This window comes from Zingiber officinale, chromosome 6A (assembly GCF_018446385.1).
Source record: "Zingiber officinale cultivar Zhangliang chromosome 6A, Zo_v1.1, whole genome shotgun sequence".
In the NCBI taxonomy this organism is placed as follows: domain Eukaryota; kingdom Viridiplantae; phylum Streptophyta; class Magnoliopsida; order Zingiberales; family Zingiberaceae; genus Zingiber; species Zingiber officinale.
In genome coordinates this window covers 111,216,620-111,267,633 of record NC_055997.1, presented here as the reverse complement: position 1 = coordinate 111,267,633, position 51,014 = coordinate 111,216,620, and the positions used below count along the sequence as shown (strand labels likewise).

At 39.0% G+C, this 51,014-nt stretch overlaps 3 protein-coding genes across 3 annotated transcripts; 2 read left to right on the top strand and 1 right to left on the bottom strand.

The window, feature by feature from the left end:
- Positions 1–4,169: 4,169 nt before the first annotated feature.
- LOC121997437 (membrane steroid-binding protein 1-like) lies at positions 4,170–6,460 on the bottom strand. The gene is made up of 2 exons (XM_042551838.1): positions 6,060–6,460; positions 4,170–4,798 (listed from the first exon to the last, which is right to left on the bottom strand). The coding sequence occupies exons 1-2, from the start codon at positions 6,359–6,361 to the stop codon at positions 4,342–4,344; spliced, it is 759 nt and encodes a 252-aa protein (XP_042407772.1). The 5' UTR covers positions 6,362–6,460; the 3' UTR covers positions 4,170–4,341.
- A 3,956-nt stretch (positions 6,461–10,416) lies between these two features.
- Positions 10,417–11,477, top strand: LOC121994309 (putative [ribosomal protein S18]-alanine N-acetyltransferase). The gene is made up of 2 exons (XM_042548389.1): positions 10,417–10,814; positions 10,938–11,477. Exons 1-2 carry the CDS (start codon positions 10,544–10,546, stop codon positions 11,162–11,164), a joined length of 498 nt encoding a protein of 165 aa, XP_042404323.1. The 5' UTR covers positions 10,417–10,543; the 3' UTR covers positions 11,165–11,477.
- Positions 11,478–33,315: 21,838 nt separating this feature from the next.
- LOC121995150 lies at positions 33,316–34,215 on the top strand. The gene is made up of 2 exons (XM_042548968.1): positions 33,316–33,923; positions 34,020–34,215. The coding sequence occupies exons 1-2, from the start codon at positions 33,316–33,318 to the stop codon at positions 34,213–34,215; spliced, it is 804 nt and encodes a 267-aa protein (XP_042404902.1).
- Positions 34,216–51,014: the final 16,799 nt, after the last annotated feature.

Sequence of the window (51,014 nt, the reverse complement as noted above, 5' to 3'; positions counted from 1 at the left end):
TTTGAAATCATATTTCATTATTAATAAAATATAAAATATATCTTAAAGATTACCTCCATTCGTCGCTTCCAAAACGTGAACTCCCCCTTGAATGTTGGTGGGTAGATGTTGGCTCCGACCATCTCTTTTATGCTTCAATCAGCGGTTAGTCCTTCTGAAGCGATTGAGTTCTCATACCACTTATTAGCCCATGTAGGTCGGCAAGAGGAAGATGAATTGCCCTAAAAAAATAAAAATGAACCTTTCCCGATCTTTCAACTTAGATTAATAGCATAATTATAATAAGTTAATTGAACAACTGAAAAATGAAAGAAGCGAAAAAATTACTTGATTATAACCTACGTGGTTATTAATCCAAGACAAATGAAAGCACTATAAAGTCTCCTTTGTTGAAGATGGAGAAGCGTCTTATACTCATTGAATGCTCAGAAATATACTAGGAAATGAATACAAGAGTTATTGAATATTTCTTAACTCTAGGAGTCTTTTTATAATCCTTGGAAAACTCTATCCGAAGATAGAAGACGCCTTTAATTGGGTTTAAGGCGCCTTCAATCAGAGAAATCTTATCGCTAAAGATAAGATTTTATTTTCAGGTAACGGTCACTGGAAGGCGCCTTCCATAGGCTGGAAGGCCCTTTGATACTGTTCATCGAAGGCGCCTTCCATGAGGCAGATCTGCTCCTTAGACGATCTTTTCACATAGGTAATGTTCCGGCTAACTGAAGTTGAGGTCACTCAAATCCAACTCCGACCTTCTCCTTGAGCAGCCTTCCTTCTCAGCTTCTTGTCCCTTGAACATTGCACATATCCTTCTCTTCCATCGGTGTACTCTTCCATAGCACCTCGTCCTTCGGATGCACCGAATTCGTCGACTCCCTTCCAATGCCACCCTTCTCAATAGCTGAGTCTTTCACTCGACTTCTTATGTTTCTAAGTTCCTACACACTTAGACACAAGAATCAAATACACAAACTTAACTTAACTAGGTTGACCATATCAAAAACTACTACGGGATATTTACATATAGTTCTAGGCAACTATCATCTCACAAGCACACTATGGTTATCTTGATTGTGTATTGAGAACACTTAGAATGGTGTGAGATGCTTAAGGTATTGCCTAGATTTTTATATACTTATATAGTGCATCAATATAAAATTTGGGTGAAAAATACCAATTAATAATGATCAAATTTTGTAAATCCTTCTAAGTCAATAACTTACTGGATATTTTACTTTACTTGACTAACAAAGTGAACACTACTATCTTATGGTAAACAACTAATAGCTAAAGATTAGACATTTATTTTAAAGAAAGTAAATGATTATTTTTAATATTTTTTTTAACAAAAATTATTTTGATTTTTGCATGATTGGACTCTAGGGTTATACTTATGCTATTAACTTTAGCTAATTTTTACTTTTGTAATTTTTTTTCCTTTCTCTTAAACAAAATAATTATTTAAGCACTTGTATCTTCAAATTGTTTAAATTTCTTTTTAACTAAGGCATTAATTAAGGGATAGTTTTTTTATATTTCTTTATAAATTATTTTTGATATATGTTAAAAGGGGAGAAAATGATTAAAAGTTAAGTTGTTAGTTTAAGTTATTTTGAAAAACTTTGAAAAAGATTAAAAGTTAAGTTAGCTTGTTTAAATTATTTTAAAAAATTAAGTATTTTCAAAGTTGAGTATTTTTCAAAAAGAATTTTTTTTTTCAAAAGTAAGTAAGTATTTTCAAAGCTAAACACTTTTTAAAAAGAAAAGAAGCTTTCCGCTAAAATTTTGTTAGAGAGAAATTTTAATTTTGAAAGTATGAACATTTTCTAAGTTCTATTTCTATACTTAGAAATTTTAAACTTTGAAAATGTAATTGAAATTATTTCTTGTACAGGTCTTCAAGTATTCTTAACTAGTTATGTTTTACTTAACCTTAAACTATATTGTCATAATAAAAAAGTGGAGATTATTGGTGCAGAAAGTATCAGATGATCGAACCCAAATTTTAATAATAACAAAAGATTAAGTTAATGGTTATTTTAGTTCTAATAAGTCTGATTGAGTGTGCAAGAAAGTCTTATGTGAGTTTAAGCAAACATGTGGAAAGCCCTAGTTGTGGTTAGGCAAGGAAGTCATGGTCCGAGAGACCGAGCGGAAGTCTTATCATATCGAGGATGTTAGGCGAAAAATCCTATGGGTCGTGGATAGTAAGTGAAAACTCTGAGGTTACGGACACCAGACGGAAGTCTGGACGGGTCGAGAATCGAACGTCAAACGAAACTCCCAAGTCAAGATCACTAAACAAAAATCCAAACAGTCTGGAGGACCAGTTTGACATCAGGTAAACTCTCTTAAAAGGAGTAAATGAGGATGCACTCCCTGTAGAGAGAACAGTAGACGTCGGTTCGACTTAGGGTTTCATGGAAATCCGAAAGTCAAAATTGGACAATCTCGAGAATGTTAAATTTGATTATAGTTGTGTCAACCTTGTGATATAGGAAATCAAAATGCTGTAAAAAGGGGATCCAGGCGCCTAGACACAATCAAGGCACCCTTACGTCCGAGAGAACCAACGAGCGACTAGCTGAGGTGGCGTTCACTAATTGGCCGATACACATCAAGGTCCAGGCGTCCGGACCGTTCCAGTCACCCAGAGTTGGATAAATTTTCAGAGATAAGCTTTCGCCGAAATGCATCCATATCGATCCAGGGGCCTGGAGGTGGTCCATGCACCCGAAATAGTGCTATATAACAGGTCTCGACCAACGACATCTAATAACAATTTTCTATGACTTTTATACTTATGCGCTGCTCTGAAAAACTCTCAACGACTCTCAAATGCTATTCAGACAACCTACGATTAAGTTCTTCTAATTCTTTGTTGTTAGTAACTTTACTTTATAATTTTTGTACTTCAATTCTATAATTTTATTCGAATTGATAGTAATTATCCAACGAAAGTACTCTTAAAGTATGATTCTTGGAGTATAAGTCGTTAAATGCTCCAAATAAAAAAAAATATTTATATTAGTAACTATCTTTTACATTCTTATTTTTTTAATTCTATTTCTACAACATTTTTTCGAGTACTTTATGAAAAATATATAAAAAAAAAATCATATGTACTGTTTATCTTGCTCTAACATTTTTGGATCCTGCACTCTCTTGCTCTTGCTCTTGCTCTTGCTCTTGCTCCGTCAATAAATGACAATGATCCCTTTGTCTTCTCCGTTGCACTTGAACTTAACAAGTGAAATGATGAGTTTTTTTAGCTTTCGCTCTCTCAAGAGTCAAGATCAATGCGCATATATCTTCCACAGCAGAGTACATGCTGCGTCTTTGGATTATTGACCCCATAGGTCATTCAAGTTGGTATGTGGTGGGATGCTTATCACATGAAGTTGCGGGGTCAAAACTCAGGATAGTCGAAGCGTAAATCCTCGATCCCTGTGCAACTCACCTCATCTGTCACATGCTCGCTCAGGATACTATGATTTACCTCCCTCGTGATGACCTTGAGTCAGGTGTGATGAAAATACTGAGGACGAGTGATTTCACCTTTTATCACATGTGTTTGGACTATCTCTTCATTGATCCTTGGAACGCTAAATCTAGATTTTAAGCGCAGAGTTGACGCATTGAATGTGAGAAAAAGCTTTGGTTCAGAGGGAGTAACTGAAGGTCGAACGATTCGAACCGGCCTTTGTCCCCGTGCATTGAACGTGCTCTGCTTGGTCTTACTGTGGAGTGCCTGTGTCGGCGTCAAGGAAAGCGACGAGTAAATAAATCCATGCGGGATGGAAGTGACTGTCTACTCCTTTACTGACTGCTTGTTACTTGTAGAAGTAGGCAAGCAGTCTATATGACGCACCAATAGAGATTGTTTAGAAAATACCATGCGGGTGGAGGTTTAAATAGGAAGCTAACATTTAAAAAATACTTTAGCTGGCGTGCTACGCCGTCACTTTCTCAAAATTAATCATTACGATGACACGAAACAAACTTTTTCTGTTTGGATCATTTTATCCAGCTCAATTTTGCTCTTCCCTGCAGGTATTCCAGGTTTGAACCTACGGATCCAAGCACAAACAAGTGCACTTTATTTGATCTCCAAAGCCGAAAGAAAAAAAAAACAAAAAGGAACAACCACGGCATTCAAATTCCTCTACGAAAAGAGAGCAACTAGACAACATTTATTCGCAAATAGAGCATATACGAGTCAACACGGAAACTGCAACAAGATTGTATGAAAAATCATGCACCCAAAATAACAAGTTGTCTAATGCTAGTGCAAAGGCGGAGGGAGTCGCGAAAGAGCTAATATAACGGCGAAGGGAATCAATCTTTGGCATCTTTGCTGCTACCGAGTTCTTTCACCTCTACATGACCGTCGTCAGCTTCAGATCTATTCACTTCTGCCAGTTGCTCCACTTCATGATGATCTGATTTCACAACCTTCTCCGTTGGTGGCTCTGCGTCAAGATCAGCCTCCTTGGTTTCTGCAGGCAGCTCTCTGCTCACACCTGTTTCAGAGGATACATCCTGTTGTGTGCCCTCAGTTACTTCAGAAGGGCCACAGTCAGAAGACTCAGGGACTGCCTTCTTGACTGTCCCAACTTTCACATATTTGCTCATGAATTTGTATTCCCAATCCTGCAAAGCCTCAAGCTCGAAAGGACCTAGATCAGAGATATCACTGGTCAGATCTGTTGGTTCGAATGACATCTTTGCCAATGCACGACTTGCATCTTTGCCTGCAAATAAAGCATACGGCCCACCAGGCCCATAGAACATCCTGTTGAAGCGAGCAGAAAAGTGAATATTTTTTCTAAATGTGTTGGTTCAGATGATACGATTAGCCACAGAGCAACACAAGGTTGGGTTAGTGGAGGCCAAAGGCTACTACTTACTGCTCACGGTTAGCAAAACACGCAACAACTAAGAACCAAAAGTCATTTTCTACACCGTAAGGAGCGGTCAAAGAATTTGAACATAATTCAGGTAGTTTTTTTAGTGAATGGTAAGCAACAAAGATACAGTGAACTGATATTTTGGAGAGGGAATAGAAAGCGGCTACTAAGTCGTGACTTGTTAAGGGAAAGTATAGTCTTGAAAAGAATATACATTCGACAAACTGCATAAACTTAGTCTTTCATGCACTGAGCCTATAGAATAGAGTTCCAGAACAATATGCACTAAAATCGAATGTGATATGGTGTGAAAATTTGTGACGTGATGTGATGCAATGATGTAAAAAAGAATTTAATTGAAGCAGGATAGAAAATCAAATAAACCAGGCAAATCATCACAGTGTTCGTGATAGGTAAAGACTAATTTTGAGTTGAAAATTCATCATTTTTTCACACGCAAAAAAAAAAGGGGTTTAGATTGTCTCAACAAGTAGAGATATATTTTCACCCAATGACGTCCAAACTAAGTTTCCATAATTTAGGAATCGCAAAAAAGACATAGGAATTAAGCATTGCATAGTATGGATGCTGATTATGAAATCCAACTGTGGTTTTACCTCAAAAACTAGCGTTAAGTAAAAAATATTCTACTAATTGATTTGCATAGTACGATACAATTTCCTGCAATTTACATAAAGCAAAATCCTGGTTAGAGTTAATAATGAAGTTCTAGCACGGATATGTTTGTTCAATTGTCCAGATTATCCAGTTCATTGCTCAAATAAAACCCCATGCCGCATATTTAAGTCGATATACTCCCATCGGTTTGGGTGCCAAAGTTCTCGACGAGACAACCACATACAAAATCACTATTGCCATTTATTGAGTTTTATTCGGTATTTACGGTAGTCGCAGGAGTCGACAATAACATGCCATGATAGTTATACGATCACCATAGACCGTTTAAGATTGAAGTTCTATGTCATCCAATTGATCCAACATCTAATGCCCTAAAAGAAATAAATAGTAAGGTAGGTAAAATTTCGAACCCTAGAAATCTCAGGAAGTAAGGGGCAGCAATCAAGATCGAAAAATAATCCACCAAGACCATATCAATCACATCAAGAAATCGAGCAAGCGACGAACCTGCTTTGGGTGACGTCATAGATCTGAGCCTTGATGGCCATGAGGAGCGGCTTCTTAGGATCGGATCCATCGTAGACTCGGAGCTCCTCCTCGGTGATCTCCCCGAGCTGGAGAGGCGGCGGCAGGGGCTCCTCCTCCCGCTCCCTTGAGCGAGGCGGCGGCGGCGGCGGCGCCAGGAACCCCACCAACGAGTGGTAAAGCGCCCAGGCTATCGCCAGCACCGTGAAGAAGATCGCCGGCGATAGACCGGTGTATGCCTCGATTGCCTTCTGCACCGTCTCCCAAGCTTCCGCGACCGCCATCTGCTCTCCCTCTCTCTCGCACTCTCTTGGAAGCGGAAATCCCGAAGCAAAGATGAAAAAGGGAAATGGAAAGCGAGACCCTTATTCAAAGAGGAAGGAAAGGTCCATTTAGTTTCCTTTTATTAAGATTAATACCCTTAAAAATATCATAAAAAATCACAGCTTCGGTCGTCGAGAAACGTCCCTCTTTCTATTTATTATAAAATTAACATCGCATTTCACCTCAATTTATTTTTTTTAATATTATCATAACCGTTACAATTCTGTATATATGGTAACTATAATTTCACAATTACTATAACTATATAATTGTATAATGGTAATAATTAAGATCATATAACTTATATAATATAATACTGATTAGTTTTAATAAAAATAAATTATTTATATTATAGTATTTATGAATTATAATTATTACAATATAATAATCTTGACTAGTATTTATTAGAGATAATTGCTATAATTGTTTAATAATAAATGATTATAGTCCGTCCCCTTATACTATATCAATGAGATAAATCATATTATCAATTTATAGTCGACATTGAGTATCATAGGAATTTTTTTCTCAACGACATTGTAAGAGTTATTGATCTTATAATTACATGTAATAGCTATTGATCTAGTAAACGCTATACTATAATATTGACTAGTATGGAAAATAAATTATTTATATGGTAACTCTTACAAACGCACCTTATCAAAGATTAGACTCATATTATAACAATTGTCAACTTTTACTAACTTATTTAAAATTACTTCATTAAAATTGTTTTAACGTGGTGAAATTTAATATAAAAAATTGTATAGCAACCCGTAATTGCAATGGTAAAATTAGAAATTTTATAGTCCTGGGCTTATTGAAACCTGGCTATCTTCCTTTCTCTCACATGTTTACCCAAGCTAAAACCTGAGTAGGAGAATAAGGGACTCTGCCCTTAACTAATTGACCTATTACAACGGTATAATAGTGTTACAAGTTACAACATTATGATACTTAATTAATCATTATTAAAAAAATTTTATATTGATTTTCATCGTTATAAAATAATTAGAAGTTTAAATAATTTTGATAAATTAATAAAGAAATTTTTAATATATAATTTTTGTTTTCGATTGAATTTATTTATTTTTATATGGTATGATATTTGCTTTTTTTTTTAAAAAAAACTTTTTTTGAAAAAAAAATCCTTTTTTGACAATTAGATAAACGGGAGTACTTTTTTAAAAAATATTTGTAGAGGTTGTAACCATAGTCAGGGGCAGATTTAGAGGGGAGACGGCATCGACGGTCACCTCCTTGTCGACAGTAGAATCCTTAGTATTATAGGATCAACCGGTGGAGATAGAGGATACTGTCCATTGTTCTACGTAAAAATCACCCCTCCATGTTTGAATTCTTGGATCCGCCACTGACCATAATTTGCAAAATCGCTATCCGGATCGTAGGATCGTACGATCCTACGATCCGGAAGCCCAAAATCGATCCAAGATCATGTAGAATCGTTTTTGCAGTAGGATCGCAGCAGTATCGATAGGATCGAAACAAAATTGGTAGGATCGGAATATGATCGGAGCAGGATCGGTGGAAGCAAGATTTTATGTTTTTTTTTATTATTTTTTTCATCTTATTAGGATTTTAAATTATTTAAACATATGTTTAATTATTTTTGAATTAGTTTTTTATTAATAATATTCCATCATTTTTTTTCTCCAAAATAATGAGTTTTTGGATATCTATTGTTTAGTATTATGTAACATCAACTAGTCTTTAGAAGATTATTTCCAGCATTCATATTTGAATCAAAGGATTCAATAGTTTCTGTTATATACTTTAGGTACTTTGTTGATCTTTAAATTGAATTATCTTATAAATTAAGAAAATATTTTTGACACTAAATGTGTTGTTATTATTATTGTATTAATATAAATTTTATATTCTTTCATTTTATAATATGAAAATATAAATATTATTACTATGTGAGAATAACAGTTGAATTACAAATTAATTTAAATTTATATATGTAGTAATAATTCAACTTAATTTAAATTTATATATGTAGTAATGTAATTTAAGGGGTTGAGTAATGATTGCACATATATATACAAAATTAGTTATTTATTTATATGTAAATGAGATTTTAGGTATTTTTTTCTAATTATTAATCATGTATGATAAGTGATCATGTCCAAACTAGGGATGACAACGGGGCGGGGCGGGGGCGGGTTTGTCATTCCCATCCCCGCCCCATTCTTATTTTTTCGGGTTCGGGGATTCCCCCAACCCGAACCCACGGGTTCAGGGATTCCCCATCCCCGCCCCATTTCTAAATTGACCCAAACAAACCACAGACACCAGAAACAGTAGAATATTAACCCAAACAAATCACAGACACAGAAACACCAAAATGGTAGCCACTGTATCTTCAATTGCAATCCATGGAGGTGGAAGTTTAACTGTCATATATTAATACATGTAATCTGACCTGGTATGAGTTATTCTAGTGTTTGTGGTTTGTCTGGGTCAATTGATAATATTAATATTAATATCAATATTAATAATATTATTAATAATAATATTTTCAAAAATTTTAATTTTAATATTAATACTATTATTAATACTTTTAAAAAAATCATATTAGTATTTATTAATATTAATAATAATAATATTCGGGGCGGTTCGGGGATGGGGATAGTATTCCCGTACCCGCCCCATCCCCGAAAAATCGGGGATCCCCTTCCCCATTTCGGGTTTTCCCCGCGGGGCTCCAAACCCGCGAGGAAAATTGCCATCCCTAGTCCAAACGGTGAGTCGATGGACACTGGGCACATGGCGCTCTTCCAACTGATGACGTGGATCTCTGACCGGCCGTATGGATCTCCGGCGAACTTGCAAGGAAGTCGAGCCGGGAAGGGGTTCCCGGCGACGACCCTCCGACGCTCAAGTCAGGCAAGAGGAAAACGATGAAGTGACTCCAACGATAAGAGATCGCCTACCTCCGGCGAAGTCTGAGGGCTCTTATATTGAGTTGTGGGGAGGCTTATGCACACCTACCGAGGTGTACACGTGTCCTTTACCATACCTTAGGATTACCAGAGGAGCATGTCTGACATCATACTGCTACAGTCCAAACACCTCTCTGATGGGACAGCAGAACCTTCCGTCGTAGGATTCTGCGTATGGCTTGGTCGTCGAACATGCTTGTTGTCAGAAGATGTTCCCCAATGTCCCCTTGTCCTTGTCCTCTTTTTCCCCGGGCCGAGCGTCCATCCGCTCGGCAGGCATCGGTCCGACCGGGCGTAGGTATCGGTCCGACCGGGTGCTCGGCTGAGAGTGTTCCTTCACAGCATTGATGCTTTACGCCTCGGCCGAGCGGGCTACCCGCTCGGCCCGGCTACCCTGTTCACCATGAGCGTCGGAAACCCGACTCCCCGTCGGGTTGTCTTTGATTCCGCCCGGACCCATTCGGCCGGTTGACCCGACCCTTCTCCGATCAGATGGACCTCATGCTGACCCTTTTGACTTCTGACCTTCACGTGTCATTGGCTCCCCACATAGGGGGTCCCTCGTCCTTACTGCCGGATCAATAAGATTTTAAGAGTTTTTGGTAAGATCGTACGATTCTACGATCCAATCCTGACCCTAAATCGATTCTGCATAAGATCGTGATTCTACACTTTTCAATCCGACTAATAGGAGGCTTATTTTTTTGTAGTGAAACTCAACAAAAAAAAAAGGAGAAGAGACTAGAAGTTCCTATGATCTCGATTCAAATAAAATAAATATTTTATTTTAACTATGAGATCGTAATAAATGGATGAGATATTTTAGAAAATAATTACACCTCTAATAAATGTAAAATGTTTTTAAATTCAAGTGCATGATTTAATAAAATTACAAATTAAGTAAAATAATATAACTTTTACATTTTACAAATGATTTCTATTTACGAAAAATATTTACTACTAATAATTTATACAAAATATATGGACTCGACAAAATTCATCATTTGGGCCGAAATTCATCATAATTTACTACTAATAGTTTACATATGGACTGGATCACACGATCCATGTCTGCATAAACCGCTAGGGCGCGGAACCGCGTAGAAGTGGGCGGCAGGCCTGGCGGCCGCTGGCTCTTTGGCCGTCGAAGACGAGTTCTAACTCAGCTCGCCTAGCATGGAGGCGCCGGCACCGGCGGCGGTGGCAGAAATCTCAGATTTCGATCCCCGCAAAGACGCTGATTCTGTCGTAGAGGAGATCGCCAGATTGGAGAGAAAGATCTTCCCCAAGCACGAATCCCTCTCCAAATCCTTCCACGACGAGCTGCGGAAGAAGAACAGCGGACTCATCTACCTCAAGATCTCTACGGGCAAAGATGAAGAGATCATTGGCTACGCCATGTACTCCTGGATATCTTCCCTCTCTGCCTCCATCACCAAACTTGCTGGTAGGTGCTTCTGGCCCAAAAATGATGTTTTGGTTTGTGTTTGTGAGAATCTAAGCAACAGTTGTTTACCAAATCGGATCAAAATGTCTGCTTTGGCATTGGTGCTTGTTCTTGATCATTCAGTGAAGGACAACTACAGAAGGCAAGGGCATGGAGAGCTTTTACTGAGAGCAGCCATTGAAAAGTGCAGGACAAGAAAGATCCAGAGGGTTTGTCTTCATGTTGATCCTGCTAGAATTCCTGCTCTTTTACTTTACAGAAAGCTTGGTTTTCAAATGGATGGATTGATTCATCAATACTACTCCCCAGAAAGAGACGCCTATAGAATGTTCTTGGAGTTTGATGAATAGATTCAGGATCATTAGGATTTGCTGGTCATTCAGTCTCCATGACAGTTGCTTGCTTATTGAACAGTAGACCTCATGGACAACAGTTGTAGTGTGGATGGTGTTCATGTGAGTTTGGTGTGTGAATCTCCTCCGTACTCGTTTGTTTTTTAGATAAACGAGAATAAGTCTTATTGTTTTTCAAAGAAAGTTAGCCGCACGCCGTAGCGCAGATAGTAAATGTTTGATATTTTTTTTTTGTGTAACGAAGGAGTCGATTCTCATACATTGGTGATTTAGGGGGTGTTTGATTAAATGATGGGAATAATTATGGATATGAGTTTGATAAGAAGATGAAATGATAATAAAAATGAAAATGAAATTCATCAAGTTATATGAATTTGAATAGGAATGAAAATGAAACTCATCAAGTTATATGAGTTTGGTTGATTCCCATAAATATAATAATCATTCCTAAAATATCATTTTTAAACCCACAATCCAAACACTATCTTTTATTATCATTCCATTCTTTCATTCCCAAACTCATCAACCAAACACCCATGTTTATCTTACTATGGACATAGTTTGTATATTTATATTTATCTCTCTTAGGGCCGACATTGAAGTTGTTCTATCTTTTCAAAAAAGATATATTTTTTGATATTTAGTGAGGATAATATAATCAAATTTATAATGTAATATAATATAATTTAATTAATATTATATTATTATATTAGTTTGTGTACCTATAATCAAGTCGTGGCCACGGACGATGATTTATTGATATAAGAAATAAATTAGGGATATATTTAATATATTAAATTTTAAATTAAAATATAATTCAGATTACATGCTATTATTCTTTAATTTAGATTATAAAATTTATTATTTTTTATAATAAAAATTATATTAAAGATTTAAAATTATACTAAATAAAATAATCAATTTTTTAATATAAGGTTGATTATATCTTCAGAAACGCATCCTAAGTATTCTCCTACTTAAAAATTAAGCTACCAATGTATAACTATTGAGATATAAAGTCATTGAAGTCTAAAGGTAGAATATTAAACAAAGTGGTTTAATTTTTCTCTTTCTTTGTTAATTTAGAGAAACATAATTTTTAATATTTTAATGAAATATTAAATATTTAATTACTACATTAAATAATATTTTTATATTTGATTGTATCTTATTCTTAAATAACAAAAAAAAAAATACTAATATGCTAATAATTTGAGTCCTTGAAAGGGAATGCTTATTAATCATGTTCGAAAGTTAAAGAGATGGAAAGTTGAAGATGTGATGCTCTCATTGATCATTTGTAGTCTCCGTTCTAACCTGTAATACAGATGACGTCAGTGTCGAGCTAGGAACGGGGTCCCCGGCGTTGACCCTCCGACGCTCAAGTCAGTCACCGGCGATGAAGTATAAGGCGGAACAACAAGAAGACTGTATCACAAACCATGAATATTACATATATCGTGTGCCTTCACTGATACTTGGACCCCCCTTTATATAGAGTTCTTGTAGCGCACATGCACACTCCCGAAAAGCAGGCACGCCTCCCCAAGTTTCCCTTGACAGGCCGAGCTTTGAAGTGATAGTGGAAGCTTCCGTCGTACGATATTCTGGTTGTCCATGCTCGGTGTCGGCGACACTAACTCCCAAAAGGATGTCGCTAGATACCAGAGAAAGTATGCTGCTAGGCCGAGCGGGTTGTCTGCTCGGCAAGTCCCCTCGCTGTTCCTTGTGTCTCGTTCGCTTGGGCAGAGATCCAATGTGCCAATGTCGAGTCATGTCGCCTTGCCGAATGGGATAGTCGCTCGGTCGAAATTCCGCTCTGTTAATGCCGAATCTTGGTGTCTGGCTGAGAAGGGTAGTCGCTCGACCGAAGTTCCGCTATGCCAATACCAAGTCCTACTCTGCTCGGGCCGATTTATGCACATCATTTTCTCCTCCGTCCGACGCCCCTTACTTCATTAAGCGTCGAGTGTTCGGCGCATATCCGAGTCAGAGACAGGTTTGGAATGAGCATCCTTTCTTCCCTGTCGAGATATCTCCGCCCGATCGACCGATGATATTTAAGTATTTATCATCTTAACTTTCCTTCCTATCGGGGGAATCTCTACGAGATAGGATCCCTCTTTACCATTACATCACTTATGAAGGCTTTTCGATAATATGGAATGTTTACATTGAAGATAAAACTTGCTGAAAGAGATAGTTTATTTTAAAAAAACAAAATCATTAATTTCTAGTAGAATTTTATAGAATTCTAATTGGATTCGAAATATAAAAATATATTTGTTTTTATTTTTTATAAAATATAAAATTTCTAAATGGAAGTTAAATTATGTAATAAAAAATGCATCCCTTCCTATTTAATTATTTTTCTCTTTCAAAGCATTAAATGAGTCAACTTAGTAAAAGTTAAATGTCAATTAAATAATAGGTATAGATAACTCATTAAATAAAATTAATAAGTTTAAACATATATTGTAGGATTGAAAAGAACTAGGGAGGTGAATAATGCTCGTGGCTAATTTGTTCGTTTCGAGTAAACTCAAAGTAATACGCAGTGGAAATAAGAGAGAGACAAACAAAACACAAACATCAATGATTTACTTGGTTCGGAGCCTGTGGCGACTCCTACTCCAGGCCTGCACGTGAGAGAACTTTCGACATGCAATCACTATCACCCTGTTTGGAAACAACTTAAGTGAAGGAATTGAATTGAATTCCATTAGGAATTGAATTCTAGCAGAAATTGAATTCAATTCCTATGTTTGAATGGATTAATGAATAATAGAATTGAATTGAATTCCTTAATTTGAAATCTATTTGAATGGAATTTCATTCTTATACATTTACCATTTTATCCTCATAATTAATCATTTAATAATCAAGTTAAGTATTAGAGAATAGGAAGAAGGGATCGCACAGTTAAGATAGCAGTATGAAGAAGGTGGCACACGGGAGAAACGGTGCAAGGAGAAATTTTCGACACAAGGAAAAACGACGCACGGGAGAAAGGCAAGAGAAAACAAGAGAGTCGGCAGATGGAAAAAAGGGTTTTAAGTTAAAAGGGCAATTACGTAATTTTAGTTGTTCATGGTAAATCCCTATCCAAATCTAACCATTTGAGGTCTGATTTACTATTCACGTTTTGAATGGAATTGGAATTGAATTCCATATCAAATCCATCTCAAAGATTCATTCCAAACTATGGAATTGAATTCCAATTACCATAGGAATTCAATTCCATAGGATTTCAAACAGGGTGTATAAGTTCGAGAAATCTTTACAAGATTAATTACAAATACTGAACTTAAAAAGATTATACCGACAATAAAGATTATGGAAGTAGTCGTCGATTGTCGGAACAGTAGCTGAGCGTCGTTGAGTCATTTCCGCGTAGAGCGCAACTTTAAAAATTGCTTGTAGAATTGTTGTTTGAAGTAGTTGGTCGAGACTCCTTTTTATAGCAGCTTCAAGCATGATCCAGATCTCCTGATCTTCGGGATCAAGCCTTGACTCGACCCGGATCGGTCAACCGACCCCCTGGTTCGGTCGACCAAACCTGCTGAACTTGTCCGACCTTCCGTCCAAACGCAGCCTCTCTGGATAGCACCTGCGTTCGGTCGACCGATCAACCAATGGTCTCTGCCTCATCTGATCCGATCAACTCGCTCGACCATGTCTCTGTCTATCTTCGGTTCGGTAGACCGATTCCGAGGTTCAGTCGACTGATCCCTCTGGTCAACCCTTTACCAAAAGCTGGATTCTGATCCTTTGTGTACTGGGTTCAGTCGACCGATCAGGTCATTCGGTCGACCGATCAAGGCTAAATCCGATCCTACAAAATTGTTAGTTTCCTGCAAAACAAAGTTAGACAAATAGAGAAAATAATATTAAACAATTAAGTTGACAGCCTTTGCACTGTCCAGTTCTGACTTCAGATTTCCTTTGAAAATTCTAGGTCGATCTGACGCCTACTGTTCCCTCAACGGGAAGCGCATCCTCACCTACTCCTCTCAGAAGAGTTTACTTATTGCCAGATTGATCCTCTAGACCAATTGGACTTTTACTCAGCGTTTAAAGCTTCCGGTCTTCATGTTGGACGTCCGCTCCACGACCCGCCTAGATTTCCACCCGGTTCGCGACACCAGGATTTTAACCTAGAGTCCCCGACTCTAAGATTTTACCCGAAGCTCTCGACCCACCAAGACTTTCCGCTTAGGGTTCCCACCTCCTAGGACCTAGGGTTACTAGTACACCCCCTAGGATTTTCCAACTGTCTAATCGTAGCTAGGGCTTTTGCCTAAGAACTCTTAGGACTTTCTTACAATCTCATTCAAACTTGTTAGACCACAAATAATCTTAACTTTGAACTCTTTACCATTATCAAAACTTAGGTTCGATTGTCGGATGCTTCCCGCACAAACAATCTCTCCCTTTTTGATTATGACAATAAAATTCAAAGTTAAGTAAAACATAACTTGATTATAAGAACATAAATGCGTACGAGTTAAAAAGATGCAATATCAAGATTCAATATCAATATCAAGATTCAATATCAAGTGCAATTAAAAAGATGCAATATTTAGAACAACTTGGTGTAGCTCCTCCCTTAATCACTTATTCACTTTTTAATTACTTAACTTTCACTTTTCTCTCCTTCTTTGCCATATATAAAAAATACTAAATAGAGAGAGATGTAAAGATAGGAAATTCTTGCTCCCCTTGAAAGGTAGCTCTTACTTGAGAAAAAAAATATTGGCAAGTCTGTAGTTTTGAAAGTAAGCTTTAATTTAAGAACTTAGCAAATTTTTAAGCTTTGAAAGTGATTTAGGGTTTACCAAAACCTTAGCTAGATTTAGTTTTTGAAAATGACTTAGCTTTCAAAAAAAATTTAGATAAATTTAAGCTTTGAAAAATATTATTTTGAAAAACACTTAGCTAAATTAGAAATGTTTTAAAAAATACTTAGCTTTTTCAAAAAAAAAAAAAAAAAAACTTAGTTAAGTACTTAGCTTTAAGAGTACTTAGATTAAAAAGGATTTTCATAAAAAACTTAGTTAAGTACTTAGTTAAAAAAAATTTAATTAAGTACTTAGCTTAAAAAAACTTTTAATAAAAATACTTTAGCTTAAAAATAATTTTGTTTAAACACAAAAAAGAGAAAAAAAAAAACTGAATTTTTCTTTTTTAAAAATACTTGTAATTTGAAAGTTTGAAAAAGAATATTTTAACTTTCAAAGATATTTAACTTGGCTCCTTTCACTCCCCCTTGATTAATGTCAAAAATGAGTGTTTTGAGTTTTAGGGTATCCTAGAGTTCAAGCATGTAAAACAAAAACATAAAAATTATTATTTATTTTTTTAATTTTTTATCTCATCCCTTTTAGGTATCCTTGAGTTTGTGTGAGATGGAGTTATGTTAATCTTGAAGATGATTTTATCTATAATTTTGAAAAATATTTATGATATTCCAAACATAATTTAAGTTTAATTTAGATTTTAAAAAAAATACTGAATTTGAAAATTTAAAATATATGTGTGAATTTTGAATGACTTTGAATTTTAAATTTTGGAATATAAGTTTGGATTTTGAATAAGTTCAAATTTTAAATTTTAAAATATAAGTGTAAATTTAAAATTTAAGGATTAATTAGCATTTGGAAAGAATTAAAATTTCGAAGGGTAATTATAATTTGAAAATCAATTAGATTTGAAAGTTAATTAATATTTGAAAATTAATTAGATTGTGAAAGTTAATTACAGTTTTGAATTAATTATAGTTTTGTAATTAATTATAATTTTGAAATTGATTAAGCTTTTGAAATTAATTAAAATTTTGAAATTAATTATAGTTTTGTAATTAATTATAATTTTGAAATTGATTAAGCTTTTGATTGAGTTAACTTAATTGAATTGAGTTTAATTAATTTGGATTTGATTAACTACTTTTTAAACCTAGGCCCATCTCATAATTTTCTAGATTTTCAATCACGGAACCTTAATAGTTTTATGAGATGATTAATTTAATCTTCAATTTAAATTCAAATATAAGAATTGATCTATATTTGAATTAGACTAAGGTTTAACAATTAGTCAATTAAATATTTATTTCAATGATTGACTTCCAGACTGTGACGTGGTATTAGGCCTTCTTGGGTATGAGATCATCCACCACTTCTAGACAAAGTCTCTTAAGGAAATTGAATATTTAATTTCCTTTCTGAAACTCTTAGGTCTAATTAGTCAAGTGTTGATCAAGCCTAAGTCCTTTTTTATCATAGTCTAAGCATGAATAATAAAAAGCAGTAAATCAAGCATCAGATAATTCTATTTTATAATAAAAATGATCTTTTTATTGGCTCTCCCTGGATTATAGCCTCGATAAGGCCTATCAAGGTAATGAATTTGATCATTGGGGATCCAATATTGATTGAGTCCAACTTGACTAATCAGATTAGACTTGGGGACCCATACTTAGACTAAGTTTCTATTTGATCAATTTACTAATGATAACTAGGATCTAAATCTTTGTTTGCCCTTATATCCAAGTCCAGTTCGGTTGTATACGACCCTTTGTTTTCCAAGAATTAGGTAAAGGTTCTTAGACCCCAAAGTGAACCGTTCTAATGAGTCATTGAGTTCCTTGACTTGAGTTTTTAAATTGGAATTCTCTTCCTTAACTTGCTCAGTCAAAGGACTCGAGTTAGTCACTTCCTTAAGGACTATTACCTCCTTTTGGAGTGACTTAACCTGGATGTTGGATTTGGCCAACTTTCTTACTAAATACGAAACTAAATTTTGTAAGTCATCTACGTTAGTACCAGAAATTAGAGAACTTACAATGTGATTAGGCCCTTCGAAAATAGATACGGATCCGTGGCTTCTCTCGAACTCGATTTCTGATTCGCTGTTGATTTCTAACTCGGACTTGGTTTCGGCAACGTACGCTTGTACTGGTAGAGTGAGGAAGCTTGTTTGCTTGTGTTCTTATTCATCCGACTCTCCCCGATGACTTGGACCACGTTGCCTTCAAGGCCTTCTTCCGTGCTTCTAGTTTGGACAGTCAGGCTTGTAGTGTCCCTTATTGTTGCAGTCGTAGCAGATAACTCCAGATTTGGCCTTCATGTTCGATTGAGTCACCTTCTTCTTCTTTAGTTTGACTAGTTCGGTGGTGATTTTGTCTTCGATATCCGATTCGTCTTCTGATTCGGGTTCAGTTCGACACTTGATTTTTGGTTCTCTTGTTCTGCTTGCACATGCAATCAAAGCAATATCTTTCTCGGTCGGGCGTGTATTAGTTTGTTCATGCAATTCAAATTCTGAAAATAACTCGTTTAGTCTAATTAAAGAAAGGTCCTTGGATACTTTGTAAGCATCTATCATTGATGCTCATAAGGTATTCACTACAAAAAAAATACCCGTATAGGAGCGGTTTATTAGGAGCGATTTTAACACCGCTCTTGAAAATCAAACAATAGAAATAGTTTGAATTAAATCGTTTCTAATGCCTTACATTTTTAGAACGGTTTTGCAACCACTCTTGTTGAATATTTCTAACACCGATTTGAATAAACCGCTGCTAAAACCACTCTTAATGATTCAACTATTAAAAGCAATCTTGAAACTACTGATATTGGGTACATTTAGCAGCGGTTCTATGTTAAACACTGCGACTAACTGTTTCTATTGCTCTAATTTCTAATAACAGTTATCAAACAATACACTTTTAGCAGTCATTCTGTAAACCACTCTTATCGAAGTTAAAATTGATCAATATTTTTTTTAAAAAATAACAATTTAAGTATACAATTTACTTAATGTAATTTTATTTTGTACATCTCAAATTTGAATTTATTTATTTAATATAAATATTTATTAGTCAAACAAATTATTCTTTAAATAACTTATAAAATTTTAATTTTATTTATATCGGTTTTCATTCTTTTTTATTTTTATTTTTGTTTAAAAAAAATTCTTAATTTTATATATATCAATTTTCTTTCTTTTCTTATATGTATTTTCCTTAAATTTTTGTCCTTAATATTTTTTCCCTAAACACATAACTTTCATTCCCGGCATCGCACGCAACCTCCATACCTTCATCTTCCTCTATCTATCTCCGAAATTCTAAATCTCATGTCAAAAATCTTTTCTCTTTTTCTATTCAACTCCGAACCTAGATCTCACGTCATAAACTTTTCTTCTTCCTCTATTCAACTCCAAAATCCTAAATCTCACTCTGAAAAATCTGTCTCTTTCTTTATTCGGTTTTATCCATCTTCCAATTCGCACTACTAGAATATAACTTTGATATTTTTTATAAATATTTTATAATGACATTTATTAAAAAATTATTTATTTAAAAATTTAAAAAAATAATATTAGATTATTTATGATCAGAATATTATTAAATATTATTATTATTTATATATAACCATTATTTTTAAAACATATTAACCTTATTATTTTTTTCTCTTAAATTTTTGCTTTTATTAGCCTCTAATAGCAAGCTAACCTAAATTTTTTTCTTTCACTTTTCAGCATCAACTAAAACCAAAGTCCTTTCCATAGATCATCTTAGTCTTATATTCCCATAGGTAATCAAAATCGTTTACTAAACCTGACATTATTGGACTTATTAAGAATAAACATATAGTAAAAGAAAATTATTAATTAATTATTTAATAATTAACTAGCATATAAAATTATCTATCAGTATTATAAATTAATAAATAAATGAATAAATATGTCTTTTAATCTTCTCCTAATTACTAAGAATAACAATATAACAAAAGAAATTATTGACTAGTTATTAAATAATTAACTAACATATAAAAACATTAATAACTGTAGTCTAGTTGGTTAGGATATTAGGTTATAATTTAGGAGACCTAGGTTCGAATCCTAGTAACAACTAATTTCTTTTCCAACTTTAAAAGAAAATAAAAATAAAAATAGGGTCAACGGGCACTTGACCCATTGACTCGATTAAGAGTCGGAGGTCGACGAGTCTACCTGTAGGATGAAATTGCTCCTATATCCATGGTTGTAAGAGCGGTTTAAAACCATTCTAACACTTAAAGAGTTTTAGAGCGGTTTGAACCACTCCTGAATATATAGCTATAGAAGTGGTTTGAATCGATTTCAAACCATACCTATAAAGTATAATAAGAGCGGTTTTTTAATTTTTACCAACGGTTATGAAAACCGCTTCGATAGGATATAGGGACAACGACAAGAGGAGCGGTTTTCAAACCGTTGGTAAAAATGTAGGAGTGGTTGAAAGCTGCTCTTAAAAGTAAAAAAAAAAACCGTCCCTATATGGGTGTTTTTTTTGTAGTGATATTCCTCGGAAAAGCATTAAGTGCATACCTTATTACGTCGCAGTTCTCCACTTTCCGCCCGATCGCGTGAAGTCCGTTCAGTGGATCTTGTATGCAAGTATGAAGCTAGCTCGTTGACTCACCATCCTGCATTTTTATATTATACAATTTATTTAATATTAAATCACGTTTACTTACCTTAGTATCAGAAGTGCTTTACTTTTGCACTTTTGAAGGGCCGACCCGGTTTAACTCCTCTTTTGTTAAGCAACATTGGAGAGTGCAGGTCGTCTTGGCATTGTCTTTGTAACGACCTAAATTTTCTCAATTAGAGTCCTAAAAGTAATTTAAAAATATTTAAAAATGCTATAGAAATATTCTAGGGATTTTTAGAAATTTTTAGAGTATTTATATGTAATTTTTGGAGGTCGTTTGGTATTTTTACTAAATGAAGAAAATTTCGACAAAAAAATGTCCAAGCCGAGAATTGAACCCATGACCTTTGACTCGGTCAAAAGCCCGGTTGACCAGGTGTGCAAACAGATTTTTCTGTTTAGAAAAGGTAGCGAATTTATTTAAGATAGTTAACAGAATATTATAAAAGGGATAAGTTGATGCTGGATTTGTTTGTTTAGAAAAAGTAGCAAATTTATTTAAGATAATTAACAGAATATTGGATTATAAAAGGGATAAGTTGATGTTGGATTTGTTTGTTTAGAAAAAGTAGCAAATTTATTTAAGATAATTAACAGAATATTGGATTATAAAAGGGATAAGTTGATGTTGGATTTGTTTGTTTAGAAAAAGTAGCAAATTTATTTAAGATAATTAACAGAATATTAGATTATAAAAGGAGATAAGTTGATGCTATGTTTTCCGGTGACTTAAACCATTCTCTCCTTCTCTTCTGTGTACGATGGCGGAGCTCGGGTAGAAAATGAAAGGGAGTTAGGGTATCATCTCCGGCGGCCGGCCAAGGTCCTAGATGCCCTTTTTGTTCGGTTGTGAGTCCAAGAATCAAGGTAAGTGCTTCTCACCTGCAGTAGGAGTAGTTTCAGACCTTTGTTCTTCTTGAATTCGAAGCATGAGAAGCGCTTATAGTGCAGAATTTTAATTATGCATATAGTGCAGATTTTAATTAAATTTATAGTGCAGATTTTTATGTAGGCTTATAGTGCAGATTTTAATTAAGCTCATAGTGCAGATTTTGATTTAGGCTTATAGTGCAGATTTTAATTAAGCCTATAGTGCAGATCTTAATTAAGCTCATAGTGCAGATTTTTATTTAGGCTTATAGTGCAGATTTTAATTAAGCCTATAGTGCAGATTTTAATTAAGCTTATAGTGCAGATTTTTATTTAAGCTTATAGTGCAGATTTTAATTAAGCCTATAGTGCAGATTTTAATTAAGCTTATAACTGCAGATTTTTATGTAAGCTTATAATGCAGATTTTAATTAAGTATTGCAGTGTAGATTTTTCATTAAGCATTTCAATTACAAATTTTGAGTTCCCTATCAGTATTTTGAGTTTAAGAAAAGTATAAGAAAGATAAAGAAAAGAAAGAAAAAGGCCAAGGCCTTAAGTAGATCCCAAAGTCAAGACTTTAGGGAATTTGGCACACAAAGTGCTAAAGAAAATGCCGAGACATTATATATTAGAAGTATTAAAAGATAACAAGTATTTTACTTTCATCAGTGGCACTGTACTGGACTCTCTGTCCTTGGGCTGGGCTCCCATAGTCGTCCCTAGGTTTAGATAACCTAGTAGTAACGGCTCGGCCGACGGTCGACGGTCGACGACCATAGGGTCGCCAAATGGGCCGCCGAATGGGCCGCCGAATGGGTCGGGTCGTTACTGTAAGACCGATGCGGCCGGCTAGAAGGGGGGGTTGAATAGCCCTGAGTAAAACACAACCCTTTCTCAGACAATTAAGCTAACACTTGAAAAAAATAGATTAATCAGAAAGTAAAGCATAAAAACGAGGCACCGGTTTTGACTTGGTTACAACCGGGGAGGTTGTTAATCCAAGGAAGATTGTTGTACTAAAAACTCCTTCAGGCGGAGAAGCCTCGTTTACAGCAGTGTAGGCACAAAAAGAAAGAAGCTAATCAAAGAAATGGAAGCACACAAGTGTTGTTTACAATTTCTGAACTGATTTAAAGCTTCTGGACCAAGGCTGTATTTATAGCCTTGGTCGGGGCGCCTGGAAAGGTTCCGGGCGCCCTGGGGGGGATAAAATTTATCCCCCAACGTTCAGATCGAGATAATTCTCGATCTGGTCAACATTACTGTTCCGGGCGCCCGGAAGGGTTCCGGGCGCCCCGGATGGGTCCGGGCGCCCCGGTCAGTTCCGGGCGCCCCGGACCCCGAAAGTCAACATAGTTGACTTTTTCATCCGGGACCGCTTCTCTGGTTCAGTCCCGCTTCGGTACGGTTCTTCCGCTCCGGATCCGCTCGTTTGGGTGATCTCTGCCTTCCGGAAAAGGGCTCACCCGAACCCAACTTCCGGTCTTCTCGAGCGTGCTTCCCTCCGGCTTCTCGTCCCTCGGAATTGCCGCGTGTTTCCTTCTCGTCCGCCAGCGTACTCATCCGCAGTCTTCGTCCCTCGGTCGTCGACCTTCTCGCTAGCTGCGTCTCTTGCTCCCCGAGCAATCTTCCGCTCCGGCTTTCGTCCCTCGGAACCACCGCACGCTTCCTTCTCGTCCGCCGGTGTACTCTTCCGCAGCACCTCGTCCCTCGGACGCCGTCCTTCTCGCTAGCTGCGTCTTCCACTCGAGTACTGTGTTCCTAAGCTCCTGCACACTTAGACACAAGGTTAAATACAGACCTAACTTAACTTGTTGATCACACCAAAACAACCTTGGGGTTCAAACAATCTCCCCCTTTTTGGTGTGATCAACCCAAGTTAAGCTAGGGTTAAAATATACATAAAATTGAATTAAGTAAATTAACTTAAATTGCAATTTAAGTGCAAAAAGATAGAAAAAAAAATTAAATTCTATCTACCTCCCCCTAGACTTATACTTTCCCTTCTCCCCCTTTGATAAAAAAAAATGGGGTTCCAAGAAAAATAATCTAAGGGTTAAAGACTTAGAAAAAATATTTAAAAAAATCTAAGTTTTTTAGAAAATTTTTCTAAGTAATTAAAGCTGAGATTTCTAGTTTCAAAAAAAATTCTTAACTTAGGAAAAAATAATTTTTGAGAATATTTCTAAAAAAAAATTCTAAGTAGGTAAATTGAAATAAAATGTTTTGAATAACCTTTTTCAAGCACTAATTAATTCTTGTATTAATGCTTCATTAGTAAGTTAATTAAACATTTGTTTCAATATTTTGGCTTCCAGGTCGTGGCGAGGCACTAGGCCTTCTTGGTTATTGGAGCAACAACCACTTCCTTAGACAAAGCCTCATAAAGAAATTCTTTATTTAATTTTCTCACTTAAAGCGCTAATTTTACTTTTAAAATTAATTTAAGCATGATTTAGGAACCCAATATAGGTTCCAACCTACTGGATTAACTAAAAAGTTTTTAGGGACATATTTTCTAGAGATATTTTTAATTTGTCCCTGGTGATATCTATAATACCAATTCAAATTATTGAACCTTCTAAAATTGGTTTTAGATGAGCAAGCAGAGTTTTTCAAATTTTCTACTTGAAGAATTAAATTTTGAATTTCTAATTTTAATTTTTCATTTTCTAAATTTGATTTATCTAACATTTCTAACGGACAAGATGTAGCTAATATTGCTTTTAAATCTTTATTTTCATTTTCTAATTTGCAGCAATCTTTTGTTAAAATTTTAACGAATTTAAACATTTTATTTGGAGGAAGAGATCGTACCTCACTTACCTTGTCGATCTCGTTGTCGGTTTCTCCCCCTGAACTGCTGCTCTCTTCGGACGTGGCTCCCCCTTCATTGATGCTTTCGATGCTCATTTCGGAAGAGCTTGATTCGCAGTCGTCGTCTTGATGACTCGCCATTAATGCGAGCCCGGAGAACTCCTTGACTTCTGATTCCGACGACGTATCGTCCCACGTCGCTTTTAGGGCCTTGCGATTTTGGATAGGCTTCTTACCCTTGTCCTTCCCGTTGTTCTTCAGTTTAGGGCAATTGTCCTTGACGTGCCCTTCTTCATCGCAATGGTAGCAGCGGATGGTTCTTTTCTTTCTCCCCTGCGGATGGTTAGATTTCCTAGATTTACAAATCTTTTAAATCGTCTTACCATCATTACCATTTCCTCGTCGTCGAGAGAAGATTCTGACTCAGGTTCGTCTCTCGAAGCTTTAAGGGCGACATTATTCTTGGGCTCCTTCGGACCTGCACATCTTGACTCATGCACTTCAAAAGTTGAAAAGAATTCGTCTAATGAAATTTTTTCTAGATTTTTTGAAATGTAAAAGGCATCTACTAGTGATGCCCATTTTGAGTTTCTAGGAAAGGAATTTAGGGCATACCTTAGCGAATCTCGGTTACTTACCTCTTCTCCGAGATTCGTAAGTCTGGTGATGAGTTCCTGAATCCTCGAGTGTAGATGTGCAATTGTTTCACCTTCTTCAAATCGGAGGTTTGTAAGCTGGTTACGAAGTAAATCCCGTCTTGCAAGTTTGGCTTCGGATGTTCCTTCGTGTAACTCAAGGAATTTATCCCAAAGATCCTTTGCCGAGTTGTAGGTACCGACTCGATTGACTTCTTGTGTTGGAAGTACACTTAGCAGATGAAATTCTGCTTTCTTGTTTGCAACGTGGTCAGCCTGCTCCTTCTTTGACCATTGATTTCTTGCTTTGCCCTCTGGTGCTTCATAGCCAAATTCCATTGTTAGTAATAAATCATAATCTGTTTCAAGAAATACCTCCATTCGCTTTTTCCAGCTAGCGAAGTCCCCTTCGAATTTTGGTGCGTGGATATTGGATCCGGCCATCTTGTTGCTTCGTTCGGCGGTTAGTCCTCCTGAAGCGCCTCGGCTCTGATACCACTTGTAAGACCGATGCGGCCGGCGGGGGTTGAATAGCCCTGAGTAAAACACAACCCTTTCTCGGACAATTAAGCTAACACTTGAAAAAAATAGATTAATCAGAAAGTAAAGCATAAAAACGAGGCACCGGTTTTGACTTGGTTACAACCGGGGAGGTTGTTAATCCAAGGAAGATTGTTGCACTAAAAACTCCTTCAGGCGGAGAAGCCTCGTTTACAGCAGTGTAGGCACAAAAAGAAAGAAGCTAATCAAAGAAATGGAAGCACACAAGTGTTGTTTACAATTTCTGAACTGATTTAAAGCTTCTGGACCAAGGCTGTATTTATAGCCTTGGTCGGGGCGCCTGGAAAGGTTCCGGGCGCCCTGGGGGGGATAAAATTTATCCCCCAACGTTCAGATCGAGATAATTCTCGATCTGGTCAACATTACTGTTCCGGGCGCCCGGAAGGGTTCCGGGCGCCCCGGATGGGTCCGGGCGCCCCGGTCAGTTCCGGGCGCCCCGGACCCCGAAAGTCAACATAGTTGACTTTTTCATCCGGGACCGCTTCTCTGGTTCAGTCCCGCTTCGGTCCGGTTCTTCCGCTCCGGATCCGCTCGTTTGGGTGATCTCTGCCTTCCGGAAAAGGGCTCACCCGAACCCAACTTCCGGTCTTCTCGAGCGTGCTTCCCTCCGGCTTCTCGTCCCTCGGAATTGCCGCGTGTTTCCTTCTCGTCCGCCAGCGTACTCATCCGCAGTCTTCGTCCCTCGGTCGTCGACCTTCTCGCTAGCTGCGTCTCTTGCTCCCCGAGCAATCTTCCGCTCCGGCTTTCGTCCCTCGGAACCACCGCGCGCTTCCTTCTCGTCCGCCGGTGTACTCTTCCGCAGCGCCTCGTCCCTCGGACGCACAGCGTGCCGTCCTTCTCGCTAGCTGCGTCTTCCACTCGAGTACCTGTGTTCCTAAGCTCCTGCACACTTAGACACAAGGTTAAATACACAGGACCTAACTTAACTTGTTGATCACACCAAAACAACCTTGGGGTTCAAACAATCTCCCCCTTTTTGGTGTGATCAACCCAAGTTAAGCTAGGGTTAAAATATACATAAAATTGAATTAAGTAAATTAACTTAAATTGCAATTTAAGTGCAAAAAGATAGAAAAAAAAATTAAATTCTATCTACCTCCCCCTAGACTTATACTTTCCCTTCTCCCCCTTTGATAAAAAAAAATGGGGTTCCAAGAAAAATAATCTAAGGGTTAAAGACTTAGAAAAAATATTTAAAAAAATCTAAGTTTTTTAGAAAATTTTTCTAAGTAATTAAAGCTGAGATTTCTAGTTTCAAAAAAAATTCTTAACTTAGGAAAAAAATAATTTTTGAGAATATTTCAAAAAAAATTCTAAGTAGGTAAATTGAAATAAAATGTTTTGAATAACCTTTTTCAAGTACTAATTAATTCTTGTATTAATGCTTCATTAGTAAGTTAATTAAACATTTGTTTCAATATTTTGGCTTCCAGGTCGTGGCGAGGCACTAGGCCTTCTTGGTTATTGGAGCAACAACCACTTCCTTAGACAAAGCCTCATAAAGAAATTCTTTATTTAATTTTCTCACTTAAAGCGCTAATTTTACTTTTAAAATTAATTTAAGCATGATTTAGGAACCCAATATAGGTTCCAACCTACTGGATTAACTAAAAAGTTTTTAGGGACATATTTTCTAGAGATATTTTTAATTTGTCCCTGGTGATATCTATAATACCAATTCAAATTATTGAACCTTCTAAAATTGGTTTTAGATGAGCAAGCAGAGTTTTTCAAATTTTCTACTTGAAGAATTAAATTTTGAATTTCTAATTTTAATTTTTCATTTTCTAAATTTGATTTATCTAACATTTCTAACGGACAAGATGTAGCTAATATTGCTTTTAAATCTTTATTTTCATTTTCTAATTTGCAGCAATCTTTTGTTAAAATTTTAACGAATTTAAACATTTTATTTGGAGGAAGAGATCGTACCTCACTTACCTTGTCGATCTCGTTGTCGGTTTCTCCCCCTGAACTGCTGCTCTCTTCGGACGTGGCTCCCCTTCATTGATGCTTTCGATGCTCATTTCGGAAGAGCTTGATTCGCAATCGTCGTCTTGATGACTCGCCATTAATGCGAGCCCGAAGAACTCCTTGACTTCGATTCCGACGACGTATCGTCCCACGTCGCTTTTAGGGCCTTGCGATTTTGGATAGGCTTCTTACCCTTGTCCTTCCCGTTGTTCTTCAGTTTAGGGCAATTGTCCTTGACGTGCCCTTCTTCATCGCAATGGTAGCAGCGGATGGTTCTTTTCTTTCTCCCCTGCGGATGGTTAGATTTCCTAGATTTACAAATATTTTTAAATCGTCTTACCATCATTACCATTTCCTCGTCGTCGAGAGAAGATTCTGACTCAGGTTCGTCTCTCGAAGCTTTAAGGGCGACATTATTCTTGGGCTCCTTCGGACTTGCACATCTTGACTCATGCACTTCAAAAGTTGAAAAGAATTCGTCTAATGAAATTTTTTCTAGATTTTTTGAAATGTAAAAGGCATCTACTAGTGATGCCCATTTTGAGTTTCTAGGAAAGGAATTTAGGGCATACCTTAGCGAATCTCGGTTACTTACCTCTTCTCCGAGATTCGTAAGTCTGGTGATGAGTTCCTGAATCCTCGAGTGTAGATGTGCAATTGTTTCACCTTCTTCAAATCGGAGGTTTGTAAGCTGGTTACGAAGTAAATCCCGTCTTGCAAGTTTGGCTTCGGATGTTCCTTCGTGTAACTCAAGGAATTTATCCCAAAGATCCTTTGCCGAGTTGTAGGTACCGACTCGATTGACTTCTTGTGTTGGAAGTACACTTAGCAGATGAAATTCTGCTTTCTTGTTTGCAACGTGGTCAGCCTGCTCCTTCTTTGACCATTGATTTCTTGCTTTGCCCTCTGGTGCTTCATAGCCAAATTCCATTGTTAGTAATAAATCATAATCTGTTTCAAGAAATACCTCCATTCGCTTTTTCCAGCTAGCGAAGTCCCCTTCGAATTTTGGTGCGTGGATGTTGGATCCGGCCATCTTGTTGCTTCGTTCGGCGGTTAGTCCTCCTGCTGATACCACTTGTAAGACCGATGCGGCCGGCTAGAAGGGGGGTTGAATAGCCCTGAGTAAAACACAACCCTTTCTCGGACAATTAAGCTAACACTTGAAAAAGAATAGATTAAGCAGAAAATAAAGCATAAAAACGAGGCACCGGTTTTGACTTGGTTACAACCGGGGAGGTTGTTAATCCAAGGAAGATTGTTGCACTAAAAACTCCTTCAGGCGGAGAAGCCTCGTTTACAGCAGTGTAGGCACAAAAAGAAAGAAGCTAATCAAAGAAATGGAAGCACACAAGTGTTGTTTACAATTTCTGAACTGATGTAAAGCTTCTGGACCAAGGCTGTATTTATAGCCTTGGTCGGGGCGCCTGGAAAGGTTCCGGGCGCCCTGGGGGGGATAAAATTTATCCCCCAACGTTCAGATCGAGATAATTCTCGATCTGGTCAACATTACTGTTCCGGGCGCCCGGAAGGGTTCCGGGCGCCCCGGTCAGTTCCGGGCGCCCCGGACCCCGAAAGTCAACACAGTTGACTTTTTCATCCGGGACCGCTTCTCTGGTTCAGTCCCGCTTCGGTCCGGTTCTTCCGCTCCGGATCCGCTCGTTTGGGTGATCTCTGCCTTCCGGAAAAGGGCTCACCCGAACCCAACTTCCGGTCTTCTCGAGCGTGCTTCCCTCCGGCTTCTCGTCCCTCGGAATTGCCGCGTGTTTCCTTCTCGTCCGCCAGCGTACTCATCCGCAGTCTTCGTCCCTCGGTCGTCGACCTTCTCGCTAGCTGCGTCTCTTGCTCCCCGAGCAATCTTCCGCTCCGGCTTTCGTCCCTCGGAACCACCGCGCGCTTCCTTCTCGTCCGCCGGTGTACTCTTCCGCAGCGCCTCGTCCCTCGGACGCACAGCGTGCCGTCCTTCTCGCTAGCTGCGTCTTCCACTCGAGTACCTGTGTTCCTAAGCTCCTGCACACTTAGACACAAGGTTAAATACACAGGACCTAACTTAACTTGTTGATCACACCAAAACAACCTTGGGGTTCCAACAGTTACAAAAGTAAAAGCACAGTTGCCCGGGCCCAAGAGAAGTTGATTACTATTTTGAAGTATTATAAGTATAAGTTTTTGAACAAGTAAAACGAGTTTTACATAAACATAAAGTATTAAAGATTAAGTTAGAACAAATGAAATAAGTTTCATATGGTTCTAAAAATCAGTAAGTTTAGTTCCTTATTCTACCATGTTTATCTAGTAGATGAGTAGTTTTCATGTTTACCTATTAGATGAGCAGCATGATTAACTATTAGAATTACATGAGTAGATTCCTTAACTTTTCTTTGCTATTAGTTTGACATGAGCATTTATGTTTATGCTTTATTTCTTTTTAGAGCATATAGTTTCTAGTTCTTTTCGTATACATGCACATTTGTGATTTTGTGAGTTAGATAGCGCTTACTAAGCAAATTTTGCTTATAGATTGCACTTCCTCTTACTGCAGATACAGGAAAGGAAAATATATAGAAAGGAAGGCGACAAGGAGGTGCGGATGGATGTGTGATGCCTGGACTATAGAAGCCTTGGGATTTAGCATAAGAATTTATTAACAAAGAGTTGAGTAGAATGTATTAGATGAGTCATTTAGTCTTCCGCTGCTAGTTAATTGTATGTTTTGAGTTCTCCGAGAGTTTTAGGAATTTCTATCAACATGTGAACAAGGATAGTTAAGTAAAGTTAGTAGTCCAGTAGCCCTCCGCCCTCACAGACCAGTAGTGAGGAGGGTGGGGTGTTACAGTCTTCTACTTTCTTCATTAAGGTTGTGTCCCAGTTCTCGCATGATACTAGTTTCCTAGCATCGTCAAGTGGGAGTTCGAGGCTCGTTTGGATGATTATTCACATCTCGACTTGCGTCTTGAGGTGATACTCCATTTGACCCTTCCATTAGCCAAAATCTTCGCCGGAGAAGAGGGGTGGGTGTGCTGTGCTGTAACCTTCTTGGTAGGCCATTGATTAAGAACCTCGCACACAAACAATACAATAACAAATGTTAAAAGACTTGGTCTTGGATTAGTAGTGCAAGAGAAAAATAAAAATAATAATTTACTAATTTCAATAGGAAAAATAATAATAATAATATATTAATAAAAAATATAAAAAAAATTATTATTACAATTTTTGAAAATGTGATATTTCGCTAATACAGACCAATGGTAAAAAAATAAAAATGAATTTTTCAGAAACAGTTTTAAAGGGAACAAATGAAAATGCGCAGCTTCGAAGATTGCTTGTAGAATTGTTGTTTGAAGTAGTTGGCTAAGACCCCTTTTTATAGCAGCTTCAAGTCTGATCCATATCCCCTGATCTCCGGGATCAAGCCTTGACTCGACACGGATCGGTCAATCGATCGTCTGGTCCGGTCGACCAAACCTGCTGAACTTGCTTGGCCTTCCATCCAGATGCAACCTCTCTGGATAGCGTCTACGTTCAGTCGATCGATCCCTTTATTCGATTGACCGATCAACCGATGGTCTCTACCTCATCTGATCCGATCAACTCGCTCGACCAGGTCCATGCCTATCTTCGGTTCGGTCGACCGATCCCTCTGGTCAACCCTTTACCGAGAGCTGGATTTTGATCCTTTGTGTAATGGGGTTCGATTGACCAATTAGGTCGTTTAGTTGACCGATCAAGGCTGAGTCCGACCTTGCAGAGCTGTTAGTTTCATGCAAAACAGAGTTAGGCAAATAAAGCAAATAATATTAAGCACTTAAGTTGACAGCCTTTGAACTGTCTAGTTCTGATTTCGGATTTCCTCCGGAAATCCTAGGTTGAACTGACACCTACTGTTCCCTCAACGGGGAACACATCCTCACATACTCATCTCAGGAGAATTTACTTGTTGCCAGATTGATCCTCCAAACCAACTGGACTTTTGCTCAGCTTCCGATCTTCATACTGGACGTCCACTCCATGAGCCACCCAGACTTCCACCCGATTCGCGACACCAAGATTTCAACCTAGAGTTCTCGACTCTAGGATTTTGCTGGAAGCTCTCGACCCTCCAAGACTTTCCGCTTAGGATTACCACCCCCTAGAACCTAGGGTTATCATCCCCTAAGATTTTCCACCTGCCTAACCGCAGCTAGGGCTTTTGCCTAAGAACCCTTAGGACTTTCCTGCAATCTCATTTAAACTTGTTAGGTCACAAATAATCTTAGCTTTGAACTATTTATCATTATCAAAACTCAGATTCGATCGTCGGATGCTTCCCGCATCAACATATATACCTTCTTTTGTTAATCTTTATCAACCTAGATAGTGAAATATTTATGAATAATATTCACAAATAAAATTTAGAAAATATGTTCGTCAATAATTTTTTTTTTTTATCAAATTTACAAATAAATAAAAAAGCTCTCAAAATATACCCATCAATAGGTCTCTTGCTATTCAAATTAACTATAATTATTGCTTTTCCTTATATCATTACCTTGATTTCTCAATCAACATGCATCAAAGTGAGTAATTTAATTAGTTTGTTTAGTCAACGTGTAACTAATTTATTTTCCTTTTCAATTAAAAAATTACGTAAAATAATTATATTTTAATAAAATTAATATATTTGAACAATTGAGCCCTTTAGTTAGGGATTTAACACACCCCTATTCTCCCCTCTTATTATTTATGATATAAAAATTGTCTCTTTTGATAACCACCTTAATTATAAACCCTAAATCTTTGGCAACTGACTCATATTTTTCATATAAAATATTACAACAAAATAACTAAAAATACAACAATTGATTAATGCCTTCATAACATTCCCTATAAAGGGCCCTTTATATATAACTTACATTTAGGTGGACTGTGTAAAATCAGTTGCTATTCTAAATTTTATATTTTTTTGTAAAAGAAAAAACCCTACTTACATCGTATTTCTTTCAATTATCTAAATCTAGATTTATGCTTACAGAAAATGAAAATCTATATTTAAAAAAAATTAATATTTCTTTTTAATCCTTCTTTTTTTTTCTTTTCTATCTTTCTCCAATTAAACTCTCTACTATTAAAAATATAATAATAATAAAAAAAAGAGAGATAAGAAAATAATAAAAAAATAAAGATAATAAAAAGTTTAGGGTAACTGATATAATGTGTAGTGAAAAATGATTATTTAAATTTAATAAAATAGATGTTTTATTTTAAATTTTAAAGATATTATAGAGAAATATAATTAATATGAATACTCTAAATTTTAAAATCCTAAATCCTAAAACTAAAATAAAAGATGTTTGAGATGAAAAATCACATAAATTAAGATTAAGCCATCTCATGCGGCCGCACAATCTGATTGATTTAAACTTGACCGTTGGAACACTATAATCGTAAACATGTATATATATCTATGTCAACTTCGCCATTCAAATAAAATAATGACTTTTTTTAAAAAAAGAAAAATTATTTATTCCGACCTACCACATATTTAAGGAAATTTAAGGAAAGAAGTAAGACAAAGTTTAAACACTTGCCTTAGCATCCTTTTTATAAACTTCCTACTTTACCTTCCACTTAAATGCTCCCCCATGCACATTGACATTTCTTCTCTTCCCCTGTGCTGCGCACTGTAATTTGTCCATGTTAAATTTAATTCCACTGCTCGCCATGCACCAAATGGCCACTCAAACCTAATCTGCCACGTCACCCCCTCCTTAATTCTTGGCTACATATAATTATTCAAAGGTTAACATTCTTCTTCTCGCTTCAGTGCCATGGCCGGATCAAATCTGTCCCCCTTCGGCCTCAAGCTCTTCCACAAGGTAGAGAGGGACTTCTACGGCCGTCTGGTGCAGCAACTCCGGCAGGACAGGGAGCGAATGAAGCTGGTCATGGCGCTGTGGCTCTGGTTCGAGTCGATCGGGCACCACGACTTCATCAGCCGGGTCTCCTCCGTGCACGACGCCAACGTCGTGCTCGGCTTCGTCGCGGAGGCCGAGGCCTGCCTCGGCCGCCTCCTCGTCGGCGACGGAGGGAGGGGTGGGGATGGCGACGATGGGATCCCGCTCACGGCCTCGCTCATGGCCCCCGAGGAGATGGGCCTGCGATTCTTCGACTACCACCGCCAGCACGCCGTGAAGGGCATCCATCATTTCTTCCACAACGTCTGTCAGGTCATACTCGACGACGTCGGCGGCGGCGGCGGCGGCGCGAGCGCGGTGCAAGGTGCGCCGTCGTCCCCGGCGCCGCCGCTGAACCCGATGGCCAAGCCTTGGTCGCCGGATCAGGCCAACCAAACAGCAGAGGACCAGAGGTCCATGTTCATCACGTTCTCGAGGGGGCACCCGATCTCCAGAGAGGACATTGTCGAATTCTTCAGCGCGTAAGCATTAATTTAATTAATTCTTCTCGTGTCGTTTTCAAATTGCGTAAGTATATACAATCATTACGTTAATTTGCGATCGATATGCGCACGCAGGAACTACGGGCCGTGCCTGGAGACGGTGATGATCGAAAAAGCGCAGGCAGGGCAGCTGCCGATGTACGGGCGGTTGGTGTTCCGGAGCGCTTCGATGATCGCGATGGTTTTGAACGGGCAACAGACGGCCAAGTTGTTGATCAAAGGCAAGCATCTATGGGCCAGAATGTACATCCCTCGCCATCCGGTTCCATGATCGATCGATCGATCGAGCATATATATACACAATATATATGGACGAACGATGCGTGCATGCATGGCGAAGTAGTGAAGCTTGCAAATTGGTAAATTTGAAATGATCAACATGTGACACACAGATCCACACATTTTTAATCGAGCATCCAAATTCATGACGACTACTTTTAATTTTATACGATCCATCTTTAAGTTAGCTGAATGTTGGCTTTGAATTAATGTTGATGAACGTTGATACAATCAATGACAAATTGACAAGAGCTTATCAAAAGGTCTGGAAATATAATGCACGGGACACATGTAAAAGGAGCACCCTTAATGCTCCCAGCTCCGGTCCTTCTACATAGGAGACCCGGGGCGGAAAAAAAAAATGTCTAAAATAAGTTTGGGCCCCAACTATTTAATGTCCCAATTACATGTTTAAAAAGATAAAAGTAAAAGACAATATCAAAAGATTCTGAAATATGAATTTGGACTCAACTATTCAAGGCCCCAATTACATGCCTATAATACATAATACTAAAAAAAAAAATTTTGGACCCTCTTAAATAATGGGCCCAGGGCCATCGCCCAGTGCCGCCCTCCTCCAGGGCCGGCCCTGAATGCTCCACTGATCACCTCTTGACAACTGAGGATATGTCAGCAACCCTTTTCTCGGTAGATGATCAAATTTCACACAGCCTTCAGTATCGGGAGGGTGAAGGAGATCGTCCCTCTGGGCGGTACGATGATTAAGATATATGGCATTACCATATTTGATCATGGGAGTAGCGCGTGTGAGCATGCCTTCCTCCATGTCTTATTTACTGTACTAATAACTAGTAGTCACTCGTAATTTATCTTTTCCGTCTGAGTGTGCCAAGTACCAGACTCTCATGCATTCGGTCGAGTTATAAGAAAACATGCTCTTGCCCCAAGTCCCACACTCCCGAACATCTTGCTTGATTATAATTGAGCATGCTCTCGTATCAAGTCCCAGACTCCAGTGCATCTAGCCGGGTTATCAGCAAGTATGCTCTCATACCAAGTCCTAGGCTCCCCAGTATCTAACCAAGCGTTACGAACCACAAGTGCATGACTATGTCGTCAATAATATAAAAGATTGTCGAACCGACAGGAACTGTTGATTAAGTACTAGTTGATTTTGTACAACGAATTCCCTAGACAAACGAAAGGTTGGTGTAAGAGAAAGATTAAGGAGAAGGAGAGAGAGAAGGAATAAGAGATGATTTTGGAAGGGGATGTATGATAGATGTTAGGATTTTGATTTCATTACGATACTAGTTAATATTCCTATGTATTGTTCATCTACCTAACTCCATGCTTACACTCGTGTAGAGATTCTAACTAAAGCCTATCATAACCCCCACATAGATTACTTCAGAAAGTCTACCCAAGTTCAAACGTCATTAAGTAAAGAGGAAATTTAGGAAGTACGGTTAAGAGGGAATCCCTATCACTAGGACCCCTTGGTCATACGTTCCTAGATTACATAATCACTTCCTAATATTAATTTGGAAAAAACTCCTAAAACTCTAATTAAAACCCCTAGTAGAACATTAATCCCTGTTTTAAGGGAATACTATGGAAAGTAAGGGATACCCCCTATCACTAGGTCCCATAATCATACAATTCACGATATCTCCTCTACATTGTGACCAACCCTCTACAGATTAGTCCCTATGTTAAGATCTTTTGACTCTAGAAAGTGCATAAGTATCGATGCCCTCTGTCACTAAGGGCATAATATGTTTAGTTGAATGGGTATCCTCTATCACTAAGGATCCCCCGATTATCAAGTCTAATATTAACCTTAACATAGAGACAAGCCTCTCACATCTACATGTTTATATCATTCACACATTTCGTCAAACAAATAAAATGCATAACACATAGAACAAGTAGTAAACGCATTATTGCATAGGAAAATATCCAAATACAAGTTCATACTGTTGGTGCAGAGAGCACCAGATGATCGAACCTAAGTTTTGATTATAATAAAGGGTCCAAAGTTAAGGTTACTTGTTGTCTAACAAGTGTGATTGAGATTGCAGGAAAGTCCTAAGTATTCTTAGGTAAAAATCCTAGTGGATTCTAGGCAGGTGAAAAATTCTTGGGGGTTATCAGCAAGTATGCTCTCATACCAAGTCCTAGGCTCCCCAGTATCTAACCAAGCGTTACGAACCACAAGTGCATGACTATGTCGTCAATAATATAAAAGATTGTCGAACCGACAGGAACTGTTGATTAAGTACTAGTTGATTTTGTACAACGAATTCCCTAGACAAACGAAAGGTTGGTGTAAGAGAAAGATTAAGGAGAAGGAGAGAGAGAAGGAATAAGAGATGATTTTGGAAGGGGATGTATGATAGATGTTAGGATTTTGATTTCATTACGATACTAGTTAATATTCCTATGTATTGTTCATCTACCTAACTCCATGCTTACACTCGTGTAGAGATTCTAACTAAAGCCTATCATAACCCCCACATAGATTACTTCAGAAAGTCTACCCAAGTTCAAACGTCATTAAGTAAAGAGGAAATTTAGGAAGTACGGTTAAGAGGGAATCCCTATCACTAGGACCCCTTGGTCATACGTTCCTAGATTACATAATCACTTCCTAATATTAATTTGGAAAAAACTCCTAAAACTCTAATTAAAACCCCTAGTAGAACATTAATCCCTGTTTTAAGGGAATACTATGGAAAGTAAGGGATACCCCCTATCACTAGGTCCCATAATCATACAATTCACGATATCTCCTCTACATTGTGACCAACCCTCTACAGATTAGTCCCTATGTTAAGATCTTTTTGTTAGGACCAAAAGTAGCTAGAGGGGGGGGGGGGGTGAATAGCTCGTCGCGTTCGCTCGGTGCTTGGCGTTGCTCGGCGTTGCTCGGCGTTGCTCGTCGTTGCTCGTTTCTTCAAGAATATGCAGCGGAAAATACAGAAACAAATACGACAACGCTAACACGGTTGGTTTACTTGGTATCCACCTCACAAGAGGTGACTAGTCCAAGGATCCACACCACGCACGCACCCTCCACTATGAAAACACTCCTTTTCGGTAACTACCGAGGGCGGAGAAGCCCTACAAGACTCTCAGTACAAGAGGAAAGGAAAGGGAAACAAAATACAAGCGCAAAGCTTACAATGAGTATAAAAACTCTAACCCTAGCTTCTCTTCTTGCCTTTGATCCGCCTCTTGACTTGGAAAGCTTCCAAGATCCTTCAAGAACTGGCGATCTGATCTTTGAGAGCGCTGTGGAGGAGCTGGCGAAGATCTGAGATGAAATCGTGAAGAGATGCCGCAGCCATCACACGCCTGCAGCTATAAACGACGCCAACGGTCGGATCCCGATCGATTCGAATATTCCCAATCGATCGGGGAGGCTTTGGATCGATCCACGGATCGATCCAGAGCGCCTCTGTGCTCTGGAAACGCGCCTGGATCGATCCACGGATCGATCCAGCGCGTATCGCGCGAAGCAGCCGCGTCCCAATCGATCCACTGATCGATTGGGACCTCTGGATCGATCCACGGATCGATCCAGAGGCTCTCTGTTCGCTGGGACAGGTCTGGATCGATCCACTGATCGATCCAGAGCCTGGATCGATCCACTGATCGATCCAGCACTTGATTTTTGTCCAAAACCAAGTCCCAAACCTCCCAAACCAACATCCGGTCAACCTTGACCTGTTGGTATGTCATGCCTAGCATCTAGTCACTCCCTTGACCTGCTAGGACTCCCTTACCAAGTGTCCGGTCAATCCCTTTGACCCACTTGGACTTTTCTCTGTGCCAAGTATCCGGTCAATCCCTTTGACCTACTTGGACTTTTCTTTCATGCCAAGTATCCAGTCAATCCTTTGACCTACTTGGACTTCCCAGCACCAGATGTCCGATCATCCTTGATCCATCTGGATTTTCCCTTGCCTGGCTTCACTCACCAGGACTTTCACCTAGCTTCACTCACTAGGGTTTTCCATCTGCCTAGCTTCACTCACTAGGACTTTCCATCTGCCTAGCTTCACTCACTAGGACTTTCACCTGGCTTCACTCACCAGGATTTCCATCTGCCTAGCTTCACTCACTAGGACTTTCACCTGGCTTCACTCACCAGGATTTCCATCTGCCTAGCTTCACTCACTAGGACTTCCATCTGCCTAGCTTCACTCACTAGGACTTCCTTCTGCCTGGCCTCACTCACCAGGACTTTTCTTCTGCCTGGCTTCACTCACCAGGACTTTTCTACTGCCTAGCTTCACTCACTAGGTCTTTCATTTTGCCTAACATCCCAGTTAGGACTTCCCAGTCAAGTATCCGGTCAACCTTGACCTACTTGACTCTTCTTCAATCAATATCTTATTGTCAAACATCTAAACCCAAACCAAGACTCAGCTTGGTTACCCAGGTCAACCTTGACCTGAGGGATATTGCACCAACAATCTCCCCCTTTTTGATGTTTGACAATACCACAATAACACTTACAATCCCATATGTAAGTTAGGCTAATCCCATAGCCTCCTTCTTCATGCAACTAGGTAATGAAAACATAAATTAAGCTCTTCATTCTCCCCCTAAGAGGGCAAACTCCCTCTAGGTAATGAAAGCCTAACTTACTCCCTTTCATGAGTCCTTTCATTCTCCCCCTATGACCTTCCCATAGGTAATGAAAGCCTAACTTAACCATACATTCTCCCCCTATTGGCACACATCAACCCATCGTTGGACACACATCAACCTATGCTCCAATTCTGGGCACACTTCAACAAATCCATTTGTTGAAGACTCTCCCCCTGAAAAGTTGCTCATCGTTGTTCACAACATCACTCGTTGTGATCAACACGATAATGAAGGTCTCATACCCTTCATTTATCCTTAAGTTCTCCCTCAATGTAGACAACTGCCCAACCTTGAGCAGTATCTACCGCTTGAGTGTCCACTTGAAATAATGAGGATATCCACTCCCCATTTCTCCCCATTTCAAGTTTAAATGCTCAACCTTGAGCAAGTTCACAACAGAAGGTTAACCACCTTCCAAGGTACATGAAAAATAATTTTCATGTCTTTAAAGAGTCCCTCCCCCTAAAGACATGGTGGTAACTTCTGTCATTGCACCAACAATGACTTGGAATCCCTAAACCATTAGGAAACCCAAATTTAGAAGTTTTGAGGTTCAAATATTCAAAATTTGAAACAACCTCAACCTAAACTTCTACTTAGTCTTCGTTAACCAATCCATCCTTGTTTTCAACATGAAAACACCCTTTGTATGTATACAAATGTATTTAAGGGGTTTGGAATGGTTACCTAGACTCAAAGAGGTTCAAAGATGCTGAAATCAAGCCTTCCCAGCCAAAATCAGCAACTTGGATCGATTGGAGTTGGGTTCCAATCGATTGAACCTTTCTGAATCGATCCACTGATCGATTCAGACTCCCTGGATCGATCGGCTGATCGATCCAGCGAGCTTCTGCTCGCGGGAATTACCGTTTGAATCGATCCATGGATCGATTCAGGAACTCCAAACGATCCATGGATCGATCGGAGCTCTGATAGTTGCTGAAATTCTATTTCAGTCAACTTCAGAAACCCCTAGAAAATTCTACAAAAATCTAAAAATTATGAAATTTCGTGTAGACATTATTTAGGGCATACTTAATCATGGAAAAATAGCTTTCTATGAAAATACATCATATTTTCAAAGATTGACACAAACTTGAAAACTTGCAAAAACTTTAGTGTTTTTCTTCAAGTTTGTGTCTAACTATTCAATGGTGATTACTATCAAAAGATAGCCTTCACCAAGGTTTTCCAAAAACATTTTAAAAACATTTTCAAAACCAATATCCCATCACATTCCTTGGGCTTAATGCACATGACTTGTACATTAGCTTTCCCAATGATGGGAAAACACATAACTATGTGTTTTGATGAACCTAAAACTCAAAAGAATGCACTAAATCAACATCTTGAGTTTTGTTCATCATCCTAACATCTCACTTGTATCTAATGTGCACTAAACCACATACAAGTCACCTTATAGTCTTTGTGAGATGTAGATTTTGGTTTTTGCCCTAATCTAGGGATCATGCATATCTATCTAGGCATTTTAGAAATATTAGACATCCACCTAGAATGTCACTTGTCAATAAGTGTCGTTAAATGCCATTCGTCCTTAATTACAAGGAAATTAAACTAATGCATGATAATGTTATGGCATACATCAAAAGAAAATAATTTTCAAAAGAAAGGATCCTATTACTACATGATGTATGAATGTCATGACATGGTATTTTTGGATTTTTCATAATAAAACATGAATGCAAAAATAGACATGATGTCATGGCATATGATGGGCAAACAATCATGGCAAGGTTTAGCATAAATAAAATATACCTAGATTAACTATCTAAGTATCCTTAAAATCTTAGCTAAACTTACGACTTAAACCTAGATTGCCCTAAAGTGCTTCAAGAAAATGCCAAAACCTAAATTGGCATTTCTAATTTCCTTGATTAATGTATGCCAATTGAAAATAAATATGTCCTCAAATGTTGGCATATTTCATTTTTCCACAAGAGTAGCACTTTTAAATTAAGGCTTAGTTTTGCCTTTAATTTCCTAAGAACATACCAAAATCCCAACTTGGTAGTTCTTATGTTTTCTCAAATTTGTGCCACTTTAAAATAAAATCAATACTTCTCCAATTTGGCACATTTTACTCTTTCAAGGAGTAAATAATAATTCCATTTCATTTTCAAAGGTTAACAAAAACCTTGAAAACGCTCCTTGAGTGTCAATTTCCTCAAAGTTGGGTTAACTACCCTTCTAATCGGAGTTGACACTCTCTAACCCATCTATGGGGTAGAGAAGATGCTCCTAGGAACCCAACACCTATTGGTGCTCTTTGGATGCTCTAGGTACTCACTAGGGATAACTTCCCTAGATACCTTCCTAGTGACCTTGTTGGGCTTCTTAGAAGCCTTGGTCACATCTTCTAGGTCAACTCTAGGGATAGCCTCCCTTGTAACCTTGTTCGTGACTTTCTTAGACTTCTTAGAAGTCTTAGTCACTTTGGTTGCAAAGATACTTCTAGGGATATCTTCCCTTGTATCCTTGACTTGACCTCTAGACTTAGGATTCGTTCCATAACTATATGGAACCCTATAATAACTAGGCACATCCTTCTTAGCTTTTGGTTTGTATCCCAAACCTTTATGGCCATTGGATGGCTTTGATTTTCCTAAACCTAAGTTATGCTCACTTTGCCCTAATAGGATATTTTCTATCATTTTTAGGGTCTTCTCCATTTTATCAAGTCTTGACCTCAAGACTTGATTTTCTTTCACTAAGTCCTTAGTATTTGATCCATGAGCATTTTTGTTTCTAGGCTTGTATCTTAAATCCTTAGAGTTATCGCCTAGGTTTTTACCTATATTCCTAGCCTTAGGGATAGTAGTTTTGGCATGTAGGGCCACATGCTTTTCCTTAAAGCCCTCATGCTTCCTATTCTTATGGTAAATCGCATTAAAATGATAAAAGTTAGAACTATCATGTTTTTTACCATAATGTAAAGGGGTAGGCTCAATAAATGTTACCTTCTTCTTTACCTTGGAGGCTCCCCCTTGCCTAGTGCCTCCCTGAGCCTTGACCACCTTCTTCCCCTTGGGGCATTGACTTCGGTAATGCCCCTTTTGATTGCAAGAGAAGCATATAATATGCTCCTTGCTCTTCTTTGTGTTGGGAATGATCTCCTTGGGCTTCGCCTTGCCCTTTTGTGCCACTTGGCCCTTCTTCTTGGCCAATTTAGGGCACTTGCTCTTATAGTGCCCATGTTCCCTACACTCAAAGCATATAATATGATTTTTATTATTAATTGAAATATTTATACCTTTGCTTGTAGGGGTGGCATCTTTTTCTTTGGATCCGGAGGTAGAAGCTTCCTCTTGATCGGACCTTGATTCTCCTCCATTTGATTTTTCTTGACTTGTGGAGGTAGAATCTACTTCCTCCTCTTCGTCTCTTGACCCGGATGTAGAATCTTCTCCTTCTTCTTGATCCGGCGTCACCAAGGATTGCTCCCCCTCAATCCTAGAGGTGGAGGCTTCATCATCTTGAATATGAAACAAGGAGTATGCTCCCTCCTTGTTCCCTTCGGTGCATTCCCTTGAGGATGAAGCTTCTTGGATTTCCTCTTCTTCGGAGGTTGAGCATCTCTCAACCTCGGAGTCCTCCTCTTGGTCTTGATCCAATGAGTCGCCCTCTTTGGATTCTCCTTGATTTGATACAGTGGAGGGGATCTCATGAATTCTTGCCAATTTGCTCCAAAGCTCCTTGGCATCTTCAAACTCTCCAATTTGTTCCAAGATGTTGCTTGGCAATAAATTGACCAAAAGCTTGGTCACTTTGTCATTGGCCTCACATCTTTGGATTTGGTCTTTGCTCCACTTGCTCCTTTTGAGTACTTTGCCCTTGGAATTTGTGGGAGCTTCAAAACCTTCCATGAGAGCAAACCATTGCTCTATCTCCATCATAAGAAAATTTTCGATTCTTGATTTCCAAGAATCGAAGCTTGTAGATGAATATGGTGGAGCCACCCTTGTGTCAAATCCAAGTCCATCTTGGAATTGCATCTTGAAGTTGAGCTTGATAAAATCTTGAACTTGAAGAATTTGCTCCAACTTCTTCACCCTCTAGCTTTTCTTGTTATGCTTGACCCTTCCGGCGATGATTCCGTTGAAGAGCGGCCTCGCTCTGATACCACTTGTTAGGACCAAAAGTAGCTAGAGGGGGGGGGGGTGAATAGCTCGTCGCGTTCGCTCGGTGCTTGGCGTTGCTCGGCGTTGCTCGGCGTTGCTCGTTTCTTCAAGAATATGCAGCGGAAAATACAGAAACAAATACGACAACGCTAACACGGTTGGTTTACTTGGTATCCACCTCACAAGAGGTGACTAGTCCAAGGATCCACACCACGCACGCACCCTCCACTATGAAAACACTCCTTTTCGGTAACTACCGAGGGCGGAGAAGCCCTACAAGACTCTCAGTACAAGAGGAAAGGAAAGGGAAACAAAATACAAGCGCAAAGCTTACAATGAGTATAAAAACCCTAACCCTAGCTTCTCTTCTTGCCTTTGATCCGCCTCTTGACTTGGAAAGCTTCCAAGATCCTTCAAGAACTGGCGATCTGATCTTTGAGAGCGCTGTGGAGGAGCTGGCGAAGATCTGAGATGAAATCGTGAAGAGATGCCGCAGCCATCACACGCCTGCAGCTATAAACGACGCCAACGGTCGGATCCCGATCGATTCGAATATTCCCAATCGATCGGGGAGGCTTTGGATCGATCCACGGATCGATCCAGAGCGCCTCTGTGCTCTGGAAACGCGCCTGGATCGATCCACGGATCGATCCAGCGCTTATCGCGTGAAGCAGCCGCGTCCCAATCGATCCACTGATCGATTGGGACCTCTGGATCGATCCACGGATCGATCCAGAGGCTCTCTGTTCGCTGGGACAGATCTGGATCGATCCACTGATCGATCCAGAGCCTGGATCGATCCACTGATCGATCCAGCACTTGATTTTTGTCCAAAACCAAGTCCCAAACCTCCCAAACCAACATCCGGTCAACCTTGACCTGTTGGTATGTCATGCCTAGCATCTAGTCACTCCCTTGACCTGCTAGGACTCCCTTACCAAGTGTCCGGTCAATCCCTTTGACCCACTTGGACTTTTCTCTGTGCCAAGTATCCGGTCAATCCCTTTGACCTACTTGGACTTTTCTTTCATGCCAAGTATCCAGTCAATCCTTTGATCTACTTGGACTTCCCAGCACCAGATGTCCGATCATCCTTGATCCATCTGGATTTTCCCTTGCCTGGCTTCACTCACCAGGGCTTTCACCTAGCTTCACTCACTAGGGTTTTCCATCTGCCTAGCTTCACTCACTAGGACTTTCCATCTGCCTAGCTTCACTCACTAGGACTTTCACCTGGCTTCACTCACCAGGATTTCCATCTGCCTAGCTTCACTCACTAGGACTTTCACCTGGCTTCACTCACTAGGATTTCCATCTGCCTAGCTTCACTCACTAGGACTTCCATCTGCCTAGCTTCACTCACTAGGACTTCTTTCTGCCTGGCCTCACTCACCAGGACTTTTCTTCTGCCTGGCTTCACTCACCAGGACTTTTCTACTGCCTAGCTTCACTCACTAGGTCTTTCATTTTGCCTAACATCCCAGTTAGGACTTCCCAGTCAAGTATCCGGTCAACCTTGACCTACTTGACTCTTCTTCAATCAATATCTTATTGTCAAACATCTAAACCCAAACCAAGACTCAGCTTGGTTACCCAGGTCAACCTTGACCTGAGGGATATTGCACCAACACTTTTGACTCTAGAAAGTGCATAAGTATCGATGCCCTCTGTCACTAAGGGCATAATATGTTTAGTTGAATGGGTATCCTCTATCACTAAGGATCCCCCGATTATCAAGTCTAATATTAACCTTAACATAGAGACAAACCTCTCACATCTACATGTTTATATCATTCACACATTTCGTCAAACAAATAAAATGCATAACACATAGAACAAGTAGTAAACGCATTATTGCATAGGAAAATATCCAAATACAAGTTCATACTGTTGGTGCAGAGAGCACCAGATGATCGAACCTAAGTTTTGATTATAATAAAGGGTCCAAAGTTAAGGTTACTTGTTGTCTAACAAGTGTGATTGAGATTGCAGGAAAGTCCTAAGTATTCTTAGGTAAAAATCCTAGTGGATTCTAGGCAGGTGAAAAATTCTTGGGGGATGTAAACCTAGGTCTTAGGGGGAGGTAACCTTAGGTAAAAGAAAGCCCTAGCTGCGGTTAGACACAAAGTCCTGATCCCAGGGATTGAGTGAAGTCTTGATGGGTTGAGTACTTTTGGTGAAATCCTAGAGTCGGGGACTCTAGGTGAAAATCCTGATGGTCGCAGACAAGGTGGAATGCTGGACGGGTCGTGGAGCGGGCATTCAACAAAAAGTCCTAGAGTCTCAGACTCTAAGCAAAAGTCCAGATGGTCCGGAGGACTAATCTGGTAAAAAGTAAATTCTCCTGAGAGGAGTAGGTGAGTATGTATTCCCCGAAGAGGGAACAATAGGTGTCAGTTCAACTTAAGGTTTCCGGGAAATCCGAAAGTCAGAACAGGACAGTCCGGAGACTGTCAAAAGTTAAATTTCATATTATCTACTATTATTCTAACTCTATTTTGCAGGACGACTAACATTTTTCCAGGGTCGAATTATGCCTTGTTCGGTTAACTGAACATCCGGATCCGTCGATCGGACCTCCAAGCAAATAGATCAGATTTCCAGCGAGTTGATCAGGTTCGACCAAGGGATCGGTCGACCGAACCTTGAGGTTCAGTCGACCGAATGACGGATAGACGTTGACTCGATCAGATCGGGTTGATCGAACCAAATAAGCTTGTGAGGAAAGCAGGATCAGTCGATCGAACAGCGGGATCGGTCGACTGAACGAAGACTCATACGAAGTGGCAGAATCTGGACAAGAAACTGGGCAGGCTCAAAAGGTTCGGTCGACCGAACACCTGAATCGGTCGACTGATTAGCGTCGAGTCAAACCTGATCCCAAGATTAGTGATCTAAATCAAGTCTAGCTTGGCTATAAAAAGGGGGTCTCGACTAGCACTTTAGACAGAAAAATATAGATAACAAATTCTGACAATCATTTGCTTCCGTGCGCTGCTCCGAGAACCACTATGATGCCCGAACTCTGCTTCAATGATGACTACATTCAAGATTAGTATCTGAAAGTCGTTGGTATTGTTTAAATTGCAAAGTTACTTCGCTTTTGTAACTTATTCGACTTGATAGTGATTGCTTAATGAAAGCGATCAACGATCGCGGACCTTGGAGTAGGAGTCATCACAAGCTCCAAACCAAGTAGCCAAAAGTGTTAGAGTGTGTTCTTTTGTTTCTTTCTATTTTCCGTTGTATTATTCTGTATTTTATGAAATAAGTGAAAAAACCACGAGTGTTATTCACCTTTTCTAGCACGCATCGATACTACACATACATCACATTATAACTACTTTCTACATCCTACATCTAGAGAATCTACTCCATTACAAAGAATTACAATCCAAAGATGAAGAAGAAGCAAACTACAATTCAATACATGGATATATAGAGAAGATGTAAGGTCTCACGAGCTAGGTTAAAATAATAGTAATAATAAATAAAAAATAAATAAATTAAAAAAAATGTTAAGTGGGAAATTAACTCATAAAATTTTTAGAACTTTTTAAGATTTTTTTGGAATTTTAAACGAATTTGTATGATATATTTTAAGTGGATAGATATGTTAAGCCAATGGAAGCCTATTTGAGCACTCAATTAAGTTAGGGGTTGATGGGATATATATACCTAAAGTTTAATAGAAAATCCTAACTCTTTTAATTGCTTCGCCACCCACCCCTTGCCCAATTCCACTCTGCCTCACCCTTGCGACGCCGCCCTTTTGCTGGAGCAAACCGAAGCCAGCCGGTGCTTCCTCCTATGCACCGACAGCGACGCCAAGGAAAGAGAGAGGCAAGTATCTTCCCCTTGTAGGTGTGGATGAGGGTTCCCTCTTGACTGGCTAGCAAGATCTTCGATTGTTGTCCCTATTTCGGTGCTAAATCCTGTTCGTTTCCTACTTTGAATTTGAGGAAATGTTTTGGTTTCTTGGCGATCTTGTGGAACTTCATTTTGATTTTTGTTTTATTTTGTTGAATGCGCTAGGAGGTGAGTTAACAGAGGTATGCTTCTTTGTTTTGTATTGTGGGAATCATCTTTGCTTGTCATTTTCTTTCTTGGTTTCAGAAATTTATGTCTTTTCAACTGTTTGCAGTATTTGAAGTGATAGACCAAATGGAAATAACGTATTGAATAGAAATGTTATTTTTGACATTCAAAAGGTTCTTGATTTTCTTCAAGCTTTTCCTTTAATTTATGTTCCTCTAATTTTGTTGCAATTAAACAAATGAGTAACCTAGCTTACTGATAATGCATGAATTACTAAAAAAAAAAAATTGTTTGAATCATCCTAACCCAAAAGCATTTGTTGTCAAGCAATAGCCAATTTATATATTTGTAGTTTGCATCCTCCTCACGTTTCCCTATATAATAGGATTGAGAAGCTAGAACAAGCCTAAAGATCAAATGTGTATGCAAAATTAAGTATATTCACAAGCAGTTAAATATGTCCTAATTTGTTGATGCGGTGGGTGGGAATAACGGTGCATTTAAATTCTGGTTAGTGTGTTGGCGGGCAGGAATAATGGTGCATTTAAATTCTAGTTAGTGTGTTGTTTAATTATCTTCCTGTTGGTTTAATACTGAGGTAGATTCACTAGCATGGCAATTTTTGGTGGTTGTAATGGCTAATGTTTCCCTACTTCTCTGTGATACTTAGATTAGATATGCACTGTTGAAATACTGTGTGATCCTTTACATCGATACGTGAATTGTGCATGTATATTAGTGTGTTAAATATGGTTAAGTTGAGTTCCTTTCCTCACATGGTTATTTGGATGCACATGGGCATGAGTGGTGACTATACAGGATTGGTGTCTGGGATGAGCTTCAAGGAGGGCCTTTCCAAACCTGAATGTGAGGGACATGTAGATTGATTACGGGTAATTGACTTAGGTTCTCCTAAGAGATACCTCATGATGATTCATGAATACAGATCAAAAAATGGGCTCAAATGATGGTCACCACATATACAACATATTTATTCCTAGTAAGTGTATTATGGTTTAGATTTCTTTTAAAAGAAAGAATGTTCTTTATGTTATTGTTTAGATTTCTTTTAAGTGAAAGAATGTTCTTACCTGTTGCTGCCTAAATCTTAATACAGATGAGCTGTTTTCGTGTTATGCTACCTAATGTTCATCTTATACACTCAACATGTTACGCTCATTGATCCTGTCTGAGAGTTGAGGTAATGGATGCTGGGGATGTGGCGCTCTCGTTAACCGTTGGTGGACTTCTCGTCAATGAAGCTTGTATTCACAGCAACGTCAGTGCCGAGCCGGGGAGGGGTTCCCTGCGATGGCCTTCCGACGTTCAAGTCAAACACCGGTGATGTAGAAGAAACGAGGAAGCAAAATGATAGAGTAACTGTAGCTACATAGAGATTATGCATACCTCCGTCGAAGCTTGGAGCCCTTTATATAGGGCTCCGGGGAAGCGCGTGCATGCTTCTCGAGGCGTGCACGCTCCTCAAAGCATGCCCTAAAAAGACGTGTCAGAAAAGTGTCTCTGACACCATATCTTAACGACCCGAGCATATCTTTGATAGAACATTGGAAGCTTCCATCGTACGATCCTCTGTCTGTCCATGCCGTCTGTTGGTTGCGCGAGTCCCTATGAGGATATCGGCTGATCCTCCTTTTGTCTGTTAGTGGGTCGAGCGGGATGGCCGCTCAGTCAGCCCTTGGCCGTTCGACGGGTCTTGTCCTTAGGGCGAGCGGAATGGCCGCTCGGCCAACATCCCACTGTCCTGGCTCCATGTTATGTAGGTTAGAGCTGTGTCTGAATGTAGTCTGCTTGGTCGTCAATGTTTTGCTGATATGAGTCCGAGCGGGTTGGCCACCCGACACATACCTTGTTTCTTTGAGCGTCGGAAGCTCGGTACATGACCGAGCTGTGCTAACATCTGCTTCATGTAGGCTCGGTGATTCTTCCTGCCAGTCGGGAAAGGGGGTTGCCCGATCGGACGATAATATCGGGGCGCTGACCAGCTTGACTTTGACCTCCACCATGCCATTGACCACCCTACTGACCAGGGCCCCTCCTTATCACCGGATCACATGCTTCCCCCTCAAGTCTAGTCGAAGGAGATTGCAAGTCCGATTGACTGGACGAGCTAGTCTAGAGATCGGTTGACCGATCGGTCGTGATACTGGTTGGACCTCGACCGGTCTGCCTGAGGATGTCGGATAGCCCTGAGATTGCTCCTTGAGGTCGATCGGTACTTCGCTACTCGCACTTGGAGAAATTTACCGTTTCTATCCTTGGCTGAGAGCAGTCAATGATGACATCATCCGAATCCCTTCAGAATTCATGCAAATCATCTCCATTAAAGTCGAGCACGCGCCCACACCTATTAATGGCATTCATTAAAAACTGCCCTGTAGGTGTGTGCCATGTGTCACCGTTGGCGTCATCGCAAGCCCGAAGTGACAGACGTAGATATGACGTTTAGTAGTTTGAATTCAACGGTTGGATCTGCGCTTTGGCTTCCGTGACTTGGATCGGATAACCCGGTCAGTCGAGCTCAAGCTTTATAAAGCTGTGGCGTTGTCTTCTTCCTCTCGCGTTTTCTGCGAAGGCCGTCGGTGAGTTCCTGTGCCGTTGGTGCTCCAGCGATGCTCCGCTCCTGTTTGCGACGACCTCTTCTTATCCTGTAAGCTCTCCCGTTCCTTCCTCTCTCCAATTGCTCGCAACCCTCTTCATTCCTTGCAGTTTTGCTAGTGTTCATTTTGCGTTTCCTGCTTATTGTTCCGTTAAACTTCCGTTGAACCTCTTGTTTTTCATTTTCCGACGATGGCGAGCTATTCCCGGCCGTCTGACCCCGCGCCTGGTCTTTGGTACACCACCATGGAGACCAGGTTTGACAAGGGCGACGTCGAGAACCTCCGAAACACTTTCGAAATCCCTCCTAACCATAAAATCATTTTGGCCTCTTCATCTGACCGACCTAATGATCCGTCGATCGACACAATATGTCTATTCAGAGATCAATTTGTGGTCAGTCTTCGCTTCCCAATCCATCCTTTCATCCTTGAAGTTTGTAATTACTTCCGCGTTCCTCTCCCCCAACTAGTACCCAATTCCTTTCGTCTGCTGTGCGGCGTTGTCGTCCTGTTCCGGTTGCACGACATCCCTTTAACCCCTCAAGTTTTTCATTATTTCTACTACCCCAAGCAGTCCGAGCTGGGGACCTATCTCTTTCAGTCTCGGATCGGTCTAGTATTTTTTGATAAGATGCTTACTTCGAATAAACATTGGAAGGAGTATTTCTACTTCATGCGACTTCCTGAACGGCCAAGCTTCTGGACCCAATGGCAGGTCGGACTACCACCTCAGCCGGACCTGAAGAAGTACAAGAGCCGACCGGATTATCTTTATACAGCGAGCATGCTGGCCGGTCAAAAGTATGATATCCATAAGCTATTGTTGGAGGATGTTATGTACATCTTTGGGCTAAGTCTGATCTGCATGAGGCTCCCGAGCAGCTTAGGTATGAAATTTCTTGGCTCCTTTCTTTTGAGTCTAACTGATTTGCTTTTTTCCTTTTGCAGCCAAAATCATGATGCGAGTGTGCGCGACCGGCCTGGCGAAGCTGAAGGATGCTGAGATCGAAGCAATCACTGCCAAGGAAATGGCAAGCCTTGGCCTGACACCGATAAGTTCCCATGAAGGCACGTAAGTCGAGAATGGGGAGACCCCTACCGCTGTTCAGACTGTTAGAGTGTATACTAAAAGCCTAGCTTTTGTAAATATTTATTTTTTGAAATAAAAGAATCACAGTGGTCAATATCTGTATTTATTTATTAAATGTAATTGTTTAATTAATTTATATAGTAGAAAACATGGAGTGTGGTGTCACATTCAGAAGATCATGTTGTCGGTTCTCTATAAATTATAAACAGTTGCTCGCGACTAAGATAGAAAGGAACAAACTATCAGAATAGTCGTAGTGAAATTAAGTATTAGTTTATCTTGA

Bases quoted from the DNA above. Each gene is read 5' to 3' on its own strand.
- LOC121997437 (XM_042551838.1), bottom strand. From the start codon at position 6,361: ATGGCGGTCGCGGAAGCTTGGGAGACGGTGCAGAAGGCAATCGAGGCA. The intron at 4,799-6,059 runs GTTCGTCGCTTG...TCGCTTCAACAG, and splicing joins TATGACGTCACCCAAAGCAG to GATGTTCTATGGGCCTGGTG.
- LOC121994309 (XM_042548389.1), top strand. From the start codon at position 10,544: ATGGAGGCGCCGGCACCGGCGGCGGTGGCAGAAATCTCAGATTTCGAT. The intron at 10,815-10,937 runs GTAGGTGCTTCT...TTGATCATTCAG, and splicing joins CTCCATCACCAAACTTGCTG to TGAAGGACAACTACAGAAGG.
- LOC121995150 (XM_042548968.1), top strand. From the start codon at position 33,316: ATGGCCGGATCAAATCTGTCCCCCTTCGGCCTCAAGCTCTTCCACAAG. The intron at 33,924-34,019 runs GTAAGCATTAAT...ATGCGCACGCAG, and splicing joins ATTGTCGAATTCTTCAGCGC to GAACTACGGGCCGTGCCTGG.